The 61,034-nt window shown below is 35.0% G+C and overlaps 4 protein-coding genes across 6 annotated transcripts; 3 read left to right on the top strand and 1 right to left on the bottom strand.

Annotated features, from left to right (window-relative positions):
• The first annotated feature begins 10,848 nt into the window (after positions 1-10,848).
• On the top strand, positions 10,849-22,207 carry LOC131144523 (uncharacterized). The gene is made up of 9 exons (XM_058093222.1): positions 10,849-10,943; positions 11,660-11,782; positions 12,822-13,019; positions 13,235-13,313; positions 18,097-18,242; positions 20,040-20,153; positions 20,531-20,662; positions 21,480-21,593; positions 21,710-22,207. Exons 1-9 carry the CDS (start codon positions 10,890-10,892, stop codon positions 21,758-21,760), a joined length of 1,011 nt encoding a protein of 336 aa, XP_057949205.1. The 5' UTR covers positions 10,849-10,889; the 3' UTR covers positions 21,761-22,207.
• A 6,141-nt stretch (positions 22,208-28,348) lies between these two features.
• LOC131144361 (origin of replication complex subunit 6) lies at positions 28,349-32,909 on the top strand. Its single transcript, XM_058092959.1, has 10 exons — positions 28,349-28,679; positions 28,772-28,818; positions 28,933-29,037; positions 29,140-29,220; positions 30,793-30,904; positions 31,036-31,098; positions 31,192-31,279; positions 31,418-31,488; positions 32,490-32,586; positions 32,698-32,909. Exons 1-10 carry the CDS (start codon positions 28,560-28,562, stop codon positions 32,775-32,777), a joined length of 864 nt encoding a protein of 287 aa, XP_057948942.1. The 5' UTR covers positions 28,349-28,559; the 3' UTR covers positions 32,778-32,909.
• Positions 32,910-37,297: 4,388 nt separating this feature from the next.
• On the top strand, positions 37,298-42,408 carry LOC131144107 (sphinganine C4-monooxygenase 1-like). Its single transcript, XM_058092498.1, has 2 exons — positions 37,298-38,090; positions 41,625-42,408. Exons 1-2 carry the CDS (start codon positions 37,869-37,871, stop codon positions 42,177-42,179), a joined length of 777 nt encoding a protein of 258 aa, XP_057948481.1. The 5' UTR covers positions 37,298-37,868; the 3' UTR covers positions 42,180-42,408.
• Positions 42,409-46,549: 4,141 nt separating this feature from the next.
• LOC131145093 (protein PHYTOCHROME KINASE SUBSTRATE 1-like) lies at positions 46,550-48,659 on the bottom strand. Of its 3 annotated transcripts, XM_058094170.1 has the most exons (3): positions 48,545-48,659; positions 48,348-48,397; positions 46,550-48,135 (listed from the first exon to the last, which is right to left on the bottom strand). In XM_058094170.1, the coding sequence occupies exon 3, from the start codon at positions 48,106-48,108 to the stop codon at positions 46,645-46,647; it is 1,464 nt and encodes a 487-aa protein (XP_057950153.1). In that variant the 5' UTR covers positions 48,109-48,135; positions 48,348-48,397; positions 48,545-48,659; the 3' UTR covers positions 46,550-46,644. The 3 variants fall into 3 exon arrangements, with proteins under 3 accessions (XP_057950153.1, XP_057950152.1, XP_057950154.1); XM_058094169.1 differs by having other exon boundaries at positions 48,348-48,659; XM_058094171.1 differs by having other exon boundaries at positions 46,550-48,397; positions 48,545-48,626.
• Positions 48,660-61,034: the final 12,375 nt, after the last annotated feature.

Here is a 61,034-nt window from a genome sequence, read left to right as displayed (position 1 = left end):
GACCTTTTGTAGTTCATCGATGAAGGCGCCATTTCGTCGACGAAGCTAGTCGGGTTAAGGGTCTATAAATAGATTTTCAATTGCTTCTTTATTAATAAATGAAAATTTCTCTCTCTCTCTCTCTCTCTAACCAATGCCCACACTTTCTCTCTCTTCGATCTTTTGCCGATTGTTGCCCGTTTTGGTAATCGAAAGTTACCACAAGGATCAGGGAGCAAATATCTACAAGTCTAGTGGAGTAGATTCTTGATCTCGGAAAAGAGTTAGGGTTCAATTTTTGAGCGTCTTGGGTCGTTTTTTAGGAAATCGATAAGGGGATTATATTGTGTCAGTTATGTTTATGAGTTTTAATGGAATGAAATGTTAAAACGGTTTTTAGATAAACAGTTACGACTTTTCTAGGGTTTCTGGGCTTAGGGTTCGGTTAATCAACTTTATTTTCAAAACCAACCGTTTAAATTTAAGTATGATATTTTTAAAATAAAGTATTGGACTTTATGAATGTTTTCATCAGTTGGAAAGTTGTTATTTCAAACTATAGGCTAATTTTTAAACCAACCAAAGACAGTAGGGTTGATTGTCTCCATTTTTCCCGTAATTAGTTTCATATTTATATTTAGTAAAATAACAACTTGGAGATATTCATACCCCAGTTTTAGCAGCAGTATTTACTTTCTCAAGCAGATGATTTATTTATGAGTTACCAGATGAAAAATTGTGTGGAGTGAGTATAGTTTTTAATTAGCATTAAATGAACAGGTTTTGTATAATACTGAAATGTAAAGGCTATATGCCAAGATACGAGACATGAGGGCAATATGCCGAGAGTTGAGATAAGACGACTACATGCCGAGTTTATGAAATGCTAATTTTTACCGAATCAATTTATGACAGATATGATACGTCGGTTTTTACCAAGTTAGTATCTAACAAATATTTTACATAAATACATATATATTGTGTGGTATATAGTTTTATAAAATGAATTATGTTTCAATTTTATTATGATGTAAATTGCCATATATGCTTTTAAAGCCCTGTGTATATCAGAGATATGCTATGAGCACGGTACCGGGGCCATAATGCGGAGAGAGGTGCAACCACACATCTTAGTTAGAGTGTAAATATGGAAAGGCGATTGGTGACCTGGGTAAAGTTCTCCCCGATGTAGTAATTATGGGGCTCCATCCAATGCAATAATCCCGTATGACTCTACCCGGATAGCATCTCCAGGTAAGGATAGGCACCATTGTACTACTTTAAAGATTGACTTAGCTATAGTCGACCGGCTATATGCTAGGTCCCGCCTTTGGACTGCACAACCTGTCATGGGAGGAAGCATGTTAAAGCAGAGTATGTGAACGTGTGTGACGACGCTAGTTCTACATACCAGGTTGTATCTTCTAGGCTTATATGGGCATATTTACTATAGAGAGGGCTGTGTTGAGCCAATAGTATATTAGTATGAAAGTATGCATTTTTCATATATACATTCTAGTACAATTTTAAAATGCCAATTAAATGATTTATGTTAGTAGAATATGTACACATGAAATCTCATGCTAGCCACACACTGATGATAATATAATCCGTCTTATTGAGAGGTGTCTTACCCTAACATACAAATGTTGTTTCAGGTCCTCCGAGGGATCGAGCCTAGTGTCCTGCCGGGTTGAGTTTGGATAGTAGACAGTCCTTATCAGAGCAGGTGAGATATTAGACAGTGTCTGTCTCTTTTGGGGATTAAAATATATAGCAAATTATGTTTTCAGTTATGTATGAATATATATAAGCAGCAGTTAGAAACTCTAGTAAGTATTAGATGTGTATGTGTTTCTGTTGTACATGTTTTTTCAGATCAGTATGGAACATCCGTTTTTCCCTTGTTTGGGTGGTTTGTATATATATGGTATCAGAGAGATGTATGTTATGTATGTTTAGTAGCACTCCGAGCCTACCTAGAGGGTCGGGATGTGTGACACCCAAGATTTCTCATTAAGAGACTTCTTTGGGCTAGTGTCTCACAAAATAAAGATTTTCATCTCTTAAATTTAAGCATTCGGTCTTCCAAAAAGTGCAATAGCCTTCATATATGCTTCTCCCATACTACATTTAGGAGAAGATAATTACAGCCCTAATGCTTCGTGTTTAAAATTCTTATCATCATTTGATTTGGGATATCTTCTTTGGGTATTTATACCCCTAAACTAGGGTTCGAGTTCATTAATAATATTCAATTGTTGGCCCCAACATAAAGGATTGGAGTTCGATTTGAAGATTAAATGTTTCGCAAAAAAAAATTGTTTGGTTAATTTGTTGACAACATTTACCAACGAAGGTTCTCATGAGAAATACACAATGTTTGTCCTTGAACTATGTTCGTGGTTACTTGTCATTGTGAATGTCAAAAGAAATATAGTACACATGTCCGTTGGGACTACACCAAGACGTTGAAGGTTTCAAATTAGTGTCAATTATAATTTATCCAGTCTTGCTTCTTTTATATGATTTTGCGTGGTGCCCAACAATCATAAAGTTGGAGGTCTTACAAAAATCAAAGAGAGTAAAATTTATTTGTAAAGTGTATTGCCCCAGAAAATTATATGCATAGATGTGTGAAAAAAAATTATTAATTATTAATTAATTAAATATTGTTTAATTAGATTAATTAATTAAACATTATTAAATTTAATTTATTAAATAATTAAAATGATATATATATATATATATATATGGATTAAGGTAACACACACACGCGCGCGCAAGCACAAACACACACACACACACACACACACACATATATATATATATATATTATTAATATATTAGGATTTGGTATATAAATCTCCTAAAACTTCTATCAATTAGATTTTAAAGGTACCCCCTGGGCGTCAATTCTCTCTACACTCACTCCGCCTCTCCTTATGCCACTTCTCTCTCACACCTTGATTTCATCGGCCTAATGAACACCAATCAAAAATCGGAAAATACAACTGGACTCCATTCTCTGCCACTAGCGTTTTTATTGGAGTGAATTTGTCATAGGAGCAACACGGCCATATCTCCTGGGGAAGGGTAAATTCTCACTTTTACCTCAATTTTTCTTAAATCCTAAGTCAAATTGACGATCGGACACTACCACGAGAATCTAGGGATGATTCTCTATAAGTCGAGCGGAACAGATTTCTCGTGGGGTCCTCGTAGGCATAGCTTCAAAATTAGGATAAAGGGATTATTTAGAGATTAATTGTTATTTAATTAATGAAGATTAGAAATGTTAGAATATTAGACATTTTGAGGTTGAACTAGGGTTATTGAATTTAGGATTCAAGTGAGCGCCACGGGTATAATTTTGAGATCCCTGCAGGCGTAGTTTAGGAAACCAGGTAAGTGGAATAAATTATTGCAATTATTTTTGAAATTATTGATTGAGAAAATATGTGAAAATGAGTATATGATATTTTGCCTGAAATTATTATGATATGAATATTAGATAAAGTTGTGTGGCATATGATTTATATTGAATTGTGGGGTTTTGGTATTTGAAATACAAGAGGTGATGAAAAATGATAAATATTAATGATTATGAAATGATGATATGTTTTATTGAGAAATGTTGAAATACGTGAAACATGATATATACCATTATGAGATGATGGCATGAGTTACTGAAAAATTATGAGAATATTGAAATGATATGAGAATTGTTTTATTGAGAAATATTTAAACGAGTATATATATATATATTGAAGAGTATTTTCTAAAAATTGATGAAATATGCAATATAAAAATGTTTTACTAAGAAATTTTGAATAATGTGAAATGAGATATATATGTATTATTGTGAATTGAATTTTGAAATGTGAATTTTGAAATATGTATATTTGAAAATGAATATTGAAAATGGGAATATTGCAATGTAAATTCTACAATATGAATATTGAAATGTGGAAATTGAAATGTGAACATTGCAAAGTGTGAAAGCTACAATGGGATCATTAAATACTCGAAAATGTGAACATTGCAAAGTGCGAAAGCTGCAATGAGATCATTAAAATATGATTGATGAAATACCAATATCGCATGATGATTGCGGGTATGTTGTGACGACTTGCTTAATTTCAACATTTTTTTTAAATAAATAAATATCACAAATCCCAGATCAGCAGATCATAATCCACCTGGACTCACGGGTACCAGGGATACATTAGAACACATAACGGGAGCCTAAACAGCAGGAAACATATGATCACAATATTATAAATACAAAACATCCATCACATTACTATAAATACCAGAGTCACTATATCCACTGTATTTCAATATATACATCCCAAAAACAAAATCTAGGGACATTTTCCACAAAATCCAACTGTCCCTACTAAAACTTACCTTTCAAAAAGGGCAAACAACAGCTCTAGATCAGCGAGGCTTTTCCCGCTCTCTTATTTGGGGCTCCTTAAAAGTTTATAGACTTTTGGGGTGAGACACCTCTCAGTAAGGGAAATAAACTAATATTAGTATGTGACAATGTGAGTATTCCATGTTATACATATACTATACAGAACATATTCAGTAACTGTTTTGTCAAATTTAGGAAAACATATATATCATCAAAACATGACAGAATATACTGCATTTTCATAAACATATTTCATCTCATAAAATAATAATACAAAAACATTTCTGGTAAGTTAGCTGGCTGTTGTCATGTATTACCCCCGCATGACTGAATTGTGTGGCTCGAAAGAGGGACCTGACAATGGTTGGCTGACCACTACCAAGTCAAAAGTACAGTCTGTAAGTCTGATGGGTCGGCCAGACCTGGTCCGTACACCAGGGGCGCTCACACACTTCTTAAAACTACATCGACCATAAAATCTCACACCACTCCATACAGCGGCGTCAACACAAATATCATGTTCACGAAGACCATGGACACATAGCAACGGTACCGTGCAAGTGCTAACCTAGACCAAGCCAACCAGGTTTTGATATCATATAACATATATTGAATATGATACATGGATATTTCATATCATTAATTATCAAATCAATCATATCATTTTGCATATATACATATATCATGAAAATCATCGGCCCGTACACTGGTATTTCACATTTTACTATAACTCGGCCCGTACGCCAGCAAATCATAGCACAACCCATACACTGGAAAATCACATCCATAGTTTGGTCCGTACGCCGGAAAATTATAGCACAGCCCGTACGTTGGCAAATCACATCCATAGCACGGCCCGTACGCCAACAAAATATATTCATAACTCAGCCCGTACTCTAGCAAAACATATAAAAATCTCAGCCCGTATGCCGATTTTCCATTATAAAAATATGTATCATTAACACTATAACGACCTGCTTAATTAAATGGGTTTTTTTTATACTATGAAAATCTACATGCTCTAATACCCTACTAAGTTAAGCTCATCCATAAACCTAAATAGCAAGAAACAGAAACTGAATAAACATAACCATAACCATTATATACAATACAAAACCAATACCAGAGTACTGTTGTGTTCCCAAAAATATACACATATATCTGTTTTCCTAAAAATTCCCTCAACTATACGGGGATATACAAAAACACTCCCAAAAACATACCCACTCTTTGGCAGGGCACTACTGAAGTCCCTCTATTTGTGAACCTGGTCTGCTCACCTACCTGGATCATCTGAAAAATATATCAACATTGGGATGAGCCAACGCTCAGTAAGGAGAAATATGTTATTGCTAGTGTGTGGCAAATGAGCTACTATATATATCATGAAATCTATTTTCATATACACATGAATAACTGAGTACAAAAGTACAGTACGAATAATAAAATACACCACCCCTTTTTCCTATTGCTTAACTTGACAGTATTATGGTTATAATTCAAATACTTCTAGTGTACATAAGTATAGTCCTTATTACTGTAGCCCGTAGGCTGGATTTACCCTAGTTGGCTAACCAGGAATAAATCACTAAACTCCGTCAGTCGACCTGCCCACCTCAACCCATATCCGGATGGGGAGCCTAACCTCTTCAAGGGCCTAGGTGGTCGACCTTACCACGTAGTATCTGAATAGGTGGTTGCAGTAAATAAGTAACATAGTATCTGTAGCAACGGTACCGTGCTCTGTAGCTGCAAGCCCAACAGGATATGATATCATATAATATATTTATATATATATATATATATATATATATATATATCTGATTTGTCATGATTCTAAAGTACTGAAATAATTATGAGGCTGCATAAACTGTAACTATAATTCATATGTAATACTGAGAACTGAATAATCATAATACTGAAGCTGCATGATCATAATACTGAAATTCATAAAATCATGAAACTAAATTCGTAAAACATATCCTCGTACCATATACATATTCACAAGCCACACCATACTAAATACATAATTTTCATAATTAAATAAACTGTATCATATTTTAAGAAATGCCTAGCATAGCATATTTCCCTTACCTGACTACTTGAAAGCCCTTAAGGAATACAAGTCTAACACCGCATGGCCTCCTACAAAACACCCTGAAACCAACATATGTCAGAACATAATATCAGTATTTTTCCGTCTATATCATTTCCCATAATTGCCAGAAAGCCAAAAACTAGCTAAAATGCCTTACCCTGAATTTGGGATGAAATCCAACTTTGTTTTCCCGACGATCCGCTCCGACAGATTTGTAGAGAATTCTGCCAGGAGTGTTGTGGTAGCTTCGGATCGTCAATCCGGCGACTGGTGGGGCCAGAATCGAAGAGAGAAAGGAGAGGGAGACGTAAAGAGAGGAGAGAGGAGAGAGAGAGGCATGGTGAAAATAACAAAATATCCCGGTTTCCCTTCTTTTATACTGCCAGATTCGTCGACTAGACACGTTACCTCATTGACGAGTCTTTCATAAAATTTTTCGACGAAGCCCTGTATTCGTCGACAAAATTCAGAGCAGCTGAAAACCTCTCTCGGTATTTCCTCATCGATGAAGCCCTGTGTTCGTTGACGAAGCTGGGCAATTTCCTGAAATTATTTTTATTCTCCAAAATGCAATTCCGCGTTCGTTGACGAAGTTTACGGCCTCCTTTTGTTTCTGTTTCTATTTTCTCTCCTTCTTTATTTAAATTCTATTATTTTCCAGGTTACTACAAACACATTCCCAGAAAGCAGTATTTCATATCAATTTCTACTCATGCCACACTAATAGGTTTTCGCATATTCAGCATACCATCATTTTCAATAGTATTTTTCTAAATATATAAATCATATATAAATATATTTATTTACCGAAATCGAATGCTATATATATATATATATATATATATATATATATATATATATATATATACATTTTCTTAAAAGAACTAGCTTAGTTTATCCGCTGATTCTTGAAAAGCCCCTAAGAAAATCTGTCCTACACCCGTAGGGTTCCTAACTCAACACCCTGGAAACAGCATTCCCCAGAACTAAAGTTCAGTATTTCTACGCGTATAACACTTCCTACAACTGTCAATTAACCTAATATTGAGTAGAAAGCTTTACCTTAGATTTGGGATGGTTTCCACCTCAGCTCCACCGACGATCCGTTCTGGTAGACTTGGAGAGAACTTTCCCAGGGGCGTTGTGGTGGCTTCAGATTGTCGATCCGGCGAAGATCGGGTCCGAAATTTAAGAGAGAAGGGGAAAGGGCCATAGGGAGAGAGAGTGAGAAGTTTTGCGCAGGAAAAATAATTGAAAATTACGTTTGATCCCTATTTATACTGCGGGATTCGTCGACGAGCCACGTCACTTCGTCGACGAGTCCTGTAGAAAATTCGTCAACGAAATTCAAATTGCCCAAAATCTTTCTCTGTATCTTCTTGTCGACGAATTCTAGCCTCGTCGACGAGCTCCTATTATACCCTCGTCGACGAGTCCCTTGTATTCGTCGACAAGGAGCTGATAAATTTCCTCGGGATTTATCCTTTCCAAAATACAATGTCATCGACTGCCTCCTTCTGTTTCCGGTTTCCATTTCCCTTCCTTTTATTATTTAAATACCATTATTCTTCGAGTCGTTACATATGTGGTAATAATAACCTTGATGGATGGATATGGAAACCCTAAGATGGGTTGTGATATTGAGCACGATACCATTGCTAGTGAGGTGTTAGTGCAACCACACGGTCTCGTGGAGAGTGTGGTGAGGGCAGTCGACTAAACCGTTTAGTAGAGTTGTTGTGGCCCCTGAGTCCGGATCAGGGCTATAGACTGACCAGTCACACTATAGATGCATGGATGGATTTCCATTTTGATCTAAATAGATGCCTTTGGGCCGCACAACCCTACTCATGGGAGGAAGCATGACGTGGAAAAGAGATCCTCAGGGTAGTCATGAGTTACAGACGCGATGTTGGTACTGAATACCAAGGATACTCGTGTGCTAGATAGTGAAATTAAAAATGGATATGTGTGAGTTAATAACATAAATAATTGAAACGAAATAAAACTCTCCGCTTAAGGGCTTACTGAGTAAGGTGAGTGCCCTGATAGGTATCAGATGTAACCATACTTGATTGTATAACGTATTAGGGTAGAGAGAAGCTACTTGTATGGGTGGGTAATCTTCACTATTCTCGAAAACTTCGCTAGTAAACTTGGGTTGCGTGTGAATGATTTTGAAAATTGAATTAAAAGCTTATGAAAGCATGTGTTTTATATCTATATGATTATGAGCGTATACCAGTTATTTTCTCAAATGATATGATAATTTAAAAGAGTATATTATGATATGATGAAACTCATATTGCCACACACTGTAAATAATTTATTCCGTATTATTGATATGTGTCTCACCCAAATATCTAAATATTTTAGGACGCTGTGACAGAGCAGATGATAGAGTTCCGAGATAGTAGGGAGCTAATACCCTAATATACAGGGTGAGTGCTTTGAACCAGGGATGTGTGTGTTTCCCTAGGATGTTTTGTTTTTGAGGATTGTGTTAAACATATATGTAGATATAAATGATTTAGTACTCTGGGTAATTGTATTCTGTATGGTATGTATATTATGTCTTTCACTGTTAGGTTAATATAAATAAAATGTGTGTTTATCCGGTACCCAATGCGGGTTGGGTCGTGTGAGTGGTATCAAAGTTGTTGACGTGACCGATGTGATTTTTGATGTGTATGATTTAATTATTATTGATGATTTTATTATTGTTAAAAAAAATGGTATGATAATCGGGATGTCACATAAAGTGTTAGGCAATTTGGTAAAAAAAACAAAACAACATCAGACATATTCAATCGATCATATTGCATCTATTTAATCATTTATTTGTGAACATTAACCACATCTTAGATTTGGATTTAATCCATTAAAAAAAATAAAAAATTATTAGTCTATTGGAAATGTCTGTTGGAGGATTTGGTGAAATATATGAATGTTGATGAAAGTTATTTAGGGAGGCAAGGCAAATAGAAATAATGTGTCTTTGAGAGATGTTTTTGGGTATTCGATTTTTATTTATTTTTATTTTTTTAAAGATTTCGCGTTGGTGTTGTTGCTAACAACTAGAGTTTGTTTGTTGGCCGAGAGAAACCCTTCATGAAGATTATTATTGAATAATATTTAGTTGAAGCAATTCGGTGTACAAAGAAGGAAAAATATAAACTTACCCTTGTGGCCTTGTATGGTATTGATTGAGAAATTGTGTGGTATTGATCAAGGCATCGCCTAAAGAGTTTAACAATGACAACTAACACATGTTTAAGGAAGTAAGCCAAGTTGCATTTGATTTGGTGTATTGGATTTCTAAATCTTTAAAACTATTTTTGCTAGGTTTTCTTATAGTAACTCTCTGGTACGTAAGAATAAAATGGAATTGAAGGAAATACAAGCAGGGTTAATGAAAATAATTCTATCACTTGATATTGTCATTAGTCCTATTCAAACTGTGACTTAATTTATAGGGAAGTAAATCAAGTAGCATATGTTTTTATATAGTTGGACGCTTATCAACTAGTGCAAATGATTAATTATAATTTTCCTTTGAACTCGTCAATAATGACAAATGATAAATTGGAATTTTCCTTGAAGTTCTCAAAATCTACAAGCTGATGTAGTATAATTTCTTCATCCTCAAAGATAATTATGCATTTTGTCACTTTGTTTTACTTATCTATTTGCCTTTTTAAATTCTTTTTTAAGGTTTACTTTTTATTTTTTATAAAAATCATACTTTGTATCGACCTAAAAATAAGTAAAAATATATTAATTCAACTATAGGAAAACTTAAATATCATAAAATATTATATCCCCTTTATAGCTTTGGACACACGCTATGTGTTCCGCGACTCTCTATTTTTTAATTTTTTTTAATTATAAAAAGTAATAAATAATGAAATAATAACAGGTCATTTTATGATAGTTGTAAATAATTATAGGAATATTTTAGAATAATTATGAGTAATTATAGGAATAAATTTGATATAATTATAAAGGTATTTGAGATAGTTATAGGTAGTTAAATGAGTATTTTAAAATAGTCATCCATAGTTAGAGGGATAAATTTAATATTTTTGAAAGATAAAATAAAAGGAAAAACTTCCTTTATAATATTAGAGATTATCCTATATGTTTGTGTAGAGTACAAAAGAAATTATTTACATGGTACAATTTAGTGGGTGGCTTTGAGTTTCTCTCAACTTAAATGAAACCATATATTATTTCCAAATTAAATGGGAAAAGGAAAAGAAAAAAAAAAAAACGGTGTCGTTTGTCGAGGGATGGCCTCAAGCAACACTAAAACGAAGTCGTTTTAGTGTACATATTTAATCCAATGAACCCTGCATCTGGGGGAACTGGGAAGAGCTCACAGCAGCAATGGCGAACGAACTGGAAGAGTTATTGGGCTTCCTGTCGTCGCCGTCTCCGCAGGTTAGTTTCTCGCTATTTAAGTTCAAAATCGGAGCTTTTCATGCCATAAGATCTGGATTTTTTGAAATTTGATCGCTGTTTAAAAAAAAATAAAAAAAAATTCCCAGAACAACTTGCCGTCGTTCGTTGCTTTCAAGGAAGTTGGTTTTATGCGCTGAAACATTTTTTTCCTTATCCTGGATTAAATGGAGTAAGAATTATTCAATGAAGTATTTTTGTTTCGTGCATCACACAAAAACCTATTTTTATTTATTTTTATTTCTATATGCTTCAAGGAGTGAAATTATGTTACTATATGGAGAATTTCACCCCAGTTTGTTTGTACCTGGTGTTATTTGGCGTGGATTGTATTCTATGTTTCTAAAATAATTTTAGGTTCGTTTTGGTAAAAGGTCTTGTGGGAGAAAAGGAAAGGAAAAGAAAATTAGTAGTATTTTTAATTGATGGCAAACACTATTAGGAATGGAAATTATACAAATATGATTGAAAAATAAGAAAATTTTAATGTTAATGACTTGTAAAATAAAAACTTTCAGTAGTTTACCGCATTAAACTTTCTTTAGCACATTCTGTCATGACCAAACAAGAAAAGCGGAATCCTTTATATTTTTCTTTCCTGCACTAATGTTTTCCTGCACCAATCCTCTGTATATATTCTGTGACATAGTTGTTTATTGATATAGTTCTTTTTGATTAAATTTTAATGTGAAACTCAGGTGAAGAAAGCAGCTGTTGATATTGTTCAGGGATTAACTGGGTCTGAAGATGGGCTGCAATCCCTTGCCAACTACTCAGATATTGTGCTCCCTTCATTATCTCGCCTTTTAGGTGAAAAGAAGGTGCTTTGTTGTATGTGTGCATGGTTCATTTATGGATTAATAGAAAGTATTTTTATCATCTCGAAGGTTCCGTTTGGAGCTCAAAATATATTAGGGAAAGGAAAGGAAAATATCAACGAATCCACATTATCATGTTTGGTTATCAAAGAAAGAAAATAAAAAATATACCAAATCTATGAACAAAATTTTGATTTTACGCATTATTAATATTTAGTTTTTATTAATTTTTAGTCATGTTAAAATAAATTTTCATTTTTGATAGTATTTAATAGAGAAGGAAAATATAAGGGAAAATTTTTTTTTTCCTTTTTTTCCATTCCTTTATTTTTTTCCGAGTAAAATGTTTGATCCAAACTAACCCGAAAAGAATATAAGCATCATTATAATCCATAGTTTTCTTGTTAAAATAAATTTAGTTTTTATTAATTTTTAGTCATGTTAAAATAAATTTTAATTTTTGATAGTATTTAATAGAGAAGGAAAATATAAGGGAAATTTTTTTTTTTTCCCTTTTTTTCCATTCCTTTCTTTTTTTCCGAGTAAAATGTTTGATCCAAACAAACCCGAAAAGAATATAAGCATCATTATAATGCATAGTTTTCTTGTTTAGTTTGCGAACGTACGTGAAAGTGGAATTGACTCACATAAAAATAACCTCCTCCATTAACCGCCTCGGAGGAAATCAACCATGGTTAAATTTATTGCTCAAAAGTAACACATTTATGACCTTTTCACTGGTCATATTTTGCGTAGCTTTGCTAGTAAAAAAGATTAGAGGTGTTGTATACAATTGGTTCAGACTCATCAATGAGAAGAATCAGAAGATCCTCATTTTTATGGATACCTCTGAATTAGACATAATTCTAAATTGCATTCAATTTACAAATGTTTTTCTTTTCGCCAATTGAGATTCTCAATGGGAATAATACCTGTTAGAATTAAGTACATATGTCTGATATTTGAATGATTCAAAATCAATAAACAAATGGCAAAAAAATTGATTGTATGCTATTTTGGATAAATTCCTTTTACATTTCAGGAGGTGTCAGAACCCGCAGCAGAAGCACTTGTAAATCTGTCGCAAAATTCAGAGCTAGCAGCAAAGATGATTGCGATGGGAATGATTAAAACAGCCATGGATATTTTATATAAGCAAGGGTCTTGCATTACACGGCTGCTGGTTATGCTTCTAGTTAATCTCACACAGTTGGATGATGGCATTGCTACCTTGCTTCAGGTGCTTTTTGTCAGTTCATTTGGTAGTGAACTGTGATTTTTGTAGTTTGTATCTGAACAAAGTTGAGTTCTGTTTTTTGAGCGCATGCAACCATTTAGACATAACAGCAATGACATGATTTAAGATGTTTTGAGTATCTGTGGTGGAATCTTATTTTCCTTGGGTTCATTACTCAATATTGGGAAATTTGTTCGTTGTTGCTGCCTGTTTGTCAGACTGGAGATGAGAAGATCCATGGACTGTATGTTATGAAGCTTGTGAGATCATTCTGTACATCATCCCATGAAAAAAATGGTGTGTTTTGCTTCTTCTTAACGTAAGAATTGACTCCTACGTACAAGTTATCTTGATTTCTTTGTTCAGTGATTTGTTTTTGCTTAGTAGTTTTTTTTATGAGTAGTCCTGAATTCCTGAATGTATCGTTGAGACAGTAGTATTACTAAACTGAGTTTTGAGTTGAAGCATATGGAGTTATTGACTTGTTCCATGTGACATGTTGGGTTGGTCTTAAGACCTGTAAGGCTCTGTGGTTGGATGGAAAATATTTTTTCAAACAGAAAATTGGAAATTTATTTTTCTGACTCAATATTTTTCTTTCAACCAGAATGGGATAGGTCATCAGTCAATTGATTCTCTGCACAGTCTCAGAAAATCTAAAAAGTTCACAATTTATACAAATTTAGAGCTTGTTTGGCTGGCTGAATTGAAAAAAAAAATAAAAAGGTGTTGATTGGCTGATACCTTGTAATAAGTATTTTGTTTGCTCTTGTTGCCAGTAATGTTAAACCTGCATCATGACCAGACTGACCAGGAACCTGTTCTCTAGGTAGGTTTCATATTAATCTTGAAACCTTTGCCCCCACTCCCCTCCCCTCCCCACACCCTAAAAAGAAAAAAGAAAAAAAATCAAACCTAGTGAGAACTGGAGAATCAGCTGACCAGGTGAGAACGGAAAAATGCTGGGTTTTAATTTATTTTGATAATTTTTAACAAAAATATCATCCAAATTAAGGTTCAGGAGAGAAATATCCTTGATGCTAGATCTAAAGGAGGAATATCTGTCAAGAGAGACCTCTTTTGAATTGAAATAAAAACAAAGAATGCCAATGGGTTATGAACAACACTAGAATCTATAGATGCTCAAACACAGAATGTCATCATGCAAAAGTAGACACTGCCAGGTTGGGAATATAAATAAACTTCGCGCCCAGTGCACAAATCTTTCATGCTGTATTGGGATCTAGGGAGGGCATGATATGCAGCCTCTCTACCTCCACAAGTAGAGAGGCTGTTTCCATGACTTGAGCCTATAATCATTTGATTTGAATGTGATACCTTTACCATTGGTCAAGACTTGCCCTCATATAATACTATAAGGATATTCTAAATATGTCAACTTTGCATTGTGGTCGGACAGATGGGTCAAACCAGTAGAACTGCTCAACCCCAGGGACCGGACAGTTCTCCAGTTCTTTGTCCAGTCTGAGGTAAAAAAGCATTGTCCATCCCTGACTATTATTACTTTTCACCATGATGACCAGAGTCTCCATTTACAAGAGTATTAAACTGATAGGGGATGTTTGGGCATTTTACATAATTTTATTTCCTTATGTAAAGCATGAGAATAACTCCGCCCGTGATGCACTTAATGTCCTAATTTTTTCACACACAGCCAGTCCCAAGCCCGAGTAAAGGAGGAGGGTTGCGTTAGGTAGCTGACAGCCAGCGTGAAATTTGTCAAATCACTATGATATGAAATCCTTACTGAATATTTGCTGAGGCATCCTCTACGAGCGACGCGTAGCACTTGAACCACCCATGTGTAGCGAAAAGTAGGCGAGGGTGGGCTAAGTTGTCGCCCCAAAGCGACGCGCCGTGTCGACACCTGGGTATGGTGTAAAATATCCGAGGGTTCCTGTATTATTCTAGATGTGGGCAGGTAAAGATGTTAGTTCAGGAAATTAGGATTAGATTAACAACTTGGATTATAGGGACACTTACGAGTAAAAGCATGGAAATTGTGGATACAATGATTAGAAGAAGAATTAATATAATTTGCCTTCAAAAAACTAAGTGGGTGGGGGAGAAAGTTAGAGAAATTGATAAATCAGGATTTAAACTTTGGTACACTGGAAAATAAAAAACATAAGAATGGAGTGGGCATTATTATGGACAAAAACTTAAAAGATAGCGTTGTGGATGTAACTAGAGCAGGGGATAAAATTATAAAATCAAGATGGTATTAGGACAAGAGATAATAAATATCATTAGTGCTTATGCTCCTCAAGTTGGCTTAGCAGAAAATCTTAAGAGACAATTTTGGGAAGATATGAATAGTATATACAAGGCATACCAGGGACTGAGAAAGTATTTATAGGAGGAAATCTGAATGGACACATTGGAAGAGATAATAAAAATTATGAGAGGATACGTAGAGGATATGGATATGGAGACAAAAAATGAGTTTAGGGAAATGATCTTAGACTTCGCTATGTCATGTGATTTTAGTATAATGAATACTTGCTTTAAGAAGAGAGAAGAACACTTAATAACCTTTAAAAGTGGACAAAATAGAAGTCAAATAGATTTTTTTTTTAATTAGGTGAGTAGATCGTTTATCATGCAAGGATTGTAAAGTTATTTCAGGTGAAAGCCTAATCACACAACGTAGAGTCTTAGTCTTAGATATATGTATTAAAAAATGGAAGAAAATGGATAAAATAAACTAATGTAAGAGAACTAGATGGTGGAACCTAAAAGGAGAAAATATAATAAAATTTAAAGATAAAATGATCAAAGATGGGGATTGGACCATAGAGGATGGGATAGATACAAATACTCTTTGGAATAGATTAGCTAGCTCTATTAAAAGGATAGCAAAAGAGATTTTCGGTGAATCAAGGGAAAGATTCTCGAATAGTAAAGAGAGTTGGTGGTGGGATAAAGATGTACAAAAAATCATAAAGACAAAAAGAATTTGGTATAAAACGTGACAAAAATGTAGAAACAGAGATAACTTTGAAAAATATAAGGAGGCAAGAAAAGATGCCAAAAAGGCTGTTAGTGAAGTTAAATATAGATCATTTAATAGTTTGTATGATGGATTAGGTACAAAAGAAGGGGAAAGAGATATATTTAAACTTGCTAAAGTTAAAGAAAGAAAGAGCAAGGACTTAGGAAATGTAAAATGTATAAAAATTGAGGATGATATTGTCTTGGTTAAAGACAAAGACATTAAAGAAAGATGGTGAAGTTACTTTAGTAAGTTATTTAATGAAAACCAATTAGAAGGCTTAAACTTAGAATTGTCAAATGAGGAAAAGACTAAAAATATAATTAGAGTTAACGAAGTTAAGTTTGCACTAAAAAAGATGAAAAATGAGAAAGTTATGGGACCAGATAACATCCCAATTGAAGTTTAGAAATGCTTAGGTGATAATAGAATTATATGGTTAACTAGTTAATACAATTGTAAAAACTAAGAAAATGCCAAATGAATGGAGGAAAGACACTTTAATGCGTATATACAAAAATAAAGGAGATATTCAAAATTGTAATAACTATCGTGGAATTAAACTTATTAGTCATACGATGAAACTATGAGAAATGGTAGTTGAACAAAGATTAAGATTAGAAATGAAGATCTCAGAAAATCAATTTGGTTTTATGCCTAGGAGATCTACCACAGAAGCTATTTTTCTTTTAAGAAGATTAATGGAAAAGTTTAGGGAAAAGAAGAGGGACTTGGATATGATATTTATTGACCTTGAGAAAGCATATGATAGGATACTTAGGACAGTTCTATGGTGGGTTTTAGAAAAAAAAGGTGTATATAGTAGGTATACCGATGTCATTAAGGATATGTATGATGGAATAATGACTAGTGTAAGGATTATAGATGGAGAAACTAGAGAATTTCCAATCACCATAGGTGTACATCAAGGATCTGCTTTGAGTCCTTATTTTTTTGCTTTAGTGATGGACCAATTAACTTAGAGTATTTAAAAGGAGGTTCCATGGTGTATGTTGTTTGCAGATGATATTGTATTAATTGATGAAATTACGGACGGAGTAGAGGTTGAGTTAGAATTATGGAGAGAAGTTTTGGAATCTAGAAGCTTTAGGATAAGTAGAAATAAGATAGAATATATGAAATGTAATTTTAGTAATGATAGAAGGAATATTAGAGACAAAGTTAAACTTGATGATGAAGAAATAAATAGCAGTTGTAGATTTCGATACCTTGGATCTATTATGCAAGCTGAAAGAGAAATTGAAGATGATGTAATGTATAGAGTTAAAACAGGTTGGGTAAAATGGAGAAGTGCTTCAAGTATACTCTATGATCGTAGAATACTCTTAAAATTGAAAGGTGAGTTTTATAGGACAGTTATAAGACCAGCTATGCTATATGGATCGGAATGTTGGGCGAAGAAGAAACATAATATCCAAAAAGTGAAAGTTGCCGAGATGAAAATGCTTAGATGGATGAGTGGTATAACATTGAAAGATAAATTAAAAAATGAACATATTTGTTTTAAGTTAGGTGTAACTCCTATAGAAAATAAGATAAGGGAGAAACGATTCAGATGGTATGGACACTTGTAACGTAGGCTACATAGTGTACCCGTGAGGAAGAGTGACTTAGTTACTGTGGGGGGTAGTAGAAGGGGTAGGGGTAGACCTAAAATTACTTGGGAGGAGATAGTAAATAAGGATTTAATATCCTTGAATCTATCAAAAGAATTGGTCCATGATCGCATAAATTGGCGGAAAAGGATTCATATAGTTGACCCCACTTAGTGGGACTAAGGCTTGGTTTTGTTGTTGTTGTTGTTTATGTAAAGCATGAGAATGGACATAATGCCATTTTTATTTTATTTTACTTTATTTTTTAATGTTGGTTGGGAGGTATATTACTGTATGGCATCTCACATCCATGTTTGACGTAATATGCACAAAAATTATCAACTTTAACCAAGTTGTTGCTCTTGAGGCTTTCTCTGATGTTGTCATCTTCTTGTTTTTGTTTTTTTTTTGGTTATTTATTTATTTTTTAATATCATACATTTTTCAGATGATCCATTTGAACATGTTGGTTCCATACTTGTGAACATCTCTAAACAAGAAACAGGAAGGAAAATTTTGTTGGACCCTAAGCGAGCACTTCTAAAGCAGATCATTAGGCAGTTTGATTCGAGAAGTCCACTAAGAAAGAAGGGGGTATGTATAAGAGATCCTTCAGAAGGTTAAGTTACTCTTAGTGGACACTTTTTATATTAATTTCTTGTTCTTTTTGTTGTGTAAAAAAAAATCCTGCGGCAAGCAATGGTAACTAACAGAAGGAGCGGGTATTATTGTAAAACTTCCCCAAAGAATATGGTGTTGTACTTTTGTCTATAACTGCATGATTTCAATATTAATTCATGGACGAATGTTTTCATGTGGATCTCCTGATTCTCCTTTATAACAATATTAAAGTGAAACTTTACACCTCCCCATGTGCTGTGAAGTTTGATTTTAAACCTATTATGTAGAAACCTTATTATTTCAGGGCGAAATCTCACTTCTTGGGTTAATATGGCCTTCTTATTATGATGATATCATCCTAATTTTGCCAATTTGGAACTATTGAGAGTGACCTTTGCAAATTATAGTTTGATTCTTCTAGTTTTATTTGTGATATGCCCACAAAAGAGTGTCTTTATTTTCAGTGAGCGGTGCTGATTTCAATTACTGTCTGCTTGGCACATTGGATTTTCTTCTTGTTTGGATATTCCCAAAATATTTGGACTGTTCCTGGACAGTTGAGGCTGAGCTTGTCAAGAAGCTTGTTCAGGCTTGTTCTCCAGTAAAACAGGCCAGGCTAAATTTCGGGCTGAATTGCATAATTAGCCACGCTTTAGTAGTTACAGGGTTGGCAAATGAAGGGATTTCCACAGAGAGAGTACTTAAAAAGGATTCATTAATCAGTCTTATAAAGCCATATAGGCAGATAGGTGAGAGAAAGAATCAAGCAAGTTCTTAAGTGTGTTATAATCACTAAAAGGCTGGAGTTATTTTGATATAGAAATGAATGATTGGGCTCTGTAATGTTGGCCTTGTGTACAGGCTTACGTCAAGTGCTCAACCAAACATATGTGAACCAAGCTTGAATTAGCTAGTTAGGCGCCAAACAAACATGACCTTACTTCCTGTCTAAATTCTGCTTAGTCAATGCATTCACTCGACTTTTCTTGTCTACTCTACTACATAGATTTGCTTTCAACCATTTTCTTATCACTTGAATCTTAGTCATGGAAGATGTCAAGAGGTCACATATCAGCAAGATTAAGGCGTTTGGAGATCTTTGCATTTACCGTATGTGTATGCATGATTTGGGAAATAGTATCAAATCTCTAAATGCTGAAAATATTTCATCATTCTTTAAATGTTTTGAAATGTTTTGAAATTTTTTTCCAACTAAGATAATTGGATTTAATTATGTAATTTTGAGCATTTAGGGATTAGCAACCTTGTTTTTTTTTTTTGTTCCCTTTTCTTGGTCCATTTAGCCTGAGTTACATGATAGATAGCCCATATCCCATTGCATACCCCTTCCTACCCATCCCAGGATTCGAATATAAGATCTCCAACTAAGAATGGCATAGCTTTAGCCACAAAACATCCCTTAGTGGACTATGTTTCGTTTATTAGGGATTTGTTATTATTTCCCAAATTATGTTTCCTTATTTAGGGATTTGCTATTATTTCTCAAATTATTTTTCACTATTTATTATTAGGAGAAAGCCTATAAAAGGGCTTGGTGTGTAACCATGAAAGGCAGATTGGAACATTGAGCATGCAGCCCTAATTGAGTTTTATCTTCATTTTTATCCTCTCTCTTACAATTTCCTATTTATTTTCCTTTGTTTTCTCTTATTTTCCTGCATCCTTCTCTTGTACCAAACTGTCCTGCATCACTTAGAAGGTTTTTTTTTTTGGTTTTTTGGTTTTTTTTTTTGTGGGGGGGAGGTATAGGTTTCTGGAACCATTCGCAACTGCTGCTTCGAGGCTGAGAGTCAACTGCAGAATTTGCTGCTGATATCTGAGTTTCTTTGGCCTGCTCTGCTTCTGCCAGTTGCTGGCAACAAGGTAATACTTTTGTCTCTGCCCTAAATATCTCTTTTTTGATTGGCCAGCATCTACAATAAACTTCCCTTCATATTCTGGATGACAATTGATTTTCTTCTCATTTGTTTGTGCCTTTTGTTTGATCACCCTTTGCCCATGATTATAATTATGTTTGATGTTTTTGGTTCCTAATTTGGTTTTGCTAAAGGCCTCTAGAATATGAAGCCTGAAAATGCAGGATTTCGTACAAGAAATCAAAGTTAATGGAGTTAATTATTGTTTAATATCATTTACTAAGTCTGATAAGTGATTCTTCCAAACATGATCTCCGTGTGCTTCTGAGTTTACAGACATGATGTGATTTTCCTCTCACCATCGATGTCGTGTCTTTTGCCCAGATATACAGTGAACATGACACATCAAAAATGCCCCTTGAGCTTGGGAGTGCACTGTCAATTGAGCGTGAAGCGATTAGTGATCCTGAAATTCGCACTCAAGCATTGGAGGCTATTTATTTGATTGCCTTACAGGTTACAGTGATGACATTCTTTTCTTCTCTCATAGAATGTGTGCTTTTATCTCTGGTAAACATGTACTAACAGTGATAAAAAATTTGAAGTTTTCATTCTAAACAAACCTACAGTTGCTTTTGTTTCTTTGAAAGCAATCTATTTTCTGTTTACACAGCATTTCTGATGCATGACCTGCTGCTAATATATTGGGCTTAGAATCTGGAGGTTCGGTTTATGGTTGCTAGGATATTGGTTAATGTCTGAGACACTGGCTGATTTATGTTTTTTGATTGGTAACTGATAAGGGGTAGTGTGATTTATTATCTTTTACATTGTTTGAGATTTTAAAGTGAAAATATCAGAAAATAGATGGCATGCTGGGCCTCCCTAGAATTTATGCTCTTGGATGCAAGGCCTATCAAAGATTAGCATTTTGTTGATGAAAGATGTTATGAGGAGAGGCGGTTACAAGAGCTATTTGATAAGTTCGTCCAGCATACATATATATGGGATGCTGTTACTGTGGAATGAATGGGCAAGGTTTTTTTTTGTTTTCCTATATTTCTGTGGATTGGCTTATGACAATAAAGGCTTTTCCATCATCTTGGAGGACTAGAGTATGTTTTTGAATTAGTCCTCTGCTTCACTCTTATCCATGTATGGAAGCAGGGTGGAAGTTCACATGAACCATTTCACGGATCTACTTTTCCATAGTGCCAGCGACATTCTAGTTTTCAATATTTTACCAAGTCTTTTTTGCTTCTATCTATAGCTTCTGTGGGAAATTTTTATTGTTTGGTGAGAAGTAAAAGGTCTCAACTTTCTCTTTTTTTAGGAGGCGGGCCGAAGAGCTCTTTGGTCTGTTAATGGACCACGCATTCTACAAGTAGGGTATGAAGACGAGGAAGATCCGAAAGTAATGAAAGCATATGAACAAGTTGGCTCATTGGTATCACCTATTCCCATTCCCCCACCCAACAAAAAACTGAAACAAAATTGTTAGAAATTCTAGTGGTTATATGGCTCCAATTGACCATGATCGTTAATTCCTGTGTTGTTTTTCAGCTGGTTCAGTGCAGTGGAGCAGAGGAACAATCTACCAAGGCAGGGAAGTAGCCTACTCGCTCTGTGTCCGTTATGATTAATTATCAATATGTTTGGGGTTTAGCTGTCGTCGTGAAGGCCATCAGAACTTGAGCTAATGCTGTTGGGCATATTTTTGGTGGGTGCAGCCATCTTCATTCAACCTCTCTCAGCTCTTTCAGTCCTAATCTGTAATCCTGTCATGGTCACGGGTTTAAAGTTGGTTATCGCTTGGGTAGTCTGGGTCAGCCTCGTGGCCCTTATTACTATATTTTGAAGGGCAAGGGCAACACAAAACAGAGATTACTTTGATTGTACAAGGTCCATCTTTTGTTAGTTTTAATTATACAAGGATTTTCTTCTGTGCTATTGGAGTTTCTTAGAACTGTTGCGGTAGGGAATTTCTTTGGGTTGGGTCGAACAGTAAACAGTGTCTCTAATTTGCTGGTTTAATTATACACATATTATATCACAAGCTAATCCATGTTTTACTGTCTTCATTCTTGTTTAATGTACCATGATATTCCACATTCTTGAAAGTGAGCTGCAACTGGAGGGGGAGGAAGAAGATGGTCGAAGATTAAATTCGCGAGGTTGTGTTGCCCATGCCTAAATTATTTCATTCACATGTTTTGTAAATTGTGGGAATCTAAATACTTTTAGAATGATAAGGTTATGTTTAGATTGCGGAATGTTTATTTTTAGGAATATATTAGTTTTAGTAAGTTAGTTGTAATTAATTATACAATTAATTATGATATTATAAATTAAATAATAACGTGAAATATTTTATGAGTTTATAAGAAGGATTATTATTGTTAGATTTTATTATGAGGATATCTTTTTTTTTTTCCTATTTGTTAAATGAAATAATTAAGAATATATAAAAGTAATTGTTTTTTTTAAATTTTTAAAATTTAAATAATATTTTATTTTATTTCAATGAATAGGTATTATGCTATATCAAATAAATCGAAAGCATGGCTTGGTGGTTTTTTCGTAATTAAAGAATTTTACACTCGATAGAATCCTGCCTTTTGCCCCTCCAAGTGGTATTAAAAAACATAATTTATTTTTACATGATTTTTAATATTTTTCTAAATAAGTACTTCGTCAAAAATGCACTTTTTAATAAGTAGTTTTGAACAATCAAGTTGAGTTACACATTAATATCTTCATAACATAGAATTATTTGCACAATTAATATATTTGAAGTAATAAATAAATAATAATATAATATAATTGTTTGGTCCAAATTTGGGCATCATATTGCCTCCAATTATTTTGGTTAAATGGGTCATTAACCATTGAATTTGTTTTAATTATAATTGTTGAAAGTTTAAGACATGAACTTAATTTAGTATATTTTCTTAGTAATTAGTATTTTTTTTTCTTTTAAAAGACAATTATTATTTGTATATTATTTATATGTATGTCAAGAATATGATAATCTTCTTAGAATGTCTATTATCATTGTCATCTTAAATCAATTACTAACATGAATATCATGTATGTACTTTTTTAAATTTTGATGTAAGACCTAATTCGAATGAGACATGGCGTCTCTTTTTCAAGAATGAGATTTTCAAATCATTACATATAAATTCTTTACATACCTGCAAATAAAATGCTCTTTAAAGTGAATCCATTATACTTAAGTCTATTAATGTTTTTAATATATGCGCATGTGTGCGTTCTGACATCTAGCTTCTAATTATAAGTTGCTTGGAAAATGTAATGGCATCATATTAACTATTAAATAGCCTCCATTTGTTAATTATATATAATTTAATCATGTTATATTTTACATAATTAATTTTATCATTAGATTTAAAATAAATTTGAGAAATTTTAACTTCAATTAAAACTTGTTCATTAAAAATTATGTATAATTCAAAGATATGATCGATGGTTTAAAATGCAAAAACACAAAGAACAAAAACATGTTGAACATGATAGTATTTATAACAGGAAGAGATGAAAGTTCGAATATGCCTAAATATGGTCATGGAAGTGTTTAATATACGTGCCAATGTGTATGGAGATTGTCAGATGTCACATATATAATTCACATATTACAATCCTTGCTCAGTGGCTAGCATAAATACCGCATATGCATCAACTCTATCTTGCATGTCACATTTAATTTGTAGAATAAAATGAGTTCAAATATATATATATATATAAATATATCTCTAAATATATATATATATATATATATAAATCAACCAATAAATTGGGTACCATCCAAGTGCCATGTCAACATCCTTGTTGATACCTAATAAATCATTAGTCATATGACACCTATATTGTGTCTCTTTCCTTTAAAAAATTTTGGTATTTAATATGCTCTTCAATGCATGGATTTGGCTTAATAATGAAGCCTAATTACAGAAATAAATGAGTTTATAAATCAATTGATTTTCCTTCTTGATATTTTTACTATACAAGAATGTAATTCTTCTTTTATTTTTTGTTCGGAGTTAATTACCTTTTACTTGAGTTTAGAAACAATTGAATTTCTTTAAAATGAATTGGTTTCTAGGGCTGGTTCCTTTTTTTTTTTTTAATATATTAATTTTGTATAAAAATGTGTCAAACAATCATTTTTTTTTGGCATATATTATTTCCTAAGTAAATAAAAATCATTAGCCACATAATACTTGTATGAAAATTAATTGATTCGTTGAAAAAGAAACTCCACGGAGGGATCCAGCTTCATATATAGAAAGAAATATTACGTATCAAAATTTTATGAAGAAAAGAAGTCCACAATATGCCTTATACTGCTATTAAATTATTAGTTTATTAGGTACAAATCAGAACACTAATGTGGTACATGTTTGGTATTCAATATTTTTTTAAAGCTTGATTAGATGCAGTAATCAAGCTTGATTAGATCCATTGGCTTAAGGCATGTTTATTAACAAGATCTCTAACTGTGTGTAAAAACTCACTAATACCGACCCACTGACTTACATGCAAATTAAACATGATTGATGAGTTTTTATTGTGATTATGGTCAATTGAGAATTACAAAATATCTAAATTATAATGAACTTCACTCCAAGTATGATGCAATTGTCGTGTCACTAATTAACCATTTAACCTACTACTAGTATGATGGGGATCAACATGCCTTATGTATCCCTTTTACTGATATGATGACACATGGATGACCTCTCGATGTCCACTCATTTGCTGACATAGTGACACGTGAGCGACCTCTAGATGTCTACTATTGTTTATATCTGTTTTGCAGAAACAAATGAGATCAATTGAAGATCTTCTACTTCTTTGATGGAAGATTTTTTTTTTTATTTATGTGAAGACTTTGTTATTGTGTTAATTTATATTTTTTGTGGATATGTTATTTCAAGATTATTAGGTGTTTGAAGACCATGCTTGAAGACCCAAGTGAAGTATTGAAGTAAAGTCCAACTCAAAACCCATGTGGGCCCCACATGGCTCCAATTGGCCCCACACGGTTTTGGCCTTCCTTTTGAAATATGTTTAAATTTCAAATTTGAATTGTAATAATGTAAGACAACTAAGCTTGACTTGTGTGTTTATGATTTGAAGTTCTTTGTTTTTTAGTAAGTATTAATTGTGTTAGGTTAATAGTTGTTGAAAGTTGTTAAAAATTGTTGAGAGTTGTTGAGTGTTTAATGTTTTGTCTCCCAAGCTATACCTATAAATAGCCTTCTTATTGTAAGAATAAGATATGAAGTTGAAGTTGAATATAGAATAAACATTTCTTTATTTGAACTTATAAAGCTTGTCCCTCTCCTTGTGAGTGAGTAGTGTGAGGCTACGTTGTTCTCTCCGGAGATCAAGTGATGAGAGACCACTAAACTATCTAATGACTCCATCAACCCCCTCCTCCATATGATACTCTCACGGCCCCCATCAACACCACACGACCAGCACCTTCATACACCCACATGACAATCATCACCTACCCTTCATTATTGCATTCATTTTGTGATTCAAAACTTGTACGAAGGACTTATGGTGTAACCTAACTACACGTGGAACAACGTCAAGTCATCCAAATCAATCCCTTAATAACTTCAGTACTTGTGTTTGAATCATTTGCTATATATTGTGAACCCTTACTAGCAGATTAAAATCACATTTTTGAATAACCTATTTGATCCATAGATTGTAATAGTGGTACTTGTTAGTTAAAATTAATTGTATGAATATTAGTTTGCTAATATAGAACTTTTATTCTTAAATCTTTGAAATAACAACTTTTCAGCATATAACTTGATTCTTTTGTGAAATAACCAATCAAGACTTAATTGCTAAACAAGTCATATACCTTTTCAAAATCCTTGAACATGTGAAATAAAGCATGATTTATTGTTTTTATGTTCGGATAGTTAAATTCTTAAGTTAAAATGTTTAAGTGTATGTGCTTGTGCGAGGGTTGAGTCGTAGGACATAGGTCGACCATTCCCGTCCAACATCATAGTACTTAATAATAATAACAAGAAGGCATAAATTTTAGCTAACACCAATTTTTTTGAATATGACATTGCAGCATCTAGGTTTTTTCAAAACTACTTTTTTTCTTGAAATTTAATTTAATTGATGAAAATAACCTTTTATTAATCAATCATTCATTAGCTATTGCGCTTAAAAGAAAAATGGATTTCACTTTTAATGAAATCACATTTTTACTCCTTTTTATTCAATTATGATTAGTTGAATTAGAAAAATGACAACAATTTAACAAATTAAGTCGAAAAATCAGATTGCTAAGTACAACGTTTTGAAAATTAACTAACAAGGAAACCATACACCCAATTTGTTTTTGATTAATAGCTAATTGACATCACTATGACAAAATAATTCAGTTACTATTTTTTTTTTAAATTAAAATCTACAAAAAATAGATAACAAACTAACAAATTAGAAAATTGATAGATTAAATACTACAACGTATTTGTTAGATATAGGTTTCATACTAATGAAATGACCAACGACATCATAAAACAAATAAACATAGTTCAATATTTTAAATTTAAAGTAACGTAACAAACATGTTAGGATCGGAGGAGCCCATAGGTGGGCTTGATACACATGGGTGAATACCAACTTGACCAAAAAGCTTAAGCCTTTGGGTCAAGTTGGTGTTCACCAATGTGTATTAAGTTCACCTATGGGTTCCTCCGGTCCTAACAAGTGATATCAGAGCCGACGGTTCGTAACTCTCGGTGAGCGACATTGTAAAAAAAAAGTCGAGATGTGAAACTAATTCTCCTAACGTGCTAACAGTTGGAGGACCAAGTGCGTGGCTGAGGCCAATAAGGATCATCTAGGCTGGAGATGGATCCAAATAGGGTCAAGACGTGAGAGGTAGGATTGGTTCGGAGACTCGTACAATGTAATTTGGCGCACGTAAGGCGCCAGTTGTAAGACCCACTAGAGCAACTGTTGGGGAATTAGGCTTGCTCCCATAAGGGAAATGATTTCCGTTCAAGGGGGAGTAGTTGGAACTCACAAGTGAGAGGAGATTGTTGAAAATTTCACTTGTGAGTTTGTCTCACATTGGACAATTAGAGTGGATGATGAGTCTTATATACATGGTTGTGCCAAATACTAAATAGGCTTAAGCTTTTAGATCAAGTTGGTGTTCATCCATGTGTATCAAGCCTACCTATGAGCTCTTCTGATCCTAGCAAAATATACTGTTAAAAAATAAAAAATACAATTTATAATAAAGAACAATTTAGATAAAATAAAGAAAATTTGGTGAATTCACTCAAATAAAAGTCAATCAATTAATAAATATCTGAATTATTTTAAATCCATTTAGCATTTACATTTTAGATACGTATACTCAACTTTATAATTTTAATTTATAAAATACGATTATCTATGATTATATAAAAATTATGACAAGTTATGTTATCTTCATAATATAAAGATATGCGAATTAATTTCTAACAGGAAGCAAATCCCTTGATAATGTGAGGAGCCATAGCTACAAATAGGTATTTTTTGTAGGAACATATCCGAGTTTGGCCACTCTCATTCCAAATGTATTCCATTTACATACCTAAATGCACGTGCTTATCAATTTTTGGTAGTTATGAAGTGTATAAAAATCATGAAAAATTAATTAGAACCTCTCCCCCACGTGTCTGTGTGCCTCTTTCCTAAATTATATACTTGTTGAACAGGGTCCTCTTATGATATTAATGAATGTAGGTTCAATTTGTCACATGTCTAACATTCAAAATATAGATACACAGACATGTGGAGGGAGAGATATTTTTTATAATTTTTCAAAAATAAGGGAGAGCCATGGATATTTTTTGAAGTCATTAATAGTACTTCTATTTACTAAATTATGGTTAAATAAAATTTTATTTTTAATAAAATCTTGTAAAAACAAGAGGACATTTTTTTATGACAACTGCCATAACTTCCTTTACTTAACAATATCAATAATATCATATTTTTAATTGCACACTGATTTTTATAAAAAAGTAAGATTAAGAATTGAAGACAAAAAAGTAATAACTATACTTCTCTTTCCATTTTTATTTAAAAAAAAAAAAATCATAAAATCAAATAAAGATAGAATGAGAGATTTCCATGGGCGCTAAAACTTTCCGGCTGAGAACATTTCCCCATTTAGGCGCGAGAGACTATACCCAATTTCAAAAACGAAAACACCCTCCTCAAACCCTTTCCTTCCCGCCATATTTCCCATTATGTTCAACCACCACGATCTTCATTGGCAGAATCAACTCCATCCCAGTTCCTCCCACAATTCAGTACACCCCGGGATCCACCCAGCAACGCATTCCATTCGATGGATCTCTCCGATATCGCTAAGAAGCTTGGCCTCTCGGAAGAGAAGCACCTCGTCCGAAAGGCCGCCGAGCTCCGCCGTCTCTGCGACATCCAGTTCGACTCCTCCATTATTGGAGTCGTAAGTGTTCTGTCTCAATTTCTCAATTATCGTCGAATCTGAATCCCTTTTGATGTTTATTGATAGATGGGCACTGGTATTAATATTCGCAGGGGGAAGTATGTAAAGCTATAATCTGCTTAGAGATTGCTGCTACAAGGTATATATGCGTTTCATCCCGCCATTCTCATCTTATGTTTGGTGCAGATTTGTTTGTTTGCTTTTGTTTTTGCTTTTGGGCGTGTTTTGGTGATTAGGCTGGATTATTGTTTAGGTTACAGGTAGAGTTTGATCGACAGAACGCAATAAGGCTGAGCGGGATGTCTGAGAAGGCTTACAATAGATCCTTCAATTGCATGCAGAATGGTCTCGGCGTCAAGTGGGTTATTGTTTCTTTGTCCTTTCTGAAGCTACTTTATTTGTCTAACATTATGAATTCGTAGACTATACGTGCTAAGTTATTAATTGATGGTGTTGTTAGGACCAAGCTGGATGTCAGAGAATTAGCTATTCAGTTTGGATGCGTTAGGATCATTCCTTTTGTGCAGAAGGGTTTGTCTCTGTAAGTTCCATTTCCATTCTGCATGTCATGGACTCTTAAACACGTATGAATTTGTTACCTATGCTCAGTCTAGTCTGATCACTTTAAAGGCATTTGCCAGCTGTTTGAGAATATGCTTGTGACAAAAGAAAGAACACACACTCTCTCTCTCTCTCTCTCACACACACACACACACACACATACACACACACACACACACACACAAACATACACTCACACGTAGGTTGTGCATAACCTTGGGGCATATTGCACACCAGGAAATAAAGATGTTTAGAGCACCTTTAATTTGTGGAAGACAAGACTAGTTTCAAAAAAATTCCAAGCAAATAAAGTAAATAAAAAATGTTTAGTTGCTGGAAAATGGGAAATTAGTAAAATGTGTTTAGTTCCATTTGACTCATATAGTCATATGTGGAATTCGTATACGCTATAAGATACTTGGCATGAATGATGATGGTGATGAGTATGAACGATACATGGCAAAATTTTAGCATATCATGCTTGCATTCAACATCTAAAAGACAGCTTTCTCCATGTGTGTGGTTGATTTTGTTTGTTGTTTATGGCGTGACTCTTATACTTTGTGGGGACTTATAAACAAAAGAGAGGAAAAACATATGTTGGTGCAAAGTAGCAGAAGACTCGTCAACAAGTGCCCTATGCTCATCGACGAGTAGATACTGAGAGTTAGAAAATCTTAGAGCAGAAGACTCATCAATGAGATGATAGACTAGTCGACGAGTGGGCTTCTTGGATTCGTCGACAAATCCCCTGTTCTCGTTGATGAGTGCGCTTGGGATACAAGAAAATATTTGAATTTTGAATGTAAATGGTGTGACGGTTGGGGATTCGGAGGTAAGCTTTCGAGGGCTTGTTATATATGCTCTTCTGAGCATTCTTTGATAAGTAAGAGAGCAAGAGAAGGGTGAGAGAAGGAGAGAAGATTATTGAGTGTGTATATTTGATTTTCATAGTGAAATCTCTAGCCGATTGCTCCTGTGGATGTAGGCTTTGCCAAATCACATAATTCTTGTTGTTGTTGCCTTTATTATTACTCTCTTTATATTGCTATGATTGTGGAATAATTTTGTATTTCATCGTTTTAGATTGTTGCATATGGTATTGTTTGATCCTTTACAATGTTTATTCTGCTATGCATTGTTGGATGAGGCGTTATTTTCACAATATTGTTTTTGAAATTAGTGATATGGAATTGGCCTTTTTTATGTTATTGAGGTCATCCATTTGTGAATGTTATCTGCATTGTAGAGCGATGGGCATATGGATTGTGGACTTATATAAAGTCCAAGGCCTATGGCAGCAAGGCTTAGCAGTTGCATTCTTAGAAATAAGAATTTGAAACACAATTTTCTGTTTTCTTTCCCAGAGCAATTTTTTGTATGTAGCAATTTGAGCATGTTCTTCATAATTTTCTGTGAAAAATAGGAGGAAAAATCAGAACAAAAAGTAGATGGAAAATGGAAAAAGCTTTGTTAAACCAAATGCTGCCTTAGGTTCTATCAGGATAATTTGTCTAGGAAAAATGAGTGATTCAGTGGTTCTGATTTACAGGTACAAGGACCGGTTTCTTGCATCTCTACCACCTTCCCGGAGGGCAACTGCTGACTTCACCCGGCCTGTTTTCATTGCTGTGGCATTTTATTTGTGTGCAAAAAGACACAAGGTACAGAAAAGACTGCTTTTTCTTCCTCTCTAATGATTGCTGGAAAATTTACATGACTTAATTTGTTTTCAACTCACTATAGATAATTTTCTGTTTGTTTTCTCATACAAAATTTATTACTTGTTTAACAGCTCAAGGTAGATAAGCTTAAGTTGATTGAACTCTGTGGAACATCAGAGTCTGAATTTTCTTCTGTAAGAAGCATGCCTTGCCATGAAGAACGTTTGAATGAATTTATTGCAGTTCATTCTAATTCTTCTGTTCCCTAATTCAAGATGTCAATGTAGGTTTCCACCTCCATGAAAGACCTGTGTCATGATGTTTTTGGGATCTCAAAGGAAAAGAAAGAACCGAGAGATGTAAAAAACAACCGAGGTAATGATTTGCTTTCATTTACATTTCAATGGGTTGTATAAACCATATTAAATCAATAGTTATTCTATCAGAAACTCATTTAATTCTTGCCATAAAGCCTTCTTTTCTTGGATTAAATTTGTTGGCATCTGCACTCAGAACTGCTTGATGTGTTACCTGGGAAAAGGACAATTGAGGATGGTGGTTACTTGTCTGATGATGGACCAGAGGTACTTACCAACATTTCTAATTGCTCTATCTCGTATGATGTATGTGCTGGAATATAAATTTTTATTTGTTATCAGATCAGAATGTTGTAGAGATGTATTCACACATAGACCCCAACAACTTTGTAAATGTGGAGTCTTATCACATTTGCCACTGGTTAGGGCAAAAATTTGATGTAGATACCTCTTTCCCATTCTTCCCATTAAGTTCTTGAAGCACTTGATCTAAAGTTAAGTTGGGCAATATCCTTTTTTTTCCTTGCTCTTCCAATATTCACATCATTCATGAAATCCATTGCCTACCCCCTCAAATGTTTCTCATCTTTATGTTTCATACTGTTGGGGTTCCTCTTAGATTGGTTCATGTCCAAGCTCCTGCTTTTTGATTCATAAGTTTTTCTACTGATTGGCTGTTCAAGAGAACTTGATAAAATTACAGACTTGCAAAATATGTTCTTATTACTAAATAAACCTTCTGCTGACTATAGAATACATTTTAGTCATCTTTTTGATTTGGAAGCATGACTGCTTGGAGAGGATTTTGTCTTCCCACTTAAGATTTCTAGATTGAGATGAGTGTGCCAATGGCAGAGTATGGTTCTATAGAAAACTGGTGTTAAAGCAAGGATTTGTATTTTTGTTTTTTAAAATTTTATCCCCACTAAGAAAGCATTTCTGGCTGGTTATATGTTTCTCCATGTTATGAGGGTAAAACCAAGGCCCATGTGGCAGGTGCCCTCCAGAAAAGTTTTGGATCCCTGGTTTGAAGATTCCCATAAACTGCCCCAATAGAATGCTTTCCCATCTTTCTCTCTTTCAAAATCTCAAGAGGTGATTGGAATGCTCTTGTACTTAAATTGTGGATGGCTTATTGGGAGAAAAAAAAAATGAAAAAGAAATTAACCTGAATATCAATTCTACCATGCCTTTCTGTTTTTTTTTTTGGATAACAATCCTATTTATCTCCTGATTATATTCAGATTTCAATATGATGTAATCTGCAGCTCTCAAGTTACAAACGGCGTAAATTAACTGAAAAGCGTACTTATGATGACTGGAAATCATCCGTCCTTGCCTCTAATAGCAAGAGCAAGACAAAAGGTACAGGGGATTTTAATCACTTTTTTTCCTCATTAAAGGAGCACTGATACTGATAGCACAACCAAGTGAGCCATTATGACGGCTTATTGACCAGTATTTTTTGTTTTCCAGTTCCCAGCAAGCGAGCCAAACAAAGCAAACTCAACTTTCTCAAGGAAGTTCCTGAAGCTCAGAAGCTGGAGGCTGTGTGAATGTATTCCTTTTAGATTTTTGGGTTGATTGTTGCAAGTGCACAGGAATGTAGAAAAATGCAGTAAGACACTAACGCACGTTTCCCCCCAAAATTACAACTGTTATGAGTTTTATTCATTTATTTTGTGGTTGCCTCAGTTTCACTGATGAATGTATTGTGAATGGAAAGGGCATGGCATGGCATGGCATGGCATATATACAGGGAGAGTTGCTTTTTTGTGTGGGGCACTAACATTGTACATGATGAAAAATTTATATAATTTAGTTCCTTCTGAAGGGGTTTTTGTTATTGGGTCTTTTTTAAACATATTGAATTAGTATTTTCAACACTTTTAAGGTGATGTTTGCCTCATTTAAGATTTTTAAGAATGCGATGTTCATAACTTCATTTTATTATCTCTTTGTCATGTTTTGGAGTGGGAAAGGGATGTGTTTATGTCATAGTTTTGGAGATCTTATAACATAACCCAAACAAAAATATTTCTTGTGAAAGACATTTCATTCTCAAAAATTAGGGTTATTGGATTATGTCATTTTAGGAGATATTTTGCATTTTGCAAACTGAACAATACTTTAAAAATTATTTGACAGTGTTGTACTTTTGATAAAATTAAGTTGTGTTTGATAATGTGACTTTTGGGTTTTGAATTTGAATTTTTGTATAGATTTAAACAAAACAAGAAATTGGGTTGCATTTTGTCAAATCCACATTGAAATTCAAGCCTTGAAGTCTAGGCTCTCCTAAGCATTGGATTAGGGTATTGAACTTTTGTATTAAGTATTTGTTAAAAACCTTTTTTGTTAATGAAAAAATAGTCGAATTCAATGGGTTATTATAAATTATAATGCATATGGTACATGAATAGTCAATAATATTTGTGGATAAAATTATTCTTATAAGCCTTAATGATTGCAAAAATTCCCATAAGGGGGAAAAAGATAAGAAGTTATTTTAAATTTAGACCACAAAAAAATAAAAGAAATAGCATACTAAGAACATAAAAAATAATTAAATAATAAGAATAAAGAATTGATAAAATTTGAGAAATTAAATAAATAATTATAAAAAATAAAAATATATATTATATTTGCATTATATGAGTAGTATAGTATGAATTAATAAAAATGATATATACCATATGTTGCAATTTTTTTTTTTTACCAATTTACATATCTTATGAAATTACATTGTACTATCTAAAAAACTTAAAGAAATAACTTAAACTTAATGGATGAAATAAATTTTTGTTTCTTCATAAAATTTAGAAATTGTTATCAAGTTGGATGTAGATAAATTAAAATAAAGGGTATAAAGTTTTTTTTATTATTTTAGTTTACTCATGTTAATTCTCGTAGCTCTTTGACAGTTTAGGGAGTATAAATGTCATTTTTTAAAATTTAATGGGCCATTTATAATGAATTGCATCGTTTAAGGGGTTTATTTTTATTGAGTAGTCGAAGTCCAATGGTCTCTTAGGCACCATTTGGAAATTAGAAAATATTAAAAAAAAAATGAAATTAAAATATAAAAGACTTACTTTTTATATTTAGTTCTGAAAAAAGCAAGAAAGAACATAAGGACCAAATTTGTTGTGGAAAATATTATTTATTTTTTCAAAGAATTATAAAAAATTTAACATATTTTTTAATTTTAAAAAAATAGTATTAAAATGTAGAAAATAAATAATTTGCCTAAATTTATAAAATATATATTTTTTATTTCTATATTTTAAAATAATCATAAAAAGATAACTTATTTTCTAATTTTAAAAGCCTCCGCAAGCAAATAGTGTCAAAATTATTTATTGTTATTCATTTATTTTGTACAAATGTCATAAAAATAGAAAATAATTATTTTTTTAAAAAATAAAAACTATTTTTCAAAATTAATTGAGCCCTAAAATATTTAGCAAATCAATAAAAAACTTTAATTTTATAATATTGACATTACCTTTCTTGATTTTTAAATATAGGAGGATTTTCTGGGGAGTTGAAATTCCAGTTGCCAAGATTGACGGGATTCTCTGTTTATTTATTTAAATTTTAAATTTATTATTATTATTTTTTAAAAAGTATGGGATTGCACAGAGGAAGGTTCTCCTCAGCTTCAGCCTGGCCACTAATCAAAGTTAAAGAGTTGTGAGCACGTCGGTTTTCATTAAATAAAGTCAAATCCCTGGAAAGTGTGTGTTCTAATAATTAAGGAAACTCAAATTTTAATTTTTTATTGCAAAAAAATTATTATTATTTGTTGTCGACGAGAGACTTATGCTGAACTTAAATTACATCGTGTGAGCTAATCCATCTTGCATCTCATATTTCTTCGTGCCATTCGTAAGATTTGAATCGAAAAATTTTATTGTCATTCAAAAGTAAGAAATCACAAAGTATTTTTCTCGATTCAAAGACAGCCGATTAGAAAAAAAAAATGATAAATCATTAATTAATCTTGTGTATAATATATGATTCATTTGTTGTTAGATCAAAAATTTATGACGCTTCAAAGTTTATGAATCCAATGTCACAATTAGCAAAAATTTCTATACATGTGTTCAATTTTTTTTTTTTGCCATCTAAAATGTTGGATAGTTAGATTAGGTCTTTTTAATTTTTCAAGTATGTCTCAATGCTCAAAAATTCATTGGACTTGAAAATTAAAGAAACGGCGGATGCATTTTATGCTTAGATTTTAATTATGAGAGTTAAATTATAGAATTTTAGCATAAGAAACTTTAATAGCATATTAAAGAATTGATGTGTGTAAAAGTTTGATATATTATGCGAACGTAAATTATTGAATAATTTTGTCTTTGTTTACTGTAACGATACAAGAAAATAAAATATCTTTTATAGAGGAATATAACAATTAAAAAGAAGAAAGACCGTGTCATTGACAAATACTATGTTAAAATTGGTTTTCCTCTAATGGATATTGAACGTGGTTATTGGTTGAAAAACATAATTTGGAATCTCACTTGGGCAACCTAGAGGTCCGGAGTAGTTTGAACATTGCGTGCTTACATCCCCTTAAATAATCATTCTCACTCTCCTTTTATAAGATCCCACGTTATGATTCTAATGATCATAGACGTATAAGAATAAGTCTGATTTATAAGAGTACTCAACTGGTGTACAAAGTCGAGAAATTTATGTCATTTGAAAGTGTATATTACTTAGTCAAAATTTGTTAAACTTGCTAGGTTTTCGTGATGAATCTGAAACTAAGTTAAATACTTATATCCTAATGAGTTTGCCCTTTACACTTTTTATTGCTATTTGCACCTTATACTATTTTTATGTATTTGTTTACACTAATTTAAAATTTCTTTTTATAGTTTAAGCGTTTCTTTTATTTTTTCCCATTCGATTGTTGCAAAAGAGCCTAAAATAGTAAATTGAGAAATTTTAAACCTTGAAGTGTGAGAGAATAAATGAAAATCATGGAACAAGAATTCATAATTATTCAATAATATGATTAGCATGCTTTTGATTTTGAATTTAATTTTAGCATTTGAGCTATGAATGTGATTTTAAATTTGTAATTTATTCTAAAAATATTCTTAAAATATTGTAGAATGTTTATGGCAACAACTCTAAAAGTAGGTTTTTGCATAATTAAATTTGAAAATACTTAATCCTTGTTTATTTTATTTTATGGGATAATTTGGTCATTTTCCTTTTAAATGAACAATTTTTTTTTTTAAAAAACTATTATATACTTACACAATTATTATTTTTGTAACCCTAAATCATTTGTTTTTTAATCAAAATATAACATCAGAAAATACTGTTATTAGACATAAAGATGAGCCATTTATGTCAACTGAAAATGCATACAGCTTAGTTTAAATAGGTTAAACACAATAGATTTTTGTGGTAAACCTAATAAGCTGAGTTATACTTTACATTTTTTCTTTTATTTGCACTTTGCACCATTTTTGCCCTTTTTTCAATTGTTTTTTATAGTTTAAGTGTTTCTTATTTTTTTACTTTTCTCCAATTCAGGTTGCAAAAAAAGTTAAAATAATAAATTGAGAAATTTTAAATCTCGAAATGTGAGTGAATAAATGAAAATCACATCACAAGAATTCGTAATTATACAATGATATGATTCGCATGCTTTTGATCTTGAATTTAATTTCTAGCATTTGAATTATGAATGTAATTTTAAATTTGTAATTTATTTTAAAAATATTTTGAAAATATTATAAAGTATTTAAACAAATCATTATTTATTGACCTCTACATATTGATTTATTCACCCTGTTCCTTTGCTGAGTCAACATTCGTACTTGGTCTAATTATATTGGCATAAAATTACTGTACATTTTTCTTGAAAATTTACTAGGATATTCTCACTTTTACACAACGAACAAAGCATTGAATAATTATTATAGTGGGCCGTAAAGTCTTTTCAAATACCATCAACGGAAAAAATTATCACATTAAAAATAAAAAAATAAAAAAATAAAGATAAATAGCTTGGCTTTTGGATAATCCCTACCCTCCGAATTTTGTTAGGTCAAACAATAAATAAAATCGAATCAAAAGTAACAGAAGTATGGGACAAAGTAAAACAAACAAATGGGTTTTATAGGAATTTAGGATTTTGATTTTTAAGAGACAGAAGAAAACGTTTTCCTCTAGAAGTTCTTCAGTTTTTATCTGGATCACAGCCGTCTCTCCGCACGTCACTATATAGCCCTTGTGGTATTTTTGTAGAACACAGACCGCCAGCACCCTTTTTTGATATTTTCTGTGCGCCGTAGAAAGTCCCTTTCAGTTTCAACGACGACTCGCTCGAAGGCTTATCCTTCCTGTGAGCAAACCCTAGAACGCGTTGTCGTACCAACTCTCCCTCTATCTCTTATCTGATCCCTTTTATTTAATTTTTTTTTTGCAATTATTGAGGCACAGGGCGGGTCTAGGGAGAGAGAGAGGGGGAGGAGCAAAGGTTGGGGATTTTTGGTTTTGCTCTTGCCGAATACATGGGTGGTTTCAATACTGGGTTTTAATTTTTCTGGGTCTCTGCTTTGAGAGGTTTTTGTTCTTGTTTAGATTTGATTTTGCTTTTTGGAGTGATTTGGGAAATGGGTTTTGCAATATCGGATGAATTCTTAGGTACTTTTGCGCCAATCGTGGTGTATTGGGTGTATTCCGGGATGTATGTTCTGTTGGGGGTTTTTGAGAATTATAGATTGCATACCAGGAAGGAGGAAGATGATAAGAATTTGGTTTCGAAGAGCACTGTAGTCAGGGGCGTTCTTCTTCAGCAGATGATTCAAGCTGTCGTCGCAATCATCTTGTTCACCGTACGTATATGTTAAAGTTCATTTTTTTTAAATAATTATTTTTATGAAAAATTATATATATTTTTTGTATTATTTTGTTGGAGTAATATTTGGGTCTATGGGTCTATGCCAGAGATTTATGTCATTCTTTTTTGTTTTCCAAGTCGATTCTCTTCTTGTCTAACTCACTTCCTTTTTTCTTTGTGAGTTTCGGGAATATCCCCATTCATAGGTCCGAGATCCACATCTATGAATTGAAAGGTCCGAATGATCAACTCTGCAATCAGTTGTTAGAATCAATAGGTCTTCAAATCGTTCATTTGAAAAAATTATTGTGCTGTTGACTCGTCCTTCTTCAGAGTTTAGATTTCCAACCAGCCAACCCTAGAATTTAAAACCACTGGTCACGCACATAGGTAGCTTGTCTTTCTTAGATGTGTATTAATGTCTTTCTATGCAAAGAAAATATTAAATTGAAGTGCATCAGATATGGTTGTTTTATATCCAAAAGGAAAGATAAAAAACTTAATGCTGTATTTTGAAGCAAGGATTTCAGGTTGAAGACTTTGAAGAAATATTATACAAATTTGTATTGATCTTTGTCTACTATCGTATAAATCAAATTCTAAAGTCTTAGCTCATAGAGTTTTAAGTTTCTAAACATAAGGTAGTGATTTTTCCAAAATATTTTAATTAATTAATAAAAATTAAAATTTTTTTTTTTTGTGGTGTTTGGGGGGGTGGGGGGGGCAGGGGGTAGAAGGTTTAGAGATAGAGAGAGAATTGACATGCATGCAATATGCGCCTGTTCGCACGTGCGCACACAGGGATGGTCAAATTGAGAATTGACATCATGCCCTTCCTAGACCCCAATGGTGTTGGGAGCTTTATGAATTGGGTGTTACATCATATATTATGGGCCAGTGAGATGGACTATGATTAGTTTGAGCTTTATGATTTGTGTGGATTTTGATGAAACTCGATACAATTTCAATTGTATTTTGTTCAAATCCATACATTCAAATAAAAAATTTAAACTCCAAATTTCCGAAAATAATACTAGTGATTTTTTCATTTTTTTTTCTTCTTCAAAAAATAAACAATGGGGGAGGGGTTTGGTTAGGGAGATATACAGGCTAGCGGAGGATACTATGATTAGTTTGCCCCATTGTTATTGAAGGATCTTGGTTCAACTTAAACGGGCCATAAATTTTGTAGGAAAATTTATCCTTCGTGAATAAAAGGGAGGGTGGGGGTTAGGAAGCAACTTTACCAAGAACCTTTTTGCTAGTTCTTAGCAAGGTGCCATGGCACTCCATGCCTATGCAAATTTAACTGTAAATTATTCTGTGAAGTTGCTTGGCATGTTTGCATGGTATAAATGTTTGACACAAGGAGATATGAATGTGGGTAGGATTTTGAGTCACCAATGATCAGTACGAGGATATGGAAAGCTAATTTGTCGTGCTCTTGGGCTTGTTCTATTGGATTGATGCAAATATCCTTAAATTCCAATATAAAATTTGTGACTTTGCTGAGTATGGTCTAAGATGCCTCTAGTCGAGCACTTGTACACATCTTGTTGAACTAACCACTGGAGTTTTGATGGTTTGCATTTAAAATTTCTGTGAGAAAAAGAACTTGTTAAGAAATGTGAATGTGTATTGCTCCCGTAAATGTTCAATGTGGTGTACGATTTTAGATGCGTTGTTAGTTCACCATCTCAAATAGTGAATGTGAACTTGCATATTGATTGTGCTATAGAGGGGGGGTACTCAGTTGAAAGTTGGAAGTTAAGAGCTTTGATTTGAATTTATGCTTAGAATTGGTAAAGGGATCAATCATCACTAGGATGAGTGACTTTGTAGAAGAAGCACAAGGTTGCTTTCATTTGTTTTGAGATTTACTTGGTCCAATTCATGAAGGAATTATCGTGTCGATCATGATGCCTTAAGAGCATGTAAAGACATTTCATTTAGTCATGGTAGCATGCAGCAATCTGTTTATTGTTTGTTTTTAATTTGTGCTCTTTGTATCCTATGGCCTATGCATTTGGAAATGTAAAGGCATGAAAGATAATGATCATTGGTGGTGTGAGTCTGGTGCCTGTGACTGAGTGATGATTAGTTTGCTTGTTCATGACATAATCTGAAAGCAAGAACCACTGGGTGAAATCAGAAAGCCTAGCAAGGTAGCTTGCTACTAAGCCTATTAAGGCTGCTTACCAAGATTATCAAAGCAGCAAAAATGGCGGTGAGCCTAGCTTTAGTGACAAAAGGGATATTATTAGTTTGTTGATTTGTGAATGAAAGAGGAGACTTGATTGTTTTGTTTTACTGTGAAGCAATGGAGTTATCAACATGGAGATGTTGGCTATCATTGCCAGTCATTTTCTTGGATTGATTTTGTTCCATTGTAGTTTGTGTACTAGGAAGATATATAGTGATTATGATTATGTGGATATGGATATGGTTCAAGTTTGGGATTTTGAAAAGTTGCCACCAAATGGAAGCTTGACACATTTTACCAATGTTTTGGAATGGTTGAACAGTGTTAAATGAATAATCTGGAAATAGTTATCTGCTGATAATTGTGTTCATATTGCTTGTTTTGATAATTTTTGTCATGCCTTAGTTGTTTTTGTCCATTCTGATTGCTTCTATTGGTGGTTTTGGTATTTGTATCCTCAAGTGGGTCAAGATTCCAACTTAAAAAGCAAAGATTTGCCCTTTGACACTGAGTAGTTTTTTTTTAAAACTTTTCTAGGAAAATATTAAAATTGTAATTGTATAAAATTAATAGAAATTTATGAAAATTAATGCACGCATAGTCATGCGAGACATTCTCTCAAGGATTTATATGTAATATATGCATACATGTAATTATGTACACTTACATATATATATATATATATATATATATATTAATGAAGGGAATCAATATACTATTTTATTTTTAAATCAAGCTATGCTATTTCTGTATGTTAGGATGTTGAACAACATACTCATAAAGAATCCTATTTATTTAGAATTTCATGTGGGATTAGTAGCTATTTATAAAAATGAAGAATTTTGTACATTGTTCCTATCTTACTGGCAGAATAGAATGTCAAATGAGGCAATTTGTGTTCAATGGTTGCCTTCCCATAAATAAATATCATCCGAGTATCCTGTTTTGAGGATACTAACAGAGTAGGCATCGAGATCTTTTTGTTCTCAAACAAATGAATTGTTGGAAAATCCATCACTCTATAATTACAAAACCTTGACACCAAAAATATCAGCACAAAGAGAATTATGTGAAAAATTTAGTCCAGTCCAAACAAAGTTCCATAAGAACCAACTAGTGTGGAAAAGTGTTGATCTGGCACTTGCATGGATAACCAACTTTCAAGGGTAAATGTGAGAACCGTAAATGGAATTATTTGCGGAAACTCCCATTTATATTTATAAGGTATGAATGTATACTGAGCCGTGATCTGTCTATAATAATATGCTGAATCATGATTATTTGACATGGTTTGTTGGTTTCTGATTCAGTCTTGTTTGTTTACAGGTGACTGGAAATGATGATGGGGCTGCTGTAGGTCTCCAACCTTCCCTCGTTGTTCTGGCACGACAAATCCTTACTGCAATGCTGGTTTTAGACACCTGGCAATATTTCATGCATAGATACATGCATCATAATAAGTTCTTATATCGACACATCCATTCACTGCACCACCGGCTTGTTGTGCCCTATGCTTTTGGAGCCCTGTACAACCACCCTCTGGAAGGGCTTCTCCTCGACACAATTGGTGGGGCTCTATCTTTCCTCCTCTCGGGAATGTCTCCACGGGCCTCCATCTTCTTCTTCTCCTTTGCCACGATCAAAACGGTGGATGATCACTGCGGGCTATGGCTTCCCGGGAATCTCTTCCACGTGTTCTTTAAAAACAACACGGCTTACCATGATGTCCACCATCAGCTTTATGGTAGCAAGTACAACTTTTCGCAGCCCTTCTTTGTTTTGTGGGACAGAATCCTAGGAACCTACATGCCTTACTCGCTTGAGAAGAGAGCAGGTGGTGGTTTTGAAGTCCGGCCGACTAGAGATTGCAAGGACGACTGACTACATGGTGTACATATCCACTTGTCACCCAAAAAACAAAAAAAAGTTTCTTCCACTGCTGCTTCCCCTACCTCCCCCTGTACGCCAAATTGCTAATATTATTTGTAGATATGGTTGTTGTACCTTTTGATTTCTTTTTGTTTATATAAATTTTGAATAACCCATGAACTCAGGTGTATTCATGGCACTTGTTTTTAGCAGGTATTGATTTGTTTTGAGGTTTTGAAAACCTTCTCTGCTTCTCAGTTCACTTATTAGTCCAAATTGTTTTGAGAGATTTTTTTGGGTCTGTGGTGTCTCTGCCTAATAATCTTTCTATGGTCAACATTAAGCACCTAAGGGCAGAGCCTTCGGCTGTATTGGTTCTTCCCCCGTCAACATTGACATGGACCCTCTTCCCCATCGCAACTGTGTTATACCTGACAGGATTTGCAGGGCGCACGAGCTACCATATGGTGTGTAAGATTTTCAAAATTTTAAAGATAGGGATGGGTCGGGTTTTAAATCCTTTGACAACTACATCCCATCAATTCTGTCTCTTAAAAATTTGCTTTAATTGTTGAAGGCTTATCTTTGTTATCTGGCCGCAAGCTGAGTTGAGTGTGTAAACATATTTCTGGTTTGATTTATCTAGGCTCAGTTCAGATTAAGAATTATGTTCAAGAAAAAGGAAAAAAGGTTAATTGTATTTCTTCATATGAAAAAATTTGTGAAGATAATATTTTGTTTTAGAACAATGGAAAGTTAGAAGGTCAAATATAATAGGTTTTTCTTTGATTTGCTGTACTTTCCTACTTTACTACTTATTCAAATAAAAGAAAGCGAATTTCTTTGTAAATTTTTATCTTTTCTTTGAGATCTTTTTTGAGTTTCAGTTGGGACATTGAGAGATGAGTTTTTTTATTTGAAGCTTGGATTCAAATTTTGGGAGCTGGAAGGAGTATGGGATGGCTATTTTGATTGAAACATTAAATATCTAAATGATTTAAATCTAATATTGGTGGAACATCCTTCATTGACCAAATGACCTTCAAGGCTAAAACTTAAGATTATTCATTAATTTAAGTAGTCGACTTTTATTGAGCCACTTCAACTCTCCAGAGCTTTTGAAAATAGCATGACACATTCATTTGCAACTTGAGAGAGAGAGAGAGAGAGAGAGAGAGAGGATTAACCTAACTTCGTTCACAAAATGGGTTCTAAGATAAAGTTCCAAGTCAGTGATGAATGTATTCAAACGAGTATTTATGGAAATGGAGAACTGACAACACCTGTGGCTATTCCAATGCTGTAGGGCGGATGCTGGGAGTGCATTTCACGAGGTCAGGGATACATCCCCTCCCGGGTTCGATTCTTGCGGCTGGCTCTTGAATTTACCATCTCTGTGGAGCTGTGGGGTTGGCTGCCACGGGACGTGGGATAAGTCGCGTGGACTGTAAAACGGACGTGTGGACACCCGACGATGCTCCAAAAAAAAAAAAAAAAAAAAAGGAAGAAAAGAGGGAACTTGTACACTTCAGTTACCATGGAGACATTGAATGCCACAGGGCAGTCTCATCAACCTGCCGACTTTATATCCCTACCCTTATTGTGTTTAAAACACACATTACTGCATTCTCTTTTTGTTGCATTTATGACTTATCCATCTTTCTTTTTCTTTATTTCTTTCTTTTGGATTCCACTTTTTGATTCAAGCATTGCACATGGCTGCCTTCCTCCCTGTTCTGGTGGTTTCGGTGGTCATTAGATTCACCTTTTTCCCAATAAATTAATAATTGTACAAAGTTCTGTAGTAGTGGTTATCAACTAAAGCTCCTTATCTCTTTTTATTATAATAACAATAATAATGTTCATAATAGTTTGAAGTAGTGATTATCAATAAAATTTTGAAAGATATTCCAGCAATTTAAATGAAAATTCTAGCGATAAATCAAAATTTATAAAGCAATAAATGAAAAATTCTGGCGATTGTAGTGGTGGATGGGGGCAGGTCTTGGCTCTTGACAACACGTTCTTGTAATCTCTCTCTCTCTCTCTCTCAAAGCTGTTTAACTTTATAAAAAGCATAAAATGCAAAGAATAGGAGTCGGTGACCCCATTTTCTTGGTTTGGTGTTGGGGATACACATAAGATAAACCCAAAGTGTTTATTTTTTCTCCAATGGGGACTTCCCTTTTGAAAATTGGGTGATGAACTATTAAACTCGTAACCCAATTCATTAGATATCTTTTTTAGCTTTATCAACCTCTCTCCCTCATAAGTGAATAGAGTTTACTAGAGTTCTTTGAGAGCATTTTGAATTTGAAATGTTCCTCAAGATATGTTATATCTAAAAACATAAATTTTCATTTTATCTGCTTAATATAAGGGATCTAAATCCATAAATATTAGAGTCCACAAACCAAAACTAAGAAAGATTTGTATGTCCCAAGTGTTGATGTAATTCCTAATCGGTACATAATCATTCCACAAAGTATTAGTCACACACGAAGAAAAGTCATGGATGGGATGAATAAATAATGGGTCTTACTTCATTTTCAATGAAGAGGATTTGGCTTAAGAACATGTTGGGCCAGCACTGACGACCTTATTTATTTGGGTGGTTGAAGAATTAGATTGGTACTCTGACCATGCTTTCCCTAACCGTGAGAGCATTACTATTGTAGTTGTTCTCACAAATTGAATTCATATTCATTTTCAACAACATTCCTCCATTCTCAAGGCTTTCATAGTGGTAAGGCATTATGCTCTGCAGGTAGAAAGCTCCATACACCTACCCTCAGTTAATTAAAGCTGGAATCTCAAGACAAGATTTTGACTCCCTACCGAGGCTAAGAGGCTCGGGGCACTTTCTGTTGGGAGTGTGATCGAACAGTATCCATATACGTAAATAATAATATATACGTAAGCAGTAAAGAATTCAGTTTTATCTGATACCACTTATTTTATACCCAATTCAAATCGAATTGATATAAAGAAAGGCAATGAAGAACAAGCCATGTAAATACGATACTGAAATTTTATGTGGAAAACTCTCCAATTTGGAGAGAAGGAGAGAAGAACCATGGAACAGTTAGAAGCAATTCACTAATTCAAATGAGGAAAATACAACAATACAAAAGAAAAATTCTTGAATTCTCTCTCCACACTCAAATACAAAATTGGCTAATAAGTCTTCAAAATATAAGGAATTCTAAGTTTTTGGGGATGATTGAAATGAGATGGGATGAACCTATTTATCATGTGCGGTACTGTAGTAGTATTGTGCGATACTATAGTAATAACAAGTGACACCCCTTTTTGACCAAGTTTACACCATCTACCACCTTCTTCAATTTCTCTTCTCTTTTTCTTGTTATTTTTTTTTTCTCATTAGACCCACAAATTTGTGGTGGACTCTACTTACCTTACACTTTCTCTATTGAGTCTAATATTATATTGGCTTGTAAAATAGAATGGATATGAATAGAACATAATGAAAATTTGACCTGAGAGTGTAATAAAATCAATTGACAAAGTTTGATTTCGTTCCTTTGATTTCATTCCATTACTTTGTGCCAAATGATAGTAAGTCTCTTTCTCCTCCCTTCAAACATCACATATTTTTCGGGAGGAGAAGTGGGAAGCTTTTTTGGGTATGTGTTCAACCAGCCGACCGCAGAATTTTTATCCATTTTGAGTGATCTTGTAGGGTAGTCCAAAATAGATGGGGTCTTTGGGCCTCCAACACGTAGAAAAAGAACACAAAAAATAATTAAGGTGGTTTGATTTGTGAATAGAATGGAAAATTGTATAGAGATATATAATTCATTAGAGAAAAATCACTAAAATATTATGCTATTGGATCTTATACAAAATAGAATGTATAGGTATGGACATTTTAATGACAAAATTTAGGAATAATCATTTCTTACTTGTTATATGTTATGGATTAATAAAAAAAATTTGCACAGTCATTTGCATTATGATGACAAGCATCTTTCTTTATAACTTATGAAATCTGTATATATAATGTCAACTCTTTGTGTTGCAAATTCTGCAAACCAAATATAACATAAGTGGAAACGAATCAGTGGCAACAAGTAGTTGTATTACTATGATTAATTTATTAGAAGTCATTGAGTGTGAAAGGTCAATGTCTCTGTGAAAAAAAAAAAGAAAAAAAAGAATGCCATTCTGCATTGAGGATGCCATTGTGCAAAAAACTAGCCAGCCATCAAGAGCAACACTGCCTATTGCTACTAGTGAAGCAAAATCTTCATTTAATCAGTACAAACTACACAATTAGCAACCCTCTTATTTTTTTATTTTTCTTTTATTTTTTTGTTTTTCTGGGCTGGGCAACTACAGAACTACAAAAGCATTCCTCATTTCAAAACATACTTTTTTTTTTTTAAGGACGGCACCTCCATTTATTTATTGATCCTCAATTCAAAACATACATGACAAAAGAACTTCACATTAATTACTGAATATACAGAAGATGCCCATGTCTGGAATCAAAACCGGTAATCCTAGTCCCAGCTTGAAACCTTGCCACTGGCCTGAAAGATTCTGACTTGTGTTGTCCTCTGGGCTCAGAGCTTGCCCTTTCAGTTGCTCTAGTGGCATTGCCTGCAATGCTCACTGCCTTTTGGCTCCTACAACCCAGTAGATTCCCCGGGCCGGCCCGCCGCCTGTGTATCTCTTTGCTCATACATTTGGGAGCTGTGGATGCTGGAACTGTCTTGCTGGGATTTGGGATAGTTGCTGCAGTCCTTTGCTCATCAGAATCTGACATTGCCGAAAAATCTGCAGCACTGGCTGTTACCACACTCCACTCTATGCTTGCTTCACTTGGAGGGTAACAAGTCGTTGGAGTGATGCAGCCGGATGCGCCATCGGCTGTTTGCTGCACTAGAAACTGGTTCAGCTTGCTCGAAAGACTCTCTATCTCAAACAAGTCTGAACTTGCATCACTCTCAGTTTCATGACAATTTGCTGGGATTTCAATTTCCTCAACATTCTTGGAAGCACCACAAGTGAGCATGTTTCGCCTTCTGTCGAAGCTCAGAATCCTGTTTCCCTTTTCCAAGAGGGGGGAACGAAACATCTCCAATGACTTTCTCCTCTTAATTTCTTCTCCTTCCTTCTGTAGCTGCATATCACTGGTTAGATTTCCTGCCGCAGAATTTAAAACTGGGAAAGTAAAACAGTCTTCTCTGCCCAAACCAACTCCCAGTTTACCATTTCTTTGTCGGTGCATCTCCTCCCTGCCCCAGGATTCCGATCGGGTGCTATTAACTTGGATTAAATCAAACAGCTCGGGGAAATTGTTAATGGGTTCTCGAGAGATCTCTTTGCTGTGTGTTACCCCAAAACTAGCAGCTCCATTGAAATTGTTATCGCCCACAGATTTTTCAATCTCAACAGAATTCTTATCAGAACAGGAGCAGTTGCAACCAAGATGGGCAAGAAAACTCTTCACATGTAACTTGTTGGTCTTACTTTGGGATGGGTTTCTCAGAACACCCTGCACTAATGCACTTTGGCTATTCCAGCTTGATTCGGATTGAGTGCTTGGAGTTGCCGGTACAATTTTTTGCTTTGGAGGGTCTACACCGACCGCTCTCTCATCTTTCTTGCTCTGGTATTTAACCGCACCTCTTCCAATTCTGGGATTCTCTTCATCCATTCTTCCATTGAAGTATCTCTCAGCTCCAAAAACACTGATTTCTCCATCATCTGTCTTCTTTCTGCCCAAGTGAAGTTGCTCCTGTGGTGTGCTAATGATGGGATTGAGGTATTGACTCGACTCGACAAATCTTGGCACAAGGGCCTTTTCCCTGTTGTTCAGGAAAGAGGAAAAGGAGGCATCACAGAGGCTTTTGTTGTTGCTTTCAAAGGATTGTGAGAAGCTGGTATTGCAAGCTGATGTTATGGTAGCCATGGGGATTGAGTCCTTGGGAGGAAAATACTGCACATGGACAAAAAGGGAGAAGAGAAAATGACCCAACAGGAATATATGATTATACAGTATGCTTCTTGAACCTCGGAAAAACCCAGTAAGAAGCACAAAGCTACAAGGAGAAAATGATTAAAATCCAGCACTAAAGAAAGACATATATACAGAGAAAAACTGAATGAAGAAAAATAATCAACAAAGAAGGAAAAAGGAGACGAATTTACTTGTGAGAAGCCTTCAATGTTTTGCTCTTCTAAAGTTCATGTGAAGGAGCCTTGATTAAAAAAAAAAAAAAAAAACCAAGAGTGAGAAATGGGGATATTAACTAGGGGAGATAAACTGATAGAAGAAGAGAGTTAGCAATTTGCATTTAGAGGGCTCACTGAGAACCAGCAGCCCTATAAGAAGACTTGCCGACTACCTGCCCAGTACATCAGATGGGGTAGGCCCATATGCCATTGCTCCTTCTTAATTGACAGTTTGTCATGTTTTCTCTCTCTCTCTCTCTCTCTCTCTCTCTCTCTCTCTCTCTCTCTACAGAAAGTGGGATATAAGCTTTTTGGCATTATATGTTTACAATCATTGTAATGATCAAGCCCAACAGTATGACAAACAGTTCTCTTCTGCTAATTTTGTGTGGATGTGATCATATATGATCTTCAAAAGAGTTCTGATTATGTTAGCTATGGATAAATCCAAACACATGGTTCACAGAAAAGAGGTTTGCATTTGGCATATCGCAATCCATCAACTAGTGGATGATATGAACAAAAATTAAGATCTACGCGATCAGATAATGAATCCATTGTGTCTACTTGTCATGCTTAATAACAGTTTAGACAGTGATGCAGAGAATGGTCCATTAATAGTTTTTCACTTATTTGACAATTTGAGAATGGATTTGGTTAATGTAATTTAGTAAAGAAGCTATCAGAGCAGTCCCATGTCCATGCTGCAACTCAGTCCCATCCTACATCAGCTGGGTACACCTCATGTGATGATAGTTCAGGAAATTTACAAAATTAGTCCCATTCACAACTGAGGTGTCTTTGTATCATTATGTAATTGCATAGTTTGTTTAGCTAGTTGTTAGAATATTTTTTGGTTGTTACAATCTGTTTTTTGCTTTTTCCCTGTATAAATAAACAACATCATGTACAGTTCCTATACACGGAAAATTAATACAGTTCAGAGCATTTTTCTGCAGCAGCTTCTTTTCCTTTGAACCTTTTCTTTTAACGGCTGCTGAAGCTCCCAACTCATCCAAATCTCCTTTTCTGGATTTCTCCAACCCAACCAACCCTTATTGACTTGACCATGGAGATAATCCGTCTCTTCCCTCAGTCCTTGACCTCCTCACTTCTGATAACTACACTACTTGGTCGAGAGCCATGTGTAGAGCTCTTCGTGCCAAAAATAAGCTCGGTTTCATCAATGGCACCTTCTCCAGACCAAGATCCACTTCATATCCTCTTTTTGATGCATGGGAGCGATGCAATGACTTGGTGGTTTCTTGGTTGCATAACTCCATAAATCCATCTCTCAAATCCAGCATTGTTTTGGTGGACGATGCTACTCAAGTTTGGAAAGAACTCCAAGAATGATTCGCTCATCAAATGGTCATCACATTTTTCAACTCAAAAAGGCATTAATAGGTCTCACCCAGGACAATGACTCCGTTTCTGGTTATTTTGGCAAACTGAAGACTCTATGGGATGAGCTTCTTTTGTATGATCCCTTACCTGATTGTACCTGTGGCAAGTTGGCTGTTCCTTTTGATCGATATCAAAGGGATTGTGTAATCCAATTTCTTATGGGCCTTAATGATTCATTCAATGCCACCCGTGATCAGATTATGATCTTGGATTCATTACCTCCTATAAAAAAATTTTTTCTATGGTTCAACAGTAGGAACTACAACATCTCATGGTACTGAATCTCCCTTCTACTGAATCCATGGCACTTGCTGTTAACCGATCTTATTCTTCATATAAACCCTCTCCTAAATCTTCCCAATCATCCAAATGTGATAGACCTTTTTGCACCCATTGCAAAATTCAAGGCCACACTCTTGATGTTTGCTTCAAAGCTGGAAATGCTCAACCCCCAACCTGCACCCACTGTCATATGACAGGACATATTGCTGCAATTTGCTATAAACTGCATGGGTATCCACTAGGCCACAAGTTTCATGGAAAACCCACATAGTATAATCCATTTGCTAACATGTCTTCTCTTAACCCAGCAGAAGAAATCTCAAATGACAAGATGACCTTCACCAAAACTCAATATTAGTAGTTGTTGGCTCTATTGCAGCCTACTGAGACTTCCATTGCTACTCATTTAGTCAACAATGTCTAGGCAGATTGTTCACACCCACCCACTATGAATGGTATCTCTTCATTTTCACATACTCCTTGGTTAATTGACACAGGAGCTACAGATCACATGATTTGCAACACTTCCTTCCTTTCTTCAATAACATCTTCTGTTTCATTTGTTGTTAAGCTACCTAATGGTCAAACAGTTCATGTTTCCCACATTGGTACTGTCCGTATCAACCCAAAAATAACTTTACACAATGTTTTATGTGTTCCTTCATTTCATTTCAATTTGGTTTTTATCAAACAACCAATCAACTCTATCTCTTGTTGTGTTATTTTCCTTTCCCAATTTTGTTTTATTCAGGACCTTTTGTCATGGACCACGATTGGCATGGGTGAGATGAAAGTTGGACTTTACAATCTGATTACTACTCTAGTCCCTCTTGCAGCTCTTTTCGACCACTTTCCCATTTCATTACATAAAACCATTTCTGTTTCAGCAATTTGCAAAGATGTGAATCTAATTTTTGATCTTTGGCATTGTCGATTGGGTCGTACTCCCCCTTCATAGATACATGTAATCAAAGATCCTTGCATTAGTAATCATATTTTCACTGTTTCTGATAAGAATCCATGTCTTGTTTGTCCACTTGCAAAGCATCATCATCTCTCATTTCCTGATAGTACTTACCAGAGTACAACTATTTTTGAACTCATACATTGTGATATATGGGGATCTTGTTAACTTTACCGTGAACCCAAGAGGGAGGGGGGGGGGTGAATTGGTATTTTCAAAAATTAATGCCCTAGGTTAATCCCCTAACAGCAGTATTACACAACCTTATGGTCAATCTAATGCAGATAAATTAAATCAATTTAAATATACAGGGGATATTAAATTGCACAGTAAAATTAATTAAGGATGCACTAGAAAGTGGTAAATAAGAGATGACACCCAGAAATGTTATCGAGATTCAGCAAACTACCAACATCCCCGTCTTGGCTAACAAGTACAAGGATTACCACTATAAGACTCACTTAACGGGTAGAGCGGTACCTAAATTGTGACGCCCCTATTTTCGTAATTTTTTTTCCAATAACAAATAAATATTCACTTGTCCTCAATAACATTCATAAATCGGTCACATCAACAACCCTATTACCATTCATATGAACCGACTCGCATTGGGTACCGGGTAAAAAGTTATTTCATTTATACAACCTAATAGCGGAAGAGTGTATATACATATAAGTCAGAATACAATACCCAGAGTATCAACATACATATATATATATCACCATAACATACTAAAAAACAACACAACTCTAGGGGAATTACACCTCCCCTAGTCCAAACACTCACCCTATGTGTCAGGGTCCCAGTTCCCTACGGTCACGGAGCTCTATCACCTGGCCTATCCCTGTTCCCTGAAAAATTTAGATAATTTGGGTGAAACACATCTCAGTAAGAAGGAATAAATTATTTACAGTGTGTGGCCATATGAGTTCAATTATAATACACTTTACTTTTCAAATCATCATTTCATCTGAGAAAATATACTGATATACACATTCTCATAATCATATAGATATACAGTACAAGCTTTTATAAGCTTTAAAACCATTTCTCAAATTCAATGATTTCCATCACATATTTACCCGCGAAATTCCTGAGAATAGAGAAAATTATCCGCCCATACAGGTAGCTTCCCTCTGCCCTAACACGTTATGCAGTCAGGTATGACCACATCTGATACCTATCAAGGCACTCACCTTACTTAGTAAGCTCTCAGGCGGAGAGTTTCACTTCGCCTCAATTATTTATATTATTATCTCACACGGTTCCATTTCTGAATTTTACCATTCTCTATTTCTCAATTTCCATTATTTCTTTCATTTCTCATTTTAGTCAATTTTATCATTCTTTCACTTTCTATTTCCATTTTACTTTCTAGCTCATGAGTATCCTTTGTATCAAATACCAATATCGCGTCTGTAACTCATGGTCACCCTGAGGATCTTTCTTTCCATGCCATGCTTCCCCCCATGGTCAAGGTTGTGTGGCTCGAAAGCTGGATCTAACCACGGTTGATCGATTTGGTTAGATTAAAATATCATATCATATATCGCGTTTGTAGTATGACTTGCCGACCTATAACCCTGATTCGGACTCAGGGGGCCCAACAACCCTACAAAATGGCTCAGTTGACTATCACGCCACACGCTCCAAGAGTCCGTGTGGTTGCACTACACCACTAGCAATGATACTGTAACCATCCATCAGGGTTCACTACCACATACCCGCAATCATTATGAGGTATTGACATTTCATCAATCACGTTTCAATTTCATATTGCAGTACTCATCATTTCCATTTTCATATTTCAATATATACGTTTCAAAATTCACATTCTCATTTTCACATTTCAATATTTCCATATCAATAAACATTATTAATCTCATACAAGTATATATTAATTCATTTCAATATAAATGTTCTCATAATTTTTTGTGCACATTTCATCATCTCATAAATATATATATCATGTTTTAAGTATTTCAACATTTCCCAAAATACTCAAATCAGTAATTCACAAAATCTCATTTTTCATGCAAAACATTTCTACTCACATATAAATACCATATTTCATTTGTAGAGACCCAAACCCATATAAGCTGGGTTCGTCGATGAAGGAGTTACATTCGTTGATTAAGTCCTTCAGAGTTTCGTTGACGAAATTCAGAGCCTCGTCGATGAGCAAATACCGAGTGGGTCAGAGAAATATCCAGAACTTGGACTTTGCGACGAAGGGATGGCCTCGTCGACGAGCTATTTGGTGGATTAGTCGACGAAGACACTGCCTCGTCGACGAGTTGGACTTGGTCAAAGGCCCTATAAATATCCATTTTGGTTGCTTAGAAGCTAAGTTTCTTCTCAAAGCTCTATCTCTCTCTCTAAACCAGAGGAAACTCTCTCTCTCTCTCTCTCTCTCTAAGATCCTCCGCTATTCATTGTCTGTTTTTAAAAACGGAAGTTCCCGTGGGGATCAGAAGAAGAAGTTTTACAATTTTAGCGGATCAGATCGTTACTTTGAGGATTTTCGGGTTTTCCCAAAAATCGAGGTAAGGATTTGATCTCAATTTTGATTGGATATTTAGATAGTGGTCAAAATTATAGTAAGGTTATGTTCTGTGGTTTTAGGTTTTTAGGATCTCGGGTTGTTGGTTTGGATCGTTTTCGTACGAAGTTTCGTTTTGAGTTTAAGGTAAGGGAAAATTGATTACAACAACATTTTTTTTTGGTAAAAATAAACCGTTAAAAAGCTAGTTTATATTTATATGTATGGTTGAACTTCTTATTTGCTAAATTCTACCGAGTAGAAATGCTAGTTTTACGATTTTTACGGTTTTTGGTAAAAATGAGGATTTTGGCGTATGATCTCCAAATTTTGTGAAAATCACCTATTTGCATTTAAACTGTAGTAGGAGATGCTTGAATCCTTTACTTTTACATTTAAATGATGTTTATTGGATCTTTATCATTTAGCGGATTTTTGGATTTAACTTGTGTGATATATGTTGAAATGAAAATGTATGAATTTGATATACTATGTATATGAGATATGGGAACTGAAGTTCCAAATTTGTTATACCGAAAATGTGGAAAACAGAGGCCGGTTATACACCGAGCGTTATCAGTGAAACAAAAAGGGGTAAACCGAGTGGATAGGCACCGGTTTGAACCCGATATGATTATCTGAATTTTTGAAAATACTAGAATTGCAAAGGTTACTATATTTTGCTATAAATTGTATGTATGATAAATGGAACCACAACTTGCTACAAAAAGGGGTTGAAAGATACTCCAAAAAAAGGGGTTGAAAGATACTCCAGTAAATGGGGTTGAAAGATACTCCGATGTGAGAAGTTGAAAAAGCTTCATTAATGGAGGTGAAAGATACTCCCAACGACAGGAAATTCCTCAGCTGGAAGGGTACAATGCAACCACACATGTAAATAAGTGTGGGTACATAGATAGTCGGCTAGCAGGAGTAATAAAGCCACTGGTGAAATAATAGACTAGATGGGGGCAGTCGGACTATATATTAGATACTTGACAAATGCCTGCATGAACTGGGCATTGTTGGAGATATCAGTGCACAACCTATGCCACGGGGTAAACACACAACACATGTTATGACAAGCTGGTCGTTGTTCTAATAATCATATGCATGATTTAAATACTAGAATGTGCAAATAAATTTTATATATTGCAGTATTGTAAAAAAAAAGTTTTACATATATATATATATGGCTTTTATTCAAATGTGCATATGTGATCACACACTGTTGTAACACTTTCTTCCTTACTGAGAGGTGTCTCACCCTATTATACAACCTTTGTTTTCAGGTTCATTAGGATGTCAGTCCTAGTTGATTAAGGGACTTGGAGAATTGTTTTTGGGTTGTAGCATACGTAAGTAGTTATATGTATATTGAACTTAGTTGGAATACCCTTTTGGGGTTGTATTAATAGAATATGTTCTAAGTCTGTATAAATGTATTTGAGGATTCAACGGTAAACTTTGGTATATGTCTATTAGAAATCCCGATGAATGTTTATGTTTTTCTGCAACATTTACATTCCTGTCATGTATGAGTTACACCTGAATGTCCCTGTTTAGTGCGGGCTGTTTATGTATCTTGAATAGGTATAGGTATTTTGTATGAGTGAGTGACACCTGGGTCCGTATAAAGGGCTGGGATGTTACAGTTGGTATCAGAGCCCTTTACTAGTCGGAAGTGTGATTTAAATCATGCTGCCTGGTTAGGGATGTATTCAGAATTAAGAATTTTCTAGTTCCTGTAGTTTAGAATATACCAGAATATAGGACATGGATACGATCTCGGGTTTTGTTTTGTATACTTGGAGATGAAATCCATTGGCAGACTTCTGTGTTTTTTTTGATCATTCGAAGGGTTCAGAAAATCATGGCAATCTATTGATGGTGTTGTTTCCAAGTGGAAGGGTAGAACTTGAGTTAGAATGATGAGGTTAAATTAATGGAGCATCGATATTCAGGATGTGGATTTAAGGGAATTGAGTCTATAGTATGGTAGTGTTAGTTGATGCTTAGGCTATTACCTTTTAATAGATTCTCTTAATTTTCTTTCAGGATGGAATCCAGGGATATTATTGTCAATGTGGGAGGTAGTAGTAGTGAGGGTGCCGGCCTTGAGGCTGGTAATGATTCTATTAGTGTGTTGCGTGACTTTGCATAGCAGCTTATGGCTAAGGTGGTGCGAACGAATAGGGGGCAGGACTGTATCACAACTGAGATGAGTTGCTCCACTGATAAGTTCACCAGATTGAAGCCTTCGGCTTTCGTAGGAAGTACAGATCCAGTTTATGCTGAGAATTGGATCTAAGAGATCGAGAAGATCTTGAATGTCTTGAACTGTACGGAGAATTAGAAGGTCACTTTTGCCACGTTCAAGTTGGCAGGAGAGGCTGAGAGATGGTGGGTATCTGTAAAGCAGATGGAAGAGCACCGACCTATACCAATAGCGTTGATGTGGGCCTGATTCAAAGAGCTCTTCTTTGAACATTATTTTTTGGCCATAGTTAGAAACACGAAGATGGAGGAATTTATGAATCTGACGCAGCAATCACTGACAGTGCAACAGTACACTGCCAAATTTTAGGAACTGTCACAATTCGCTCCATTCGTGATACCAGATGAAGTGAAGAAGACCTGGAAGTTTCAGAGGGATCTAAGGAAGGAGATCCGTATAGGCAGACGGCGATTTTGCAGTTGCAAGACTTTGCTACATTGGTTGATAAAGACACGGTGGCAGAGGAGTGTTTGCTCGAGGACGCAGAGGTCTAGGTTCCGAAGAAGAGGCCAGCACCTCCTAGTTCTTTGTCTAGGGCAAAGTAGGGTAATTGGAAAAAGAACAGTGGTGGTATGTCTCAAAACACCGCACGTTTTCAATGTTGCCCTTTGTGTGGTAGGAGACATCTTGGGCAGTGTTGGTTGTCTATGTTGGCTTGTATGTGGTGTGGTAAGCAAGGGCACCAGGCAAGAGACTGTGGGATGCAGGGAAACAATGGAGCCTCATAGCAGCCATACAGAGGGAATGCTCTGAAACAGCATGGCGATCAGCAGGGGGTACAGCTCAGGTTAGAGTGTATTCTCTGACTCTTGGTGACGCTGAGAACGCTAGTGACGTAGTCACAGGTATCATTTATATGCTTTCTCATGAAGCTGTTATATTGTTTGATTCTGGGGTAACACATTCTTTTATTTCCCGAAGTTATGTTAAATTGTGTGGATTAGGGGTGCAATTGTTAGATTATGAACTGGTGGTAGCTACACCGTCTGAATCTGTGGTTGGGTGTAGCAGGGTAATTCGTGACTTCTCGGTTGAAATTCAGGGAAGGGTGCTACTAGTTGATCTTGTGTTATACGACATATATGGCTTTGATATCATCTTAGGGATGGATTGGTTGTCTACCAGTTATGCCAGTATTGATTGCCATAGGAGGGAGGTGTTGTTCAGACTGCTAGGAAAGCAGGGATTTCAGTTCCTTGGATCGTGTGTGCGTTTTACACCACGTATCCTTTCTGCTATGCAAGCTAAAAGGCTACTTCTTAAAGGGTGCCAAGGGTATTTGGTGTTTATGAAAAACACGCCAACGGAAGAACGGGAATTGGAGATGATTGCTGTAGTGCACGAGTTCCCTAACGTGTTTCCAGAGGACTTGCTAGGGTTACCTCCGGACCATGAAGTGGAATTTACTATTGAGTTAGCTCCAGATACGGTGCCGATATCGAAAGCTTCGTATCATATGGCTCCAGCTGAGCTAAGAGAGTTGAAAGAACAGCTTCAAGAGCTGCTTGACAAGGGGTACATTCGACCTAGTGTTTCTCCTTCGGCACCAGTGTTATTTGTGAAGAAGAAGGATGGGTCGATGAAAATGTGCATCGACTATAGAGAGCTTAACAAAGTGACGATAAAGAATAAGTATCTGCTACCTAGAATCGATGATTTGTTTGATCAACTTCAGGGCACGTAGGTCTTCTCTAATATTGACCTATGGTCTGGGTATCACCAGCTGAAGGTGAAAGCGGAGGACGTCTCAAAAACTGCATTTCGAACCCAGTATGACCATTTTGAATTTATAGTTATGCCTTTTGGTTTGACTAATGCACCTGCAGCATTTGATGAACAGGGTCTTTCATGAATATCTAGACCAGTTCGTCGTGGTATTTATTGATGATATCCTAGTGTATTCTGGGAGTGCTGCAGAACATGAAGTTCATTTGAGGCTAGTATTGCAAATGCTTAGGGATAAGAGGTTGTATGCTAAACTGAAGAAGTTCGAGTTCTGGTTGGAACAGATTGCATTTCTGGGGCACGTGGTGTCTAAAGAAGGTATATCCGTGGACCCGTGTAAGATTGAAGTAGTAGTGGATTGGGCGAGACCGAAGAATGTTCAGGAGGTCAAAATTTTTATAGGTCTTGTAGGTTACTATCGTCGCTTTGTGGAATGGTTCTCTAGTTTAGCAGGTCCTTTGACGAGACTCACACAAAAGAACGTGAGATATGATTGGAAATATGAGTGCGAGCTGAGTTTCCAAGAGTTGAAACGATGACTGGTCACTGCTCCAATTCTGACTCTTCCATCCAGTGATGGTGGCTTTGTTATTTATAGTGATGCTTCAAAAAGGGGTCTTGGTTGTGTTCTAATGCAGCATGGCAAGGTAGCTGCTTATGCTTCTAGTCAACTCAAAGAATACGAGAAGAACTACCTGACGCATGATGTGGAGTTTGCAGCGGTAGTGTTTGCACTGAAAATTTGGAGGCACTACTTGTACGGTGAAAGGTGTGAGACTTTTACCGACTATAAAAGTCTTAAATACTTTTTCACTCAGAAGGAGCTTAACATAAGACAACGCAGATGGCTTGAGTTGATTAAAGACTATGATTGTTCTATTAGCTATCACCCAGGAAGGGCTAATGTTGTAGCTGATGCTCTGAGTCAGAAGTCTGTTGATGCGTCAGTCTCGGCAGTGGAGGTTCAACATCAGATCTGTATGGACCTTGAAAGGTTGAGTTTGGAGGTGGTAGAAGGAAACCATCATGCGGTCCTTGCTAGCTTGGTGGTACAACCAACATTGCAGGAGAGGATTCGTGTGGCATAGAAGGAGGATCCTGAGTTGGTTGAGGTTATGGAAGGAATTTAGAAGGGGTTGAAGCCGGATTTCAGTGTCTTTGGCAATGGGACATTGAGATTTCGCGGTAGGGTTTGTGTACCGAATGATGCCGTGATTAAATGGGTCATTCTGGAGGAGGCGCACCGTTCACTCTACACCGTACATCCTGGTAGTATGAAAATATACTAGGATTTGAGGGAATCTTTCTGGTGGTCCAACATGAAAAGAGAGATAGCCCGATTTGTAGAGTCGTGCCTGACGTGTCAGCGAATCAAAGCAGAACATCAGAGGCCAGTAGGACCACTTCAGCCACTTGACGTCCCTGAGTGGAAGTGGGAACATGTCTCAATGGATTTTGTGATGGGTTTACCTGCGGCGGTGCATGGGCAGAATGCCATATGGGTTATAGTGGATCAGCTGACGAAGACTACACATTTAATTCCAATTAGAGTCAGCTACTCTCTGAATAGGTTGACAGAACTTTATGTGCAGGAGGTGGTATGACTCCATGGTGTCCCTATATCTATTGTTTCAGATCGGGATCTACGTTTTACATCTCATTTCTGGAAGAGTCTACATGATGCCTTGGGATCGTGACTGACGTTCAGTACATCTTTTCTCCCGTAGACAAATGGACAATCGGAGAGGACTATTCAGACATTAGAGGATATGTTGCGGGCTTGTGTACTAGACTTCAATGATAGTTGGATACGATATCTACCGCTTATTGAATTTGCATATAACAATAGTTTCCAGGAGAGCATAGAGAGGTACCTTATGAGGCTTTGTATGGTCATTGGTGTCGATCTCCGTTGTACTGGGATCAGGTAGGTGAGCGGAAAATACTAGGTCCAGAATTAATTCAGCAGGCCTCTACAAAGGTCGGATTAATCAGGGAAAGAATCAAAGCAGCTCAAAGTCGACAGAAAAGTTATACTGATAGTCGTCGACTAGAGTTCGAATTTGAGATAGGAGATATGGTATTCTTGAGAATTACTCCGATGAAAGGGGCGATGAGGTTCGTGAAGAAAGGGAAGCTAAGTCCTTGGTATATCGAGCCTTTTGAGATCCTTGAAAGGATAGGTTCAGTTGCTTATCGAGTGGCCTTACCTCTAGTTTTATCCAGAGTCCATGATGTATTTCACGTGTCTGTACTGAAGAAGTATGTACCAGATCCATCACACGTACTGAGTTACGAACCTCTAGAGATTAGTGATGCCATATCATATGAGGAAGTACCAGTGCAGAACGAAGGAAATACCTCTTGTAAAGGTATTGTGGCGTAATCATATAGTGGAAGAAGCTTCATAGGAATTAAAATCTAAAATACGCCAGAAGTACCCACAGTTATTTGATGGTATATAAGTATGTATAGTAGTGTAGATGGTATATATTAAATGGTATGATCTTTGGGAGAGTTTTGTTTATGTATGTAATCTTCCAAAGTATCTTTTGTGTAACCACGGTATTCCTCCGCCATATGTGAGGATATGTAATGAATTTGGGCCAAAGTCACTTTGTAGGTGACGGTCGACTCTTTTGTAACGTGGTATTATAAGAAAAGATTAAGTTAGCAATTGTTAGTAAATTTTGAGGACGAAATTCTTATAAGGAGGGGAGATTGTAGAGACCCAAACCCATATAAGCTGGGTTTATTGATGAAGGAGTCACATTCGTCGACGAAGTCCTTCAGAGCCTCGTCAACGAGCAAATACTGAGTGGGTCAAAGAAATATCCAGAACTTGGACTCGGCAACGAAGGGATGGCCTCGTCGACGAGCTATGTGGTGGATTCATCGACGAAGATGCCGCCTCGTCGACGAGTTGGACTTGGTCAAAGGCCCTATAAATATCCATTTTGGTTGCTTAGAAGCTAAGTTTCTTCTCAAAGCTCTCTCTCTCTCTCTCTCTCTCTCTCTCTCTCTCTCTCTCTCTCTCTCTCTCTCTCTCTCTTTAAATCAACGGAAACTCTCTCTCTCTCTCTCTCTCTCTCTCTCTCTCTCTAATATCTTTCACTATTCGTCGTCCGTTTCTAAAAACGAAAGTTCCTACGGGGATCAGAAGAAGAAGTTTTACAACTTTAGCGGATCAGATCGTTACTTTGAGGATTTTCGGGTTTTCCCAAAAATCGAGGTAAGGATTTGATCTTAATTTTGATTGGATATTTGGATAGTGGTCGGACTTATTGTAAGGTTATGTCTGTGATTTTAGGTTTCTCTATTTAATATGACTCAAATGCCACACAATTTATCTGATATTTATATCATAATAATTTTCAGACAAAATACCGTATGCTCATTTTCACATATTAATTCAAACAGTAATTCTAAAAATACTGTTATAATTTATTCCCCTTACCTGACTTA

Source organism: Malania oleifera, chromosome 12 (genome assembly GCF_029873635.1).
Source record: "Malania oleifera isolate guangnan ecotype guangnan chromosome 12, ASM2987363v1, whole genome shotgun sequence".
NCBI classification, from domain to species: Eukaryota; Viridiplantae; Streptophyta; class Magnoliopsida; order Santalales; family Ximeniaceae; genus Malania; species Malania oleifera.
Note: the sequence above shows the minus strand (reverse complement) of the source record. Positions and strands in the feature narration are given on the sequence as shown.

Bases quoted from the DNA above. Each gene is read 5' to 3' on its own strand.
- LOC131144361 (XM_058092959.1), top strand. From the start codon at position 28,560: ATGGATCTCTCCGATATCGCTAAGAAGCTTGGCCTCTCGGAAGAGAAG. The intron at 29,221-30,792 runs GTAAGTTCCATT...TCTGATTTACAG, and splicing joins GTGCAGAAGGGTTTGTCTCT to GTACAAGGACCGGTTTCTTG. The intron at 31,489-32,489 runs GTACTTACCAAC...TGTAATCTGCAG, and splicing joins TGTCTGATGATGGACCAGAG to CTCTCAAGTTACAAACGGCG.
- LOC131144523 (XM_058093222.1), top strand. From the start codon at position 10,890: ATGGCGAACGAACTGGAAGAGTTATTGGGCTTCCTGTCGTCGCCGTCT. The intron at 11,783-12,821 runs GTGCTTTGTTGT...TTTACATTTCAG, and splicing joins GCCTTTTAGGTGAAAAGAAG to GAGGTGTCAGAACCCGCAGC. The intron at 21,594-21,709 runs GTATCACCTATT...GTTGTTTTTCAG, and splicing joins ATGAACAAGTTGGCTCATTG to CTGGTTCAGTGCAGTGGAGC.
- LOC131145093 (XM_058094169.1), bottom strand. From the start codon at position 48,108: ATGGCTACCATAACATCAGCTTGCAATACCAGCTTCTCACAATCCTTT.
- LOC131144107 (XM_058092498.1), top strand. From the start codon at position 37,869: ATGGGTTTTGCAATATCGGATGAATTCTTAGGTACTTTTGCGCCAATC. The intron at 38,091-41,624 runs GTACGTATATGT...GTTTGTTTACAG, and splicing joins TCGCAATCATCTTGTTCACC to GTGACTGGAAATGATGATGG.